Below are 72,089 nucleotides of genomic sequence, written 5' to 3' on the forward strand. Positions count from 1 at the left end.
TAGTTGAGTCTAGTTTCATATTTTAAGTTTGGTGTCAATTGCATGCTTTTATTTTTCTTTTAATTTTCGAATTTGCATGTCCTTAGTCCCTTTTTGATCCTTAAAAATTCTAAGTTTGGTGTCCTCTTTGTGTTTTTCCTTTAAAATTTTCGAAAATTTGTGTTTGATTTTCTAAAAATTTTAAGTTTGGTGTCATTTTGTTGTTTTTCTCTTTCCTCATTTCAAAAATCAAATCTTTTTCACAAAAATTTTTCAATCATATCTTTCTAATTGCTAATCTCAAAATCTTTTTAATTAACTAATTGATTCAGTCTTCAATTTGCTTTGATCTTATTTTCTTTTAATTTTCGAATTTTTTATTTTATTTTCCTTTTGTTTTTATTTTATTTTTCGGTTAATTCAAAAAAATAAAATAAAATAAAATATATATTTTTATCTACTTGCAATCCATATCATACTCCCTTTCTCCATTATGGACCTAAGTGGAATTGAGCAGTCCAGAAGGACTCTGGGGTCATATGCTAACCCCATTACAGCTGCATATGGGAGTAGCATCTGTACACCTCCCATCAAAGCAAGTAGCTTTGAGCTAAATCCTCAACTCATTATCATAGTGCAGCAAAATTGTCAGTATTCCGGTCTTCCACAGGAAGAACCTACTGAGTTTCTGGCTCAGTTCTTACAAATTGCTGACACAGTACATGATAAAGAGGTGGATCAGGATGTCTACAGACTATTACTGTTTCCATTTGCTGTAAAAGATCAAGCTAAAAGGTGGTTGAATAACCAACCTACAGCAAGCATAAAGACATGGAAACAGTTATCAGACAAATTCCTGAATCACTTTTACCCTCCAAAGAAGATGACACAGCTAAGGCTGGACATCCAAGGCTTTAAACAAGAGGATAATGAATCCCTTTATAATGCCTGGGAGAGGTATAGAGGTATGCTAAGAAAATGCCCCTCTGAAATATTTTCAGAGTGGGTACAGTTAGACATCTTCTACTATGGGCTTACATAAAAAGCTCAGATGTCTTTAGACCACTCAGCTGGTGGATCTATACACATGAGGAAGACAATTGAAGAGGCTCAAGAGCTTATAGACACTGTTGCTAGAAACCAATATTTGTACTCTAGCAATGAGTTCTCTCCAAAAGAGGAAGTCATGACAGTAGTCACTGATCCTAATCCTCAAGAACAGATGATTGAGCTTAATCAACAATTGCTCCTGATGACAGAACAGTTAGCAGAATTTAAAGAAATGCTCCATGAAACTAAAGTTGCTAACAAGAACATAGAACTGCAGTTGAATCAAGCAAAACAGCAAATATCTAAACAGATAACAGAGGAATGTCAAGCAGTTCAACTGAGGAGTGGGAAGACACTGAATAACACTGCTCAAAGTAGTAAAAAGCCAAACAAGGAACAATTGACAGGGGATAACCAAACCACTGTTCAAAATCCCTCTGAGGACAGTAAGAGCCCAGAGAGGAATGTTATTGGCGTTCAAACACCAGAAAGGGAGGGAAAGCTGGCGTTAAACGCCCATTCCCTGCCCAGTTCTGGCGTTCAAACGCCAGAAAAGGGGGAAAAGTTGGCGTTAAACGCCCATTTTCCACCCAATCCCGGCGTTCAGACGCCAAGGGAGGATCAGACACCTGAGAGTGTTGACAGTAATCCCTCTAACAAGGCTTCTTCAACCACTTCTGTAAGGAATAAACCTGCAGCATCTAAGGTTGAAGAATATAAAGCCAAGATGCCTTATCCTCAAAAACTCCGCCAAGCAAAATAGGATAAGCAATTTGCCCGCTTTGCAGACTATCTAAGGACTCTTGAAATAAAGATTCTGTTTGCAGAGGCACTTGAGCAAATACCTTCTTATGCTAAATTCATGAAAGAAATCTTAAGTCATAAGAAGGATTGGAGAGAAACTGAAAAAGTGCTTCTCACTGAAGAATGCAGTGCAGTCATTCTAAAAAGTTTACCAGAAAAGCTTCAAGATCCAGGAAGCTTTATGATACCATGCACATTAGAAGGTGCTTGCACCAAGACAGCCCTATGTGATCTTGGAGCAAGCATCAATCTAATACCTGCATCCACTATCAGAAAGCTTGGGTTGACTGGAGAAGTCAAACCAACCCGGATATGCCTCCAACTTGCTGATGGCTCCATTAAATATCCATCAGGCATAATAGAGGATATGATTGTCAAGGTTGGGCCATTCGCCTTTCCAACTGACTTTGTGGTGCTGGAAATGGAGGAGCACAAGAGTGCAACTCTCATTCTAGGAAGACCTTTCCTAGCAACTGGACGAACTCTCATTGATGTACAAAAAGGGGAAGTAACCCTGAGAGTCAATGAGGATGAGTTCAAGTTGAATGCTGTAAAAGCTATGCAGCATCCAGACACACCGAATGACTGCATGGGCGCTGACATTATTGACTTTCTGGTAGAAGAGGTCAATATGACTGAAAGACTAGAATCAGAGCTTGAGGACATCTTCAAGGATGCTCAACCTGATCAAGAAGAATCAGTGGAAACAAAGGAATTTTTGAAAATTCCTCAGGAGGAGGATAAGCCTCCCAAACCTGAACTCAAACCACTACCACCATCCTTGAAGTATGCATTTCTGGGAAAGGGTGATACTTTTCCAGTGATTATAAGCTCTGCTTTAAATTCACAGGAAGAGGAAGCACTAATTCAAGTGCTAAGGACACACAAGACAGCTCTTGGGTCGTCCATAAGTGATCTTAAGGGCATTAGCCCAGCTAGATGCATGCACAAGATCCTGTTGGAGGATAATGCCAAACCAGTGGTCCAACCACAGAGGAGGCTAAATCCAGCCATGAAGGAGGTGGTGCAGAAAGAGGTCACTAAATTACTAGAGGCTGGGATTATTTATCCTATTTCTGATAGCCCCTGGGTGAGCCCTGTCCAAGTTGTCCCCAAAAAGGGAGGCATGACAGTGGTTCATAATGAAAAAAATGAACTGGTTCCTACAAGAACAGTCACAGGGTGGCGTATGTGTATTGACTACAGAAGGCTCAACACAGCAACCAGAAAGGATCATTTTCCTTTACCATTCATAGACCAAATGCTAGAAAGACTAGTTGGTCATGATTATTACTGCTTTTTGGATAGCTATTCAGGTTACAACCAAATTGCAGTAGATCCTCAGGACCAAGAGAAAACAGCATTTACTTGCCCTTCTGGCGTGTTTGCCTACAAGAGGATGCCTTTTGGTCTGTGTAATGCTCCTGCAACCTTTCAGAGATGCATGTTATCCATCTTCTCTGATATGGTGGAGAAATTCCTGGAAGTCTTCATGGATGACTTCTCAGTATATGGAGACTCATTCAGCTCCTGTCTTAACCACCTAGCACTTGTCCTGAAAAGGTGCCAAGAGACTAACCTGGTTTTAAACTGGGAGAAATGTCACTTTATGGTGACTGAAGGAATTGTCCTTGGGCACAAAATTTCAAGCAGGGGAATAGAGGTGGATAAGGCAAAGGTAGAGGTAATTGAAAAATTACCACCACCTGCCAATGTTAAGGCAATCAGAAGCTTTCTGGGGCATGCAGGATTCTACAGAAGGTTTATAAAGGATTTTTCGAAAATTGCAAAACCTTTGAGTAACCTGCTAGCTGCTGACACACCATTTGTGTTTGACACACAATGTCTGCAGGCATTTGAGACCCTGAAAGCTAAGCTGGTCATAGCACCAGTCATCTCTGCACCAGATTGGACATTACCATTTGAACTAATGTGTGATGCCAGTGACCATGCTGTTGGTGCAGTGTTGGGACAGAGGCATAACAAGCTTCTGCACGTCATTTATTATGCCAGCCGTGTTTTAAATGACGCACAGAAGAATTACACAACCACAGAAAAAGAGTTACTTGCAGTGGTCTATGCCATTGACAAGTTTAGATCCTATCTAGTGGGGTCCAAAGTGGTTGTGTACACTGACCATGCTGCTCTTAAATACTTACTCACAAAGCAGGATTCAAAACCCAGGCTTATCAGATGGGTGTTGCTTCTGCAAGAGTTTGATATAGAAATAAGAGACAGAAAAGGGACAGAGAACCAAGTAGCTGATCATCTGTCCCGAATAGAACCAATAGCTGGGGCGTCCCTCCCTTCTACTGAGATCTCTGAGACCTTCCCAGATGAGCAACTCTTTGCCATTCAGGAAGCTCCATGGTTTGCAGATATTGCAAATTATAAAGCTGTGAGGTTCATACCCCAGGAGTACAGCAGAGTGCAAAGGAAGAAATTAATTTCAGATGCCAAGTACTACCTCTGGGATGAACCATATCTCTTTAAGAGATGTGCAGACGGAATGATCCGCAGATGTGTACCCAGAGAAGAAGCACAAAGGATCCTATGGCACTGCCATGGATCACAGTATGGAGGACATTTTGGAAGTGAGCGAACAGCCACTAAAGTCCTCCAATGTGGCTTCTACTGGCCTACTCTCTATAAAGATGCCCGAGAGTTTGTGCGTAACTGTGACAGTTGCCAAAGAGCTGGTAACTTACCTCACGGATATGCCATGCCTCAACAAGGGATATTAGAGGTAGAATTGTTTGATGTATGGGGAATTGACTTCATGGGTCCATTCCCACCATCATACTCAAACACTTACATTTTGGTGGCAGTGGACTATGTATCTAAGTGGGTAGAAGCAATTGCTACACCCACTAATGATACCAAGACCGTGCTGAAATTCCTCCAGAAACACATCTTCAGCAGATTTGGTGTTCCCAGAGTACTAATCAGTGACGGGGGCACTCATTTCTGCAATAGACAGCTATACTCTGCTATGGTTAGATATGGAATTAGCCACAAAGTGGCAACTCCATATCATCCACAGACAAATGGGCAAGCTGAAGTCTCTAACAGAGAGCTAAAAAGAATCCTGGAACGGACTGTGATAGCCCGAAGAAAGGATTGGGCAAAGAGCTTGGATGATGCTCTGTGGGCATACAGAACAGCATTCAAAACTCCTATAGGAACCTCTCCATACCAACTGGTGTATGGGAAGGCCTGTCATCTGCCCGTGGAACTGGAACATAAAGCCTACTGGGCAACCAGATTCCTAAACATGGATGCTCAGTTAGCTGGTGAAAAAAGATTGCTCCAGATAAATGAGCTAGAAGAGTTCAGACTCAATGCCTTTGAAAATGCAAAAATTTATAAGGAAAAGGCAAAGAAGTGGCATGACAAGAAGTTGTCATCCAGAGTCTTTGAGCCGGGACAAAAAGTCCTGTTCTTCAACTCTAGGCTCAAATTGTTTCCAGGAAAACTCAAATCCCGGTGGAGGGGTCCGTATGTGATTACAGGAGTGTCACCATATGGATATGTTGAGCTTCAGGATATTGATTATGACAAAAAGTTCATTGTTAATGGACAGAGAATCAAGCATTATCTTGAAGGCAATTTTGAGCAGGAATGCTCAAAACTGAGACTTGAGTGATTCTCAGTAAAGGTCCAGCTAAAGACAGTAAAGAAGCGCTTGCTGGGAGGCAACCCAGTCATTAGCAGGTTATATGTTTTGTTTTTACAAAGGGCAAGTATCAAAAATGAAGGAATTCACAGAGTTACAGAAGGATTCAGCGCAAAAAGCAGAGAAAAAGAGCTTACTGGCGAAAAAACGCCAGTAAGGGGCAATTTGGGCGTTAAACGCCAGAATGGGCACCATTCTGGGCGTTTAACGCCAGGTGTGCAGCATCCTGGGCGTTTTAGAAAAACGCCCAGTGATAAAGGAATTCTGGCGTTTAACGCCAGCCAGGGCACCTGGCTGGGCGTTAAACGCCCACAATGGGCAACAAATGGGCGTTAAACGCCAGAATGGCTGCCATTCTGGGCGTCTAACGCCAGAAAGGTGGGGAACCAAGATTTTGATTTCCAATCAAATTTTTTTCAAATTTTCCTTTTCTTACCCATACTTTTCTACATAAATACATCTCAACCTTTCATCATTCACTTTCAAATCTTCAAAAATTTAAAATCACTCTTCAAATCTCTCAAATCAATCCCAAATCTTGTTCAAAAACTCACCCCTCTCTCAAATTCTTTCCATATCTTCTCAAATCTCCTTTCAAATTTTTCTTTTTTTTCGAAATCTCTCCTCCCCACTTTATAAATACACGTTCAGCCCCCTCATTGCCCCACACCATTCGAATTTGCTCCTCCTCTCTCTCTCTCTTCTTTCCTTTCTTTTGCTTGAGGACAAGCAAACCTCTAAGTTTGGTGTGCTTTTCCGTGATTACTAAGCCAAGATTCATCAAGATCATGGCTCCTAAGGGAAAACAAACCAATTTAAGAGGAAAGAAAGAGAATAATCCAAAGAATCTTTGGAATCAAGAGAAGTTCTTAACCAAAGAACATGAAGACCATTATCACAAAATAATGGGTCTGAGGTCAGTGATCCCGGAAGTTAAATTTGATCTGAAAGAAGATGAATATCCGGGGATCCAAGAGCAAATTCGAAACAGAGGATGGAAAGTTCTAACCAATCCTGAGATAAAGGTTGGAAGGAATATGGTTCAGGAATTCTACTCAAATCTGTGGCTAACAGATAAGCAGAGAATGACTGGAACTGCTTACCATACCTACAGAACCATGGTCAGAGGGAAAGTTATGTACTTCCATCTGGACAAAATAAGAGAAATCTTCAAATTGCCTCAACTGCAGGATTATCCTGAATCCTTTAATAGGAGAATGGTGAGAGCAGATAAAGGGTTGGATCAAGTTCTAGAGGACATATGCCTCCCTATAACTAAGTGGATAACCAATTCAAAGGGTGTCCCAAACCAACTCAAGAGGGGAGACCTCAAACCAATTGCAAGAGGTTGGCTAGACTTTATTGGGCGTTCCATATTGCCCACTAGCAACCGTTCTGAGGTCACTATCAAGAGAGCAGTGATGATTCATTGCATTATGCTTGGAAAGGAAGTGGAGGTTCATCATGTGATTGCTTGTGAGATCTACACAATTGCAAATAAAAATTCCACTGAAGCCAAATTGGCTTACCCAAGCTTGATCTCCTTGCTCTGTAAAGAGGCTGGGGTAAAGATGGGAGTAGATGAATTCATACCCATTGAACATCCAATCACCAAGAAGTCAATGGAAGGACAAATGCAAGACAACTCTATCAAAAGGAGGGCGCAGAAGTTCCTCCCTAAATTTCCTAAAATTGACTACTGGACCAGCCTAGAAGCATCTATCATCAAGTTACAAGAAACTATGGAGCAACTGAAGGAAGAACAGCAGAATCAGAACTGCATGCTCTGCAAATTGCTGAAGGAACAAGAGAAGCAGGGGCGTGAACTCCAAGAGTTGAAACGCCAAAAGCTCTCATCTCAAGTTGAGGGAGCATCCACTTCTCAAAATCAAGGTTGTTGAGTCCTAACTCTGTGAAAACCTATATCATTAGGAGCCTATTTAAAAATTGTTGTTTTCTATTTTTATTTTCTAGTCTAATCTTATATCTATTTTTGAGTCTTGTTCTTAATTCATAATTAATAAAATTTAAAATTCATGTCCTAAAGCTATGAATGTCCTATGAATCCATCACCTCTCTTAAATGAAAAATGCTTTAATCACAAAAGAACAAGAAGTACAGGATTTCGAAATTTATCCTTGAAACTAGTTGAATTAGTTTGATGTGGTGACAATACTTTTTGTCTTCTGAATGAATGCCTGAACAGTGCATATGTCTCTTGAATTTGTTGTTTTGAGAATGTTAAAAATTGTTGGCTCTTGAAAGGATGAGGAAAAAGAGAACTGTTATTGAGGATCTAAAAAATCATTTAATTGATTCTTGAAGCAGTGGATACAAAAAAAAAAGAAAAAAATCGAAAAAAAAGAGAGAAGAAAGAAAGAGAAAGAAAAAGAAAGAAATAAAGTTATGATCCAAGGCAAAAAGAGTGTGCTTAAGAACCCTGGACACCTCTAATTGGGGACTCTAGCAAAGCTGGGCCACAATCTGAAAAGGTTCACCCAATTATGTGTCTGTGGCATGTATGTATCCGGTGGTAATACTGGAAAACAGAGTGCTTTGGGCCACAGCCAAGACTCATACACTAGCTATGTTCAAGAATCATTATACTTAACTAGGAGAATCAATAACACTATCTGAGTTCTGAGTTCCTATAGATGCTAATCATTCTGAACTTCAAAGGATAGAGTGAGAAGCCAAAACTGTTCGGAGGCAAAAAGCTACTAGTCCCACTCATCTAATTGGAGCTAAGTTTCCTTGATATTTTGGAGTCTATAGTATATTCTCTTCTTTTTATCCTATTTTGATTTTCAGTTGCTTGGGGACAAGCAACAATTTAAGTTTGGTGTTGTGATGAGCAGATAATTTATACGCTTTTTGGCATTGTTTTTAGTATGTTTTTGGTATGATCTAGTTAGTTTTAGTATATTTTTATTAGTTTTTAGTTAAAATTCACTTTTCTGGACTTTACTATGAGTTTGTGTGTTTTTCTGTGATTTCAGGTATTTTCTGGCTGAAATTGAGGGTCCTGAGCAAAAATCTGATTCAGAGACTGAAAAGGACTGCAGATGCTGTTGGATTCTGACCTCCCTGCACTCGAAGTGGATTTTCTGGAGCTACAGAAGCCCAATTGGCGCGCTCTCAACGGCGTTGGAAAATAGACATCCTGGGCTTTCCAGCAATGTATAATAGTCTATACTTTGCCCAAGATTTGATGGCCCAAACCGGCGTGGCAAATCAGCCTCAGAATTTCCAGCGTTTAACGCTGGAACTGGCATAAAACTTGGAGTTAAACGCCCAAACTGGCATAAAAGCTGGCGTTTAACTCCAGAAAAGGTCTCTACATGAAAATGCTTCATTGCTCAGCCCAAGCACACACTAAGTGGACCCAGAAGTGGATTTTTACGTCATTTACTCATTTTTGTATACCCTAGGCTACTAGTTCACTATTAATAGGATCTTTTGACATTGTATCTGGACCTCATGATACTTTACACGTTTCTTTGTGTACTTTCCACGGCATGAGTTTCTAAACCCCATGGTTGGGGGTGAGGAGCTCTGCTGTGTCTTGATGGATTAATGCAATTACTACTGTTTTTCATTCAATCATGCTTGCTGCTATTCCAAGATATTACTTGTTCTTAAACCGGATGAATGTGATGATCCGTGACAATCATCATCATTCTCAACTATGAACGTGTGCCTGACAACCACCTCCGTTCTACCTTAGATTAAGTAGATATCTCTTGGATTCTTTAATCAGAATCTTTGTGGTATAAGCTAGAACTGATGGCGGCATTCAAGAGAATACGGAAGGTCTAAACCTTGTCTGTGGTATTCTGAGTAGGATTCAATGATTGAATGACTGTGACGAGCTTCAAACTCCTGAAGGCGGGGCGTTAGTGACAGACGCAAAAGAATCACTGGATTCTATTCCGGCCTGATTGAGAACCGACAGATGGATAGTCGTGCCGTGACAGGGTGCGTTGAACATTTCCACTGAGAGGATTGGAGGTAGCCACTGACAACGGTGAAACCCTTGCATACAGCTTGCCATGGAAGGAGCCTTGCGTGCTTGAAGAAGAAGACAGTAGGAAAGCAGAGATTCAGAAGATGGAGCATCTCCAAAACCTCAACCTATTCTCTATCACTGCAAAACAAGTACTCAATTCATGTTCTTTTACTTTTCACAATCAATCCTGATAATTTCTGATATCCTGACTAAGATTTACAAGATAACCATAGCTTGCTTCAAGCCGACAATCTCCGTGGGATCGACCCTTACTCACGTAAGGTATTACTTGGACGACCCAGTGCACTTGCTGGTTAGTTGTGCGGAATTGCAAAAGTGTGATTGCAATTTCGTGCACCATCTATCCATATCAAGAACCATAATCTTTCTACCTATATCAAGAGCCACCATCTCCCTATTCATACCAAGAACCATCCTCTTTTTACTCTTATCAAGAATCATCATCTCCTTCTTATTCATATCAAGAGCCACCATCTCTTTATTCATATCAAGAACCATCAACTCTTGAGCTTCACATGAAATCATTCATACATGATATGAAGATGAGTGTCAAAAATATAGAGACATATGTGCAGTTGATTATCAAACCCCAGGAAGAGGAACAAGCAAATTCCTTCTCAAGAGATACAGTGCAAGATCCTATGGAAGAAAGTGAGGAAATCAATCAAAGGAGTTCATACTCCAGTGAATTAGAGAACTCTCCACTGTCACATATGGAAGAAGAGAAGGATGCACAAACAAAGGAGGTTGTAAAGGATGAAAACAATTATGCAAATCTACACTCCAGTGAAGCGGAGAGTGGCATAGAGGGTGAGTTTCTTGAATCACCAATTCAAAAAATTTTTTATGAAGGGTATACTCCAACCATCACACAATACCCAAATTTTGAAATCAAAGAAGTGAAGGCAACCAAGGAAAGCACTGAAAAGGGGATTGTGACCAAGAAACAGAAGAAAATATCTATGAAGAAGAAAAGGTCAGCAAAAATAATCCAACTTCTACCCCAACAAGCAAGGTGAATCAAGCTAATCACAATAAAAGAAAGCTTGTTAGCAGGAATTTATATCAGGGGCACTAATTTTCACCTCCCCCTGGAGACATTTCTTTTAACCAACTGGAAGAAGAGGAAGAAAATTCAACAATCAAGTGTCAAGTTAGTGACATTAAAGAAGCGCTTGTTGGGAGGCAACCCAACTACTAGTATCCTTGGTTTTGCAGTTACTTTGGTTTTAATTTTATAGTTATTTTTATTTTAGCATTATAGTTGTTTTAGTTCTGATTTTAAATTACTTTATCTCAATTTTTTTTAGAATTTTTCTTAAATTTTACATGTGTTTTGGTCATGCAAAGTGGTTAGAATCCAAAGTGTTTTGGTCATCCAACTACTAGGAACAAGAGCAATTAAAAGGAATTTTTGACACCCTGGAGTTTTTCTTTGCTTAGGAACAAGCAAACTTTTAAGTTTGGTGTTGGAAGAGCATAGCCTAGGAAATGAGATGGCCACCAGTATAACTGAGGTGGTTGAGTTCCTTTCATTCTATTTTTCCCTTTGTTCTTATTTTGTTGTCTTCAGTTTTCTGTTGCTTTGATTGCCTCATGATCTTTAGTACTTTCAGTTCTTAGATTTAGTTTCATCCTATTATTTGCTTTTAGTTTAAAGAGAAAAAAATTCTTTTGTCTCATGTACTGTTCACTGAGCTTGAATATAAAAAAGAAAGAAAAAATGATGTATTGCATGAGAAATCGAGTTATATTTAAGAGTAGTCTTATTTACTTAAATATGGTGGTATTATTTGTGATTCTGAATTCATGATATGAACAGTGCATAGTTGAATTTGAATCAAAGGATGTTGGTGCATAAGGAATAGGAATTTAGAGAACTCTTATGAATTTTCTGAATTAAACAAAATCTTAATCCTTGAAGCAAAAGAAACAGCAAAAAAAAAAAAATAAAAGCAAGGTCCAAGGCTCTGAGCATCAATGACTAGGAAGGTCAGACATGATTAAAAGCTCAAAGAGTTGTTTCCCTAGTCATATGCTTGTGGTGTAATTGTGTCAAGTAATCCTTGAGACAAAGCACTAAGAGTCGAGATCAAATGCATTTAACAGAGTATGCCAAAGTCTTTGAGCACCACTGTCTGGGAATAACTGAAAGAAAAATTAGAACCTAAAAAGAGTTTCCCAATTAAGTGCTTGTGGTGTTTTTGTCAAGTGAAGCTTGAGACAAAACATTTAAAGTCACGGTTAGGCTCAAGGTGCAAAGCAACTAAGAAAAGAGAATTAAAGGAAATTTGCTATGATCAAGGTTAATCCGAAGTAAACAGATTAGAGAATTCATAATATTATCCGGATTACAATTTCATATGACAGTGACATTCCTCTTATTCAAATAATAGTGGGATGCCAAAAATATTCAGGATTACAGTGTATAAACCCCACTTTGAGAAGAGACAGGAGCTTAATTGAATGCTTGCTTCTCATGCAAATTCACATCCTGAGCCTATATTAGTTTGGTTGCTTGAGGACAAGCAACAATTCAAGTATGGTGTTGTGATGCGTGAGCATCCTTTCTATATTTTCCTAGTGAATTTGCATTCAAATTGTTGAGTTTAATCAAGACTTAATTATCTTTAGCCACTATGAATGCTACTTTGAGCTGTTTGCAATTTATGTTTATTTCAGATAGCATTCGGATGGATTTGACGGAATTTTGTAGCAGAAAAGGAAGAAAGTGAATGATGTTGTCGATCCCGACCTCCTTGCACTCAAACAGGAATAACTTTAGTTACAGAGATTTAAATGACGTGATTCTAGCGACATTAGAAAGCTAACTTCCAGATATTTCTAATGATATATAATTGTATACCCTTTCTTCCATTTCGTATGGACCACTTCACGCCAAACTTGAGGAAGCTCAAGTTTGGCGCCAGCATGAAGCCCAAGGAGAAATCAGCTCTGCCTCCTCTCAAAGCCTCCAAAGAGAAATCGCACTACCATCTCCACGCCAAACTTGAGTTTTATCAAGTTCGGTGTCAACTCAAGGAAAGCAAGAGAAAGCAACGCTGCCTCATCCATACCGAACTTGAAGTTCTTCAAGTTTAGCGCCAACCTTGAAGAAACTAAGTGGTCCCACCGCCAATTGAAGCAAGCAACGAGTGTTTTAATTAATTTTGATTAAAATTTTATTTTATTTACAAATAGAAAAAGATATTATTGAGTTTTAGAAAATATATTTTACATTAATTAGGATTAGATATAAAAGAAAAAAGAATCAGCCCTTCGGAAAACTCTTCATCGCTTTTCTTCTACTTCATTCCGCAATTTATAGTTTTTAAGAATCCTAGTTTTCTCTCTGAACCATGAGCAACTAAACCTCCACTGTTAAGGTTAGTAGCTATGTCTATTGTATGGATTGATACTATTATTTTTCTATTTTAATTCATGTATTGATTTATATTTCAAGAATTATTTTTGTTCTTTATCTTATGAATTTGGGTGGAACGGAAGTATGACCCTTGTTCTAATTGAGTTCTTGTATAACTTGGAAAAGCACTTTACTTGAACAACAGCTTGAAAACATATTCTCCTAAACTTCTAATTATCTAGACTTAATGAGATACGTGACATATAATCCTCTTATATTTGGGTAATTAGGGCTTTTATGGCATATAAACTAGAATTGAACTTCACCCTCTAATTAGAATTAATGGACCAAGGAATTGGTGGTTGATGAGAGCAAGAGGAGACTAAAAAGGTCTAAGGAATTAGGGTTTAGTCATATATAGTTTGCCATGAATTAAATCTTGCATGATTAAAATAGTTAGTAAGAAAAGTCAATCAGGAAAATAGATAACTCTGAAGTCTTAACTGCTTCTCCATATATTATTCATACTTTGTTTACTGCTTGCTTTCTGATATTCTGAATTTACTGTTAATGCGTTTGAACTCTTTAAACATCATTTTCTGTTTGCCTAACTAAGTAAATCACTTGACCATTGTTGCTTAGTCTATCAATCCTCGTGGGATCGACCCTCACTCACCTAAGATATTACTTGGTACAACCCGGTGCACTTGTCGATTAGTTTGTGGTTATAAATTTCGCACCAGTGGCATAAGACATCAAAATAGCATTGTAGGAGGGTCATCAGGATGCGTAGTAGCGATTGAATCACAACTCTTTTGATGGAAAAAAATGTTACGGAGGCAGCTTTTATATATTGGAGACCAAAATCTTGAAATTATTATTTATATTTGAGTATGACACCCATTAAACCCTAAAACTAATAAAATAGTATCACTGGTTTTATACTCATTTAATTCCAAATCAAAAGTAATAATAACTTATTTAATTTAGTATTTATAACAATAAATGAGATCACTATTATATAAGTCATTTAATATGAAATAACTTAATTTGTGATTATAATTAGTATTATGTATTTTTCATAAATAGATTAGTAAATAATAATTTTCTAATAATCCGAACTTGCATTATACATTGTTTTCGAAAACAAAACTGTTATGCATATAAGAAGAGAAGACAATGTTGATGATGATGATGATGATGATGATGATGATGGAGGAGGAGGAGGAGAGGGAGGAAGAAGAAAAAAGAGGAGAAGAAATTCAAACGAAAAAGGAGGAGGTGGAGATAGAGGTGGTGGTGACGACGACAATAATAAAAAAGAACAACGAAAGAAAAGGAGGAGGAGGAGAAGAAGCAATAAAAGGGATGTAATGGAAAGGAGAAGGGAAAAAAAAAAAGAAAAAGAATGTACGTATATAACGTATATAAGGTAAAGAACAGTTATAACAATTTGGTTGGATTTAGTTAAATATTTTATTTAATCGTAAAACTTTATTCATAATTATATACATTGATGGCATTTTTATTACGGGCAATAACAATGAAGCCAACTCATTAGGAACTGCCAGGTAAAATTAAAAAGTATATTGACCCGTATTTTAAATTAATCAATAAAATATCAATTTGATTAGACTCGTCTGAATTATCGAGTTAACTTATTAATTTTTTTAAATTAACACATAATTGTAGCGATTTTTTTAGTTGATATCCATACAAATTAAAAAATTAATGATTATTAAGTAATTATTGTCCTTTGGTTAATTGCATTAATAGTTAATGATAATTAAATTATTCATTTGTTCTTTGATGAAGATAAGTTATGTAAAACATAAAATTTGAGTTTCTAAGTTTAACTATCAATAACACTGTAATTCCATTTCAATTATTGTGGATGAATTAAAAGCTCCTAAATTAGATCAAGAACAAAAATAAGGATGGGCAAAAATGAATATTTAATAAAATTGCTGATAAGAAGGAAAATAATGTACTCATTAGCTAGTTTTCATATACTATAATAATTAATAACCAAATAAATTAAAGAGGAAAACTCCTTTAGTTACATATGCAGTCTAACTAAATTTTTTTAGTGCATCGATCCATTTTTATCTACTTCAGAATATGTATTTTCCAAATCCAAACAAAATACAGATTATAGGAAAAAAAAACATCTTGATATAAATCAACCTCGTATAAAATGATAAATTTAATTAAGATTTAGGTAACAGATGTCTTTAAGACACATAATAAATTTATTATTAGTAAAAAATTTTAAATTATTTTATTTAATAAATATAAAATAAATATACTAAAATTTTAAATTTTTTATATGTTCAATAAAAATATTTTTAATTTGTAATTTTAACCTATGTTCTCAGAGCATAAAATAAGATAGATAAACTCATTTAATTAATAAAATGATATTTTGATTCTTATAACAATGATTTTAAGTGAACAACTAATACGTCAATGTCTTTTTCAAAAATAAAAGATACATAGCTCTGATAGCTCAAAGCTTCATTAACGCTGTCTAACTCCATCTATCGCATCACTCGATCAGTTGCATAATTACGGGAATATTATTAGGTGAGTTTTATAATATTTTTTATTATGATAATTTTATCCAATTTATTTTTAAAAATAAAAAATAAAATATTTAAAACAAAAATTAAAATATTTAAAATTTATTAAATATTATCTATTTGTCTTTTTAATAAATTAGGCATAATGTCAAAACTATCATAGCATTCACCGTATTATTAAGGAAAGCCTTAACATTGTTGGTCCACCTCTCAAAGCGGACATGTATCCATCAAAATAACTACAAGTTAAATCTTTATAAAATCTGTACAAGAAATTATAAAACACAATTTCTTGAAAGCATTTACAGTCACATGTGAGATGAGTCCAAAGAAGTAATGGCTACGTTTATTACATCACCGGGCATTCACGTTTTAGATAGATGGTGGCATAATTATTTACTCGGTAGAGTTTAATGTGGAGAGAGTGTGGGACAGTGGCATAATTATTTATAAAAAAATTTAAAATTTAACATTTTTATTAAAATTTGATTTTATTTGGTAGAGTTTACTATGGAGGAGAGAGAACATATTTTTATCCCAAAACAGCACCAGCAGGTCCGAAACTCAACATGCAGTATTTTTATAGGTCTTGCTAACATGGGTTAAAAAACAGCACGCTAGGAAAAAAAATTTTCCAAACATTATCTTATTTAATATTTATAATAATTAATAATAATTAATAAATATTAAATAAAATTATTTTTAATTATTTTATTAATTTTTTTATTAAATATTTTTATTTTAAAAATATATTTAAAATATCACAAAAAATATTTTATTAAATGTTATTAAAAAATAGTTTTTATATTAAATATAATAAATTTTAATTATATATACTTTTAAAATATAAAATAATTAAATTCTATTTTTATTTAATTAAGTTGGAGAATGGACAAAATACAAGCACTCAATGCATGCCTAAAACAATATAATAATTGGAAAAAATATACAATCATATTGACATATTATATAGAAACAAATAAATTAATCATAAAATTAACTATTCATATATAATATATATCAAAAATAAATAAAATATAAATAAATATGTAATAATTAATTTTTTAATAATTAATTTAGTAATTAAATTTTAATATATATATTACTCGTAAAAACATTTTTCAAAAGCATATACGTGAGTGCTAAAAAATTTAGATATGGAAGTAAGAGAAGTGTTATATCTTAAGGTGATAATTTTTTGTGTTTTTTAAAATTATGGGAGGTATACAAATCGGACCCTCCGATTTGTGTTTAAAAAATTTAAAAGATTTGGGGTACACAAATCGAACCCACCGATTTGTACTTAAAAGATTAAAAAAAATTGGAGTACACAAATAAGATGGTCCTATTGATGTACTCCAAATTTTTTAAATTTTTTAAATACAAATCAGACGGTCTAATTTATGTACCTCTTAGAAATCAGACGGTCCAATTTATACTCCGTAAATTAAATTATCCCATATTTTAAAAAAAATATCATAGTAGATTACAATTAAAAAAATATCATTAATCTAATATTAAAATAAATATGTGCACATGTGAGATTTAGAACATGTTTATTTGCACTTTTATTTTTAGTTTTTTCAACTTTTAAATCTTACAGAGAAAAGTAAAAGCAGGAGTTATAAATAAAAGAAAAGTTTGTATTAATTTTATTGTTATTTGCTTTTTTATAAAAAATTTTAAGAATTTTGTTATCCTATATCTTAATGATATAAATTAAACATACTATAAAAATATTTTAATATTATTTATTATTTGTATGCATTAAAAATATAAAAAAATTATTTTGTAATAAATAATATAAAAATATTTTTTATAGTATATTTAATCCATGCCTTAGAGTATATAATAGCAAAATGCAAATTTTAAAGGTAAAAAAATATTAAAAGTAAAAGTAGTAAAAAATTCCAACCAATCATAATATTTAATGCAAATCTCAAGGTCCCTTGCAAAAATAAATAAACAACAGCCGAAAGTGGTACAAAGAAGGATTTTTTTTTTCAAAAAAAAAAAGAGTTACAAAAAAAAGAAAAAAAAACTTATTATATGTCCTCATAGAAGATTTTCTTGAAAGCAGGCATGTGAGCCGAGTCCAAAGAGATAGCCACATGTACCATACCATCACCATTAGGTTTGTTGAGACAAAAGGCTTTACCCTCAGCATCCATATACACAGGTCCAAAATAATAAGGTACACCCCAACCAAAATCAGCATGCTCATATGAGAAATTCATCCAACTCACTACGAACAAGTTCGGATTCCCTTTAGAAGGTCCCTTATGAACACTCTTGGCAGGGTAGTGAAAATTGTACCTTATCAAGTTCATGTCTTTTACATTATCAATGTATTCAAGAGCGGATCTGACGAACTTGTCGTCCACCTTGGCGATCGCCCCCTTCACTTTGGCAGCCGCGAACCCCACAGGGTTCTCTATGAGATCGCCAAAGGTACAAGTAGGCGTTGTCGTAGGGAAAGCTGCGTTCCCCGCGTACACCGGGGGAAGCGGCGGCATTAGACGGTTCCTGCAGTTAACCAAAGTCGTTAGCCTGGTTGGCTGTGCACTGTTTCCTTCGTATCTTGCTTTGCTAACAGATTTCCATAAATGCCCCGCAATGGCCTCGAAACTCGAGAAGGGTTTCGCCATTTCACCGTTACCGTTGGTAGACGTGGCTTTCATTTTGAGCTTCTTGACTTGCTCCCCTGTGAGCTTCATGACTTCGACGGCGACTTTAGCGTCTTCAGTTCCTAATGAACCTAGCCATGGAGGTGGGGTTCCATACTCAGAATGGTCATGACCATTCTGGTCACTGAACTCCGAACTCGTACTCATCTTCCGAGAGTTCAGCTCCGTACGGTCATGGCAAGGATACTGATCAGATTCATCCAGAGGTTCCCCTCTGGCGAGCTTGGCCCACGTGTTTATGAACCTCATACCGCCAGTTCCGTCGAGTGCGCCGCGGCACATGGCGACGCCGATCGTGACGCCGCCGCAGCTGAATCTGGTGAGCTGAACCGCCAAGATCGGTGTGTCTTCAAGCGGAGCAGAATAATCGATGTTGGGAATGAGCTGAGTGACCAAACCGTTGGGAACAAAGTCTCGAAGATCCTCGAGTGTCTTCCCTTTGCAGGAAGCTTCAATTAGCAAGGCTCCTTTAGCGTTGCAATGGATCTCCCATCTACCACCTTGCGTCCAGCAGAGTCTACCCGCGAAAGGGTAGTAGATGGAGAGGGCCTTGCTGAGAGCATCTCTGAGGTTGTGGATGTTGATTTTGTCGAAGTTAGTGGGGTTGTAGGCGTAGAAGGAAGGAGCGTGGGTGCGAAGCTTGATTTGTTCGCAGAGGGAGAAGAGCCTCACTTCTGGTGTGGGCTCTGAAGGGATCACCGTATAGGAAGATTGGATGCTCACCATTCTTTTTTGGGGGTGGGGGTGGAGGGGGGAGAGGGATTGTCAGTGATTTCTTGGTTGGTTTGTGTGTCTGCAGTTCCTTCTCTTGCAGCATGTGTGTGTATTTATAGTTGATTATTGCTTATAGGGTATAAGCTTTCTAGAATTAATTCAACCACGACTTTTTAATTGACAACTTGTTATTGTATAATAAAACACAAATCTGGGATCTGATATAATTGGGATTTGCCTCCTAATTGTTTAGGAATACTGCGGTAAATATTGACGGGTTTTGTGAAAGTTTAAAAAGATCGTAGTTGATTTTGTAGTGTATTGATTAAAAAAATTAAAACATTTATTTGAATAATACTGTTACCATAATAAAAAGAGTTTAAGAAAAAAATGAAAAATTATTTAAAAAAGTATTATTTTTATTATTTATATTTTTCATATGAAAGTTCTTACTAATATATAAACTAATAGTACGCTAAGAGTACGCTCATTATGAAATAATATCCTAATAAATTACATTATTTTTTTTAGTCTTCTTTGATATTTTTTTGATTTTGTTCCCTAATTATAATATTCTAATAAATACTAAAAGATTAGAAGAATTCATTATTTTTATCAGTAATTAATTAATAATATTTAAAAATATTAATTAAAAATATAATATTAAATTATTAAACTAAAGGTATTGAACTATTAAAATATACTACTAAGTTATTGGACTAAAAATATAATTAAATTTATTTTAATTAAAAAAAATTTTCAATAATTTTTAATAATAATTATATTGCATATACTAAAAATTAGTCATCAAATCAGTTACTCATAAAATATACGTTAAATAATAAAATATGCATTTAAAATAAATTAAATGATATATATTTAATGTCCACATTACTGATTTAGTAATTGATTTTTTATATGCACGTACCATTTTACACTATGATACATTAGCAAAACAAATTTAAATATTTTATTTAATAATAAAACAATTTTATATTAAAAATTTTAAAAACATATTCTTAGTAAAATCTTTATATTTATCAATTATATCAATAACTATACTGAAAAAGAAATAAATTATTTTGTTATATGAAAAGTAGTGTTGTATATAAAAATTTTCTATAAACACATTTAAAATGAGTTAAAAGTAGAAATATTAGCATTTTGTTAAGTCTAAATCACATATTTTTTTTTTAAATTTAGAGAAAATGATAAATAGGTCATTAATTTTTTGGTCCACAGACATTTAAGTCTCCAAGGATTTAAAAATATATTTAAGCCTCTAATATTTTCAAAATCTGGACAAATTAATCTCTTTGTTCACCTGAATCTGTCAGACTCAATGAAAAAATCGAAGGTGACTTCCGTTGTACTGATCTGGCCAATATATATACGGATGCACACGTGAAAGAGTTCTTAAAATTTGAGACAAATTAGACCTAGGGATCAATATGTCTAGGTTTTGAGAAGGTCAGGAACTTAAATATATTTTTAAATCTTCAGAAATTTAAATGTTTATGGGTCAAAAAGTCAAAAACTTATTTATCATTTTCTCAAAGATTTAATTATTAATTTTGAGATAACTATTAAATCAATACTTAAAAGATTCATGCACAGAAAAAAATAGTCCGAAAAATATTATTGATAAAATAATCCTTATAAAAGATTATTAATTTTAACAAAAATGACCAACTATTAATTGAGTTGGATGACATTAACGTTAAATGCTGGCCTGACCAGCAAAAAAAAATGATATGACGAAAATGATTATAGTTACAAAAGTTCCAATAATTATTATTAAAAAAAAAGTCCCAACAGTTATTACAATTTTAAAAAGTATCTTTTTACTCACCATGTTTCTATCAACAAACAACATAATAATAATAAATCCAAATTCTTTTCAGTTTTTTTAATATAATTAAATAATATAATTGGACTAAAAATATAATTAAATTTATTTTAATTGAAAATTCTTTTCAATTTTTTAATAATAATTATGTTGTATATACTAAAAATTAGTTATTAAATTAATCACTCATATAAAATATATGTTAAAATATAAAATATATATTTAAAATAATTAAATAATATATGTCTTTAATGTGCACATTACTGATTTAGTAGTTGATTTTTCATATGCACATACCATTTTACACTATGATACATTACCAAAACAAATTTAAATATTTTATTTATTAATAAAAAATTTTATATTAAAATTATTTAAAACATATTCTTAGCAAAATCTTTATATTTATCAATTATATCAACAACTATACTGAAAAAGAAGTAAATTATTTTTGTTACATAAAAAGAAGTAAATTTAAAATGAGTTAAAAGCAGAAATATTAGCATTCTGTCAAATATAAATCATATATTTTCTTCTAAAAGATTTAATTATTGATTTTGAGATAATTATTAAATCAATACTCGAAAGATTCATACACAAAAAAATAGTTCCAAAAAATGTTATTGATAAAATAGTCTTTATAAAAGATTATTAATTTTGACAAAAGTGACCAACTATCAATTAATTTAAATGACATTAACATTAAACGCTGACCTGACTAACAAAAAAAATGACATGACAAACAAAAATGATTATAGTTATAAAAGCTCCGACAATTATTATAAAAAAGCCCCAACAGTTATTATTATAATTTTAAGAAGTATCTTCTTACTCATCGTGTTTCTATAAACAAACAACATAATAATAAATTCAAATTCAAATCCAACTCATTCTACTCTTATTTCAATCTTTCTCCTTCTACTTTCAACATTAGAATTAGAGGTATAGTAACGTTTCACTTTTTACTCAAATTTTAGGGTTTTTCCCAAATTGAGGTGATAGTTGGCTAAACTACACCAGCAAGGTCATAATAGCAGCACCATGACTCGACAATGGCTGCCATTACAAGAAAAAGTTAAGTACCATCATATTTATCAAATAATTTTGTCGGTAACAAAGTTACTGTCGGATTTACTGTTGTCCTGAAGTTGATGGTATAAACGTCACTGAAAATTATTTACTAACGGATTTTTTTTATCCGATGCTAATTAATTGTGGATTTTTTGTCAGTTTTTTTCCCAAAAACTGCTTATTGGTGCCATTTCACGTGCTTAGGCACCAAGTTACTGTCGAATAATATTTTTTTTATTTTTTTTGGGCAAAGTTAAGTTATAATTAGTAGCCAAATTAAAATTTTTATTAACAAAATTGTTAGCAGAAATATAAAATTAGCATAAATCCATAAATTATTTTATTAAAAATAAATGGTCTGAATACCATAAAATATCACAGAAGTAGAATACAATGAAGTAGATAAAAAAGAAACTCCTACAGATTCTGATAATCGTCGTTGTCGTCATTGTGGTTCCCCTGCTGAGGTAGGCTGCTGGAACCAGCAATGCCACTACCTCCAGGCTCCAGCACCGTTAGCTCTAGCACATATCTATTGGTTGTACTCCTCCATCTGTTTTCACAACCGATCGAGCTGCTCCAACTTCTCTATCAAGTCTGAGCTGATGGCAACGACTCCTCCCACACGTGCAAAAAGATCGTTGTACCTCTGCTCAAACTGCCCCGCTTGTTGGTGAAGCTCCTATGTTAGCTTCTGCACCTCCTCCTTCAAGTTGACAACTTCTTAGGGAGGGCTGGTGGCAGAGGCAGAGGCAGAGGAAAACGCTAATGCAGAGGAGAGAAGACCATTGGCGATGTACGACGCCAACCTAAAGCAGCGATTCTTGGGGGTTCAGAGACAATCTCGTACCAAATCCTATCAGGATCTACCACTGAGGTCTCAAAGTTAGTTTCATCGTTCCCACTAGGCGGCTGAGTTTGCTGGGTCACAGCCTCCAACCTCTGCGTGTAATCATCCTGTGTCACACACATCGTGATTAGGATAACAGTAGAATAATTGACTTTAAACCAAATAAATTTGAAACTTAGGATTAATTCAAACTCACATAATGGGCTACTGACTGCTCGTCTGTAAATCTCTCCTTGTTGGTCTTCAAAGTATGGGTATACTTAAGGGTCTTCACCAGTGTTACCTCACGGTCCAACGACTTAGATTACAAAGTAATATATCAACCAATAAAATAAATGAACAAATTAAACAACTAATTCAAGTAACTACTAAAATATTAAAGAATGACAAAATTTTTACCACTATGCTCTTCATCTTCATGAAGGTCGTTGACCCATATGTATACTTCGACGACCATGAGCGAAGCCCTGTTAGTGACGTTCGTTAGACAGTGATGCTTGAACCCCTCATTATGAGTAAAATAGGCCTCCAGTTCCTTCTTGATGGCTGGACAGATCCAGGACGTTAGGTAGTCGCACTCCTTACGAACATTGCTCAATATATGCTGAAAATATTTAGCTGTCTGGTGGTCTTAGATCTTCCTGATCATGAGATTATGCTCCGCATCCCATATGAATTTCAACCGCACAAAGTGATTCACCAACATTAGTTAGTCGGAATAAAATACAGTTCAAATACAGTTAATTAATTCAACATTATTGGGTTCTTACTGCCCACTTCTAAAATCATTGATCTATGGTCTAAGTTGGGATCTGTGTGTAAGTCGGCCACGGGTGGTCATACATCGACTTAATAACGTCGGAGATCTCCTATGTGCAAGCACTGGGGTTTTGTGCAAACCTAGCAGAGAAAAAACCTAATATTAACAAATACTTAAAAATGCATAAACTTAAAATTAACAAACGTAAGATTAAAAATTGTATGTACTTACGCCTGCATGCTATCAAACCAAATTCTCAGTCGGATAATGGGCGGTGGTGGACACCCACCGCCGGCTTTGTCATCACTAGATGTGTAGGAGCATAACATAAGGAGGCATGTAGTTTGGGTTTAGGATCATGATGAATTGCTGGTCTACTAGACCCACCTATGACATCACAGGGGTCGACGGGGTAGTCGGGGTAGAGGGCAGTGACTGGGTAGTCCTTGGAGATTCAATGGAAGCACGTCCTCTACCACGACCACGTGACCCACTCGACCTACCTCTACTACCTGTCGTCATGTCTGCATAGTGAATATTACTAACAGTAATCAAAACTCAATTAAATTCACCAACTCTAAACATATTAATATACTCAATACAGTAAGCATATTAATAACATAACAAACACGAATAAATAATAACATAAGAAGAAACTCAAAAAATAACAAATAATTATATCAAATATGAGAAAAGGTATGAATAACAAATAATTATAATAAATTACCCAAAACACTTCAAACAAGAATTTTAAGGAGTAACCAATTCATGTCATAATTAACACAAATATCTATCAACCCTAAACATAATTCTAAGACTTTCAAAAACATAATTTTAATTTTTTAATTTTACTCAAAATCTTATAAAAATTTTGATAGAATCTCCCCTAAAATTTGGATTTCTCCACCCTTCAAGGATTTCATCCAAACCAACATACAAGGGTTGAATAATATCCTAAACCTTAACATATTCAAACAAACCCACCAAACAAACCAATTATTCAAACCAATAGAATTTATATCAAAAATTAAATAAAAATATTCTCATAGCCCATGATTTTTTAATCTAACAAAAACAAGTAAACAAAACACAAGTAATAATCAAATAAGTAAGAATAAATCATAAATTATTATATGATAATCAAGAACACAAATTCTAAATTAACTTAATCCTAAATTAACATGCCCAAAAATTAACATGACCCTAAATCATAAATTATAGTTAAGCAGTGTATATTCTGATATTCTAATTTAACAATTAACACACATAAACATACAAACCAAGTATGATTCCTAGAACAACATTGTCAGACATCCTGATTCCCAAAAAAATATATCACTCTAACTAACTCAAAATCATTCAACAGCCACAACCCTCACTAATCAAATTTCTCACACTAATAGAATAAAAAACTAATAGGTAACACACTAAAAATTAATGAAATTCTGTTTCTAATTCTAAAATAGATGTGATGGAGATGGATAGTGCGGATGTGTCTGAATCTAGAGCGGTGGCAAAAGGGATAGGTAGAGAGAGAAACATAGAAGTGGCGAGAGAGCAGGGCCGGCGACGGCGGGGCTAGAATGGTCGCAGTGTCTGGAGCAGCGGTAGTGCTGGAGCAGCGGCAAAGGGGGCTAGACTGGGTAGAGAGAGAAATGGAGAAGAGAGTTTGAGAGAGAAAGAGAGTTTTCAAAATGAAGGGGGAGAGGCTTTCCACTCTTAATTTTAAACCTGATTATTGTTGGATTCACCGTCGGAGCTGCGTGTCACCAAAATGCAATGCTTAACTAATGTGTTATTGTCTTAACAATCCGATGGTAACTCTGACAAAAAAATTTGTGCCTATTCTGTACCTTTTTTCTCAAAATATTATCCACGAATTTATCATCGGATAAGTAAATCCGCTGGTAACAATTTCACGTAACGAATTTTACAACATAACTCTCCATAAATTCATCGGTAAAATTGACGTTAACTCGAGATGCTAAATTCGTCGATACTCAGTGTCTTTCTTGTAATGTGCAACGACAGTAACGATGGATAAGGTAGAACAAAAGCTCCTGAAAAAGTAGGAAGAAGCTAGCAATGACATCACCCTCCTTCATCCACACACATACTCTCTCTCTCTCTCTCTCTCTCTCTCTCTCTCTCTCTCTCTCTCTCTCTCTCTCTCTCTCTCTCTCTAAATTTTATGTTTTTAATTTATTAGTTGTAAATGTCATGGTGGGAAAGAACAAGCAGAGGATGCCTTCATAAAGAGAAGCCGAGGAGGACAACACCGTAATGTGAAACATAGGAGGTCGACACCGTCAAAAATGGTGTTGTGACAGAGAGAAAAGAGACAAAGCATTGGAGAGTGGAGATCGTAGGCTAGTTTTTCATTGGTGTAAATGTTTGTAGAAATTGATGAATCCAGGAGGAGAAGGAGGAGGAGGAGGATCTTTGAAGATGAGAGTTTTAATGAGAAAAAAGGAGATGAATTAGTAGATTATGGCTTTTAAAAAATTAAAATTGGGGATTTTATAAAAATTTAAAATATGGTAACTTTTGTAATTATATAATTTTTTGTTAATCAAGTTGGTTTTTAATATTAATATCATCCAATTTAGTTGATGGTTGGTCATTTTTGTCAAAATTATTAACTTTTAAGAGATTATTTTATCAATAACATCTTTCGAAATTATTTTAATAAAGCATGATAAATTACAAAAATCTCTTTGTTTGAGTTATTTTTATAATCACCTTAAAATTTATTATAATGCACATTTTTGTCTTACTCTTATTTTTAAAATTACGAGTGTACATGGGCCAAGTCATGTTGAATATAATTAGACTCAAATTAGACCCAAGTATTTTATTAGATCTATTTTAAATATTTGAATCCGATTCTAAATTAATTAGAAATAAACTAGTGTAAAACATATTGATTTGATATATAATTAGTATATATAATTTTGTAAATTTAATATAACAAATTAATAAAATTTTATTTTTCAAAGATTGAATTTAATAAATATTATATAATATTTATATCAAAATAAATTATCTAAAACAAAAAATACTATATAATATAAAAATATTAATTAAAGTAAAAAAAATATAATATTTTATTACCAATTTTAACATGATATATCTTAATTATAAAATATGACTTCGAGTATCGGGTCATATTTTCTCGAAAAATAACTCGAATCTTACGTGAAAATGATACCATGTAAAAAGAACAAATCTAAACCAAAAAAATGTTTCGCGTCTGAGTTGAATTTCAAGTCGAAGCAGATATTGAACACCCGTATTTAAATTTATACTAATAAATGCACCTGTGCAAGGAAATGCAATGCTAATAATGGTTCATTAAATATTAGATGTTATACTATCTCGAACAGTCTCTTTTGCCGTAACAAAAAATTCAACTGCCGCCCCTTCGCTCTAATGTTGCATTCTTCTAATGATACTGCTCTCATTGCCTTAGGGTCTTTGTCCATCTGAACTCGTTCACTAACAATTAAGTACAGGAGAAAATTCACAAAATCATGCAATTATAATAAATAAGTGTAAGTTAAATTGATAATTTTACTATTTTCAACCCAAAAATCATCATAAAATATGAATTTATTTACTTTCCACACTCAGATAATAACATGTTCTCAGGCTAAATATTAATAAGATAAGATCAAGAGATGTCAACACTTATTAAAGCAAGTTATCTATATTCATTCAACTACTCTACCTAATTCTACCTACTTCTGTCTTCCTTCCACTTAGTTAAAAATAAATCAATTTTTAAGAACACATATAAACATAGAGGGTCAAAAACAATATAGTAATCAATTCATTCCTATTAATCAATTTGAGTTCTAAAAATATAACAAACTTGTAAGATAATATTTCATGATAGGTGGAACATAGAATCAAGCAATTGATCCCTTACTGGAAGTGTTCACCGTCAAATTGCTCTAGTGTATAAGGTTGATTCACACAATTCTTTTCTAACCTTGCTTTATAAAATTTGTTCTTCTTCTAACAATCAATAAATATTCAATGTATGCATACAAATACCATGAGGACTTTAAAGGGTTGCACTGGGGTTAGGGTAGAGGTAAGGATGTATATGATCAGGTAGACTAGAAATTTGAATCATTGATTAGTTTAAACCTCTACGTAACCTAAAATAACCTACTTGATCCTACTTCATGAATCTAGCTACCCATGACTCACTTTTCACACACACTATGCATTCTTTTCAATATACATCATATATGCATATATTTCTAAAATTTTTCTTTGGGGTATTATTTATCTCCTTTTTTGTTTCTCTTTTTTTTCTTGAATATTTACATAATATATACTTTTTTTTCCCAAAAGATAAACACATATGGTTCAAGTACTTAATGCATGAATATGTATCCAATTTCTAAAAATTTTCAATAAACCCAAAACACACATTTTTATTTACCAATATTTATCTTTTTTTCTCCACACTTAGATAATGCATTCACCTACTAGTCTAAGCTAACCAAAAATCAAATTAGGACAATTATGATTTTTTGCTAAGGGATAGTGTTGTGCTAAAATTAAGAATAAAGGGGATCAATAAAGTTCAAATTGACTAACAATGGTAGGTAAGAAGGGTAAGACTATTTGGATAAGTGAGCTTATATGAACAATGGCTTCAATCATATAAATGCATATATACATGAAATAATGGACATAAAGAATCAAACAAGTCAAATATTGTAACTATAGAAAAAATAACACATACAAGAATAAAATAATAGTTAAAATAATGCAACCACACATTAAGGGACTTAAATCCCACTTGGTTATGTATTCAAGCACAAATCTATGTTCCACAATTTTTTTAAGCAAATTCAATGAAAAGATTTAACTCAATGAGATTTTCTGAAAAACTTTTTTAAAAATTTATTATTCTAACCAAGTAGTCTAAAGCTTAATTTTTTTTTCAAAAGATGGTTGGATAAAAATTAAAATTCTAGGTTCTTTTTCTATTTTCTATTATTCCAAATCATCACATGCATATAGAGAAAATACCTCAATCCTATTGTTCACATTTATCCAATTACAACTAAAACAAAAAGATATATTTTCAAATCAAGCTAAATAAATTATGCAAATAAAGTTCTAAATTATATATAAACCAAGCAAAATGCAAATAACTAAAAGAGCATTCATAGAAGTAACATCAAAATAACTAAAAGTAATCTAAAAAAATATCATAATAGTAAAAAAATTTAAAAGTTAAGGTGTTTGGAAAAAGAATATTACACCCCAATGTTGATCCAATCCTCCCCCACAGTTGAATTCTGCACGGTCCACCGTGCACTCAAGATGGTCAGGAGAAAGCAAAACTCTATGAATCTTCATCTCCAGCTGGCGGGTCCTCAGGCTAGTGTGACTGGAGCAACTCTAAGTCCACTGCTTGATCCTCTTCGTCACTATGCCCTAAGGTTGTCTTTGGGGTGTCAAGCTCCTCGGGAGATGGGTTGTGTAACACCCTAATATTCAAATCCTTATACTCGAGTCATAAGTCAATGATAATAAGGTGGTATGACTCTCAGGTGGATTATAATACATAATTATAATTAGGATTGAAAGCAAGTATTAAACGAGAAGCCTGAAATTGGGTAAAATAAAATCGCGAAGTCGTATCACTCACGCATCGACAACTAAAAGATAAAGCGTGAAGTCGAAAACGATATAAAAATAAAGGAATAAAGAAGAGTAACAGAAGGACAATATATGGATATATATAACATAAGTAAATAGTCACTAGTCGCGACCCGCGAAGTGTAGGCCGGCTAGGATACAGTATAAAAGTAGATGACATCAGTACCTCCTAATCTCTCCCAAATAAAACATGAAAGCCTCTATAGGCAAGTTCAAAAGAATTCAGTAGATAATATAAGCTTTTCAAAATAAAGGTGGAGAGATTCTAAGCAAAATATAAAGTAGAGAATATAAAGATCTTCGCCATCTCTCAGATGAACCACAGCTCACTTCTGAGTACTTGGACCTGTATCTGAAAAACAGGAGATATATACGGAATGAAAACCCCCGATCCATGGGTTCCAGTACGGTAAAAGTGTCAAATAAATACAATGCATTGTAATTAAAACTCAGTAAGCATCCTAAACTTCCTTTCACCAAACATTCACCCTATGTTCTCACTAATCCATAAATAGGCAACTGTCTAAGGGAATGCTAAAGCTAATTCAACTTTCTCATGCTTCTCAACTTCCTAACTCTCTAACGAATCAGAATCAGAATCATAAACAAAACCTATCACCAGTTATTCTGTCTCAACAATTCTATATCATTACTTTATATCCTCACCTGGAGCAAGTGAAATCACTTTACTGCGTCTACCTAAGGATCTCAAATTATCTCATTTTCTACTTGGAGCAAGTGAAATCACTCCACTGCGTCTACCTAGGGAAATCAAATTAGATCATTCAATAATCATCATTTTGAATTATTCATATCATTATTCCATTCCAACAAGAACAGCCCTCAGCGTCAACCGACAACAGCATGAGGGACCTCTTAGTTGTACAAACACAATCAATACAGACAAATAATACACAGTTAAGGTAGAAGTAGAATAGATAGCGTACAGTCAGGTAGCATAGCATATATGATATAGCAATCCAAAGCAAAAAGGTAAACCCAAACAATTCAAACATATGCAAATGATGTATGCCTGCCCTATGGCTGATGAGTCTCATCTGTCGGTTATAAAGCCAACCCAACAAGTCCTGGTAGCTAACCATTGGACTGTCCTTCTGTCGTGCATCCCCAACTCGAGTTATTCACAGTCATAATCATAATCACACAACACCCATACTGGTGTTTATCCACGGGGGCGAGCTCATCCGGAACTTTCACAGTGTTCGACCACACTTACGACATAGGATCAACAGAATCTCGGATCTCAACCTGGAGCAAGTAGAGCCGACCCACTGTATCTACCCAAGAAAATCTGAAACTCAGATAATTACACAAATCTCAAATCAACCTCGACTGGGAGTAAGTGGTGGCTAACCACTGCATCTACCCCAGGGGTTGCAAACCAAACCCGGAGCAATTGGAATCAATGTCAATGCATATACCCAGGCAGATATATCTCACTACATCCCGGAGCAAGTGGATCAATGCCACTGCATCTACCCATGCAGGTGTTTAAAAGCTCAACCTGGAGCGAGTGGAATCACCACTACTGCCGTTACTACCCAAGCATCACAATCTCTGACTCGGAGCAAGTGGGACGAATCACAACCCTTGCTACTACCCAGTCATCTCAAACATACATTCATTTCAACTCCATAATTAAACTCGTTTATTATAATCCTCCTTCTCCATCTCATACCCGGAGCAGGTAGACAACGCCACTGCCTACTACCCGAGGTCACACATCACATTCAACATTTTCCATCACTATTCCTTTACCACATTCAACAATTAATCATATACATATACATATTCAGCCATAATTCAATTCTTATCACAACCATCCGGCTCACACTATACACCGCACTTCCACCATCACCCTCAGCAATTCATACAATCATCATTACTCATCATTCATCATTGATTTTCACTTTACTTCATCCACAAGTTACCACATATCCTAACTTCTTTTTATTACTAGGTATACTACAAAGATTTAGGACTTAAAGGATGAGAGTGGAAGCTTAGAAGTCTGAAATTTGGTTTTAAATACTAAAAAATCTCTTTTTGCTGAAAATAGGGTCACGCGTACGCGTGGAAGTCAGAAAAGCAGAGTGACGCGTGCACATCGCCCATGCGTACGCGTGGGTGCGTTTTGTGCTCCTCACACAAAACCAGCACAGTACCCATGCAACTCTCGAGATTTTCTACTAGGCATTCGCATTAGTGCATTGATGCGTACGCGTCGGCCAGGCGCACGCGTGGGGGAGTAAAACTTGAGAGTGACGCGTGCGCGTCGGCCACGCATGTGCGTGGAAGCATGATTTGCCAAAAAATTTACTAAGTTAAAAAGCTGCATAATTACATTTTTAAACCTCAACCTTCCATCACACATAACTTCTTCTACAAAATTCCTTTTTCAACCGTTTCTGAACCGTTGGAAAAATCGTTGAATAAACTTTCATAAAAATTCATTTTTGAAGAATTCCAAACTCCGTGGACTAAGTTATAGACCGCCAAAGTTAGTCAAAAATCAGTTTTTACCCAAAAATAGAAACCACCAATTTTTCCAATGTTCACAAGCCAAATTCATTTCCACTCATCCAAATGACCACAACCCAACCACATTCATATAATTACACTCAACCAATACCAAACCTACCTTATCTACACAATTTCACCCAGAACTATCAAATTCCACACCTCAATTCCTCAAACCTTATTATCCAATAACCAAACTAACTATTCACACATTCAATATTTAAAATCCATCCAATCTCTTATATCATCACATAATACACACATCAACTTACCTTCCTTATCTCTTTCTGGCCTCTTGCCTAAAATTCACGGCCTCCGGCCCAAATTCATAATTTAAATGCATATTCCACAAATCAATACTCATTATCCAATTCATCAAATTCTCAACATAACAAACATACAATTCACACAATTCTCAACCCAATCATTAATTTACATTACATATTAACTATGCATATTAGTACCAACCAATTACACAATCCAAACTTAATCCTAAGAGCATCTAGCCTAGGAATTCTCATCACACCACACGATACTTAAATGAAACTTAAACTGTACCTCTTGTAGCCAAAATAATTGAGCTTCTTCTTGAGAGTCTCCACCAACCCTTAGCTCCAAGCCTCATCAAGGCCCCACAAGTAATGCCAATCTTCTAATTGTGTACCAAAATCACCCAATAATCTAACATAATCAATTTTCACACTTATAATCAACCTAGGGTTCATGAAAATGATAAATCACAAGGATTGGAAGGTTCCTTACCTTAACCCATGAAATTTTGTGATGAATATCACCAATGGCTCATACTAGAGCATCCCTAAATAACCAAAATTACAAGCTTTCCTCAAAACCCAAACCAAATTCGAAATACAAGAGGAAAAACGAAAATTGGGCAGAGGAGAGTTAAATACTCACCATAAAACTTAGATAGACTCGAAGAGGAGGAGAAGAGCAACATGTGACCGCAAACGGCTCGTCAATCGGAGCTCTGTATCTCAAGTTATGGTAATTTGAAAATCAAAGAGAGTTAGGATTCCTCTCTTCTCACCTCTCTCTTTTAATTTCAGCAACAAACACACTAAATGTGAGTTATGGTGGCTGAATGGCTTTAAGTTAAGGCTTATATATGCTAGGTTTGGGTCTACTTGGGCCCGAATCACTTGGTTTAGTCCGTTAGCCCAACTTTGCGCCAAAACCTTTAAGATTAGAGCTTTAAATCGCATTTTAAATATTTTTACTTGTCTTAATCATAAATCCTAATTTCTTAGCCTTATTTACTTATAATCAATTTTTCTCCAGCTGCAGTACCAGACAGATCTCAACCGGTACTGTTGGTCAAAACTCCAATGCACGTTTTTACACAAAAAAAAATTGTTTTTTGACTCAAAAAAATTTACTAAGTCCAAATATCTTATTTAAATTATATGATTCCGATTGCTAGATTTTCTAACCATATTTACTCTTATTTAATTTATTATTTAATTAATTACAGTTGACCGGATTTTACAGGTTCTATTACTCACCAGCTTCTTCAAATACTCATAGCATCGTTTATTGCGATGCCCTGTGCGTTCTATTATCCAAAAGAGCTACAGAACAAGCTGGTAAATCGGTTGTGCTACTGCTGTTGCTTTTGATGATGATAGGTCGGCTGCGAATTTAGATGGTTGGCTCTTTCTTCTTTTTTTGGCTGGTGCTTGAGATTTGAACCAAACTCCGTGCAGAATGATCTCTATATCCACCTAATTTTGAAAAAGTTAATCGAAGTCTCTATTATGCATCGAGTAAAAGAAAAAAAATTAAGAAGAGTAGAGTTGTAATTTGTCCTAATGTCACAAATAAAAAAAAAAGAGAGTACGAATCGATGAGACCTAAAAGACTATTGAGAGTATATATAAAATTTGGTATATGTTTAAAGGATAAGAAAGCAAATGCGAATAGTTCTAGAAACAAAAAGAGAATCATAAAAAAATTTTATAAAATGAGAAGTAAGATAGTTTTTTACTAAGAAAAAGAATAAGACTAGTTTGGGGCAAAACTATAGCAGCGAAGGAGAGAATATAGAGTTCGAAGATGAAATTCTCAAAATTTGGAAAATGAAAACTCAATTAAAGATGACATTTATTTAGTGATGAAAAAGCGACAGTAACATATTTTAAAAAGGAGCTAATCAAAATTGAGAAGGCTAACGAAATATCCATTATAACAAAATTAAGAAGGAGAAGAAGGCTAGCCGAATCCAAGGAGACAACATCATATGAGAACTTCATTTACATGGTATGTCAACGGAAAAAAAAATTACATGAGAATAAGGAAATTTTCATGACGATCCAAAAAAAAAAAAATACATAAATCAATATATGATATGATATATCAACGGCCAACGAGTCTAATAAACTAACATAATTAGGTGATCGTTCTACTAATTAAATAGAAAGATAACATGTTTTGATAATTAAAACGAACAAATAATGCACAAAGTATTTGATTTTATCATAATAATTATATGTAAATTGAATGGAAATGTTATATAGCTTTAGTAAATTTGTCTCATTAATATTTAAAATAATGTCACTTAAATAGTCATTCTTAAAAGTAATGTGTTCCCTTTGTAGCATATATATATATATATATATATATTATTCAGGATGTCTCTAATTTGACAAATCAATAATTAATTTATTGCATATTGGAGTTCCATTTAAAAGTTTGTTGCTAGCCAATGAGTTGTTGCATGCATAAAATAAAATTTAAATTTCTCAACACTTATTTAAATAAACTATTAAACTAACTACTAGACCAACCTAATTTGATTATATATATTAGGGTAAAGTATTAAATTAGTCCCCTACGTTTGGACATAATTTGTTTTGGTTCTTAAGGTTTAAAGTGTCCTATTTGAATCCATAAAAATTTCATTTAGATTCAATTTAGTTCCACCGTGAGCTCAAAGTTAAATAATTAAAGAAATACCCTACAAAACAGTAGTACAAGAATAAGGTCGATAATCTCGAGAATAAGTACAAACTCTAGAGGCACAAAATCAACCGTGGATGCATCAATACATTTATTTATCATTTTTCTTATAATTTAAATGAAATATTTTCTATAAAACTAAGAAAAATGATAAATACATATTTTGATGTATCCACGGTTGATTTTGTACCTCTAAATCTTGAACGTATTCTCCAAATTATCAACCTTGTCTTGTACTACTGTTATGTAAGACATTTCATCAATTATTTAACTTTGACCTCACGGTGAAACTACATTAATATTAAATAAAATTTTTTTAGATTTAAATAAAACACTTTAAATTTTAAAAACTAAAACAAAATTACATCCAAAAATTGGAACCAATTTATACTTTACCCTATATATTATATATATTATTTGTCCTTGGAGGAGCAAAACCTATATTATTTCTCCACGTTAGTGTGCAGTCCAACCACGTGTTTTTAATTTTATTTTATTTGAGAATTACCAGTAAATAGGATTTTTTTAATATTTTTATTCAATATATATTTTTTATTGTATAATAAAATATGAAATTGTTTAAATTGAATTTTATCTAATAATAAAAATATATCAATTGAGTATATAAAATAAAATAATATACATAAAATATTTCTCTAAATAAATTAAGAAAATAGTAGCTAATAAATTAAAACTCGTGAACAACGTGTCTATGCAAGCTTCCATAAAACTGTCCCCGAAGCATATCGATCTGCAGAATCTGATAGAATACACTTATCTAAACATTTCTATATGATGGAATCTCTCTTTCTTTTTTTTTTTTTTGGTTTTCTAAATTATAAATAATATTATACAATCAAGTATTTTTGTTAATTAAATTTAATTAAATTAATTTAATATAATATAAATTAATTATAACTAATATTATTTTAAATTTTATTATTTAATTTAGTTAGACCTGATTTATAAAAAAATTTAAATGTATAACATTATTTATAAATTATTTCTTTTCAATTTTTGTGATAAACTTCAAAGATTTTGGTGAGAAATTTAAAATAATAAAAATATCTTCAAAAGATATCATGGATTTACAGTGTTCAGAAAAAATAATTTTTGCCATTTTAATCCTTTGAAGTTGGAAAAGATTCGCTTAAATCGCTTTAGTGGATATTCGTTTGTGGTTGTATGGTCCCTTACTTTCGGCCACGTACACCCTTTTATTTTTGCTAGATTCCTTTTTCCGAAACGTAATTTTCAATCGCTTTCACAGCTTGTTATTATATGCAATAAGGAACTGCTTTTTTTTGTACTATTATTAATGATGGAAAATATATAATATTAAATTAAATGTTTTTTTTAGAAATCAAAATATTTTATCATGTGGTAAAATATTAAAAACAAATAAATTTATTATATTAATAAAGCACATATATAGTTACTATTATTATTACTATTATTATTTGAACAAACCAAATTTTTATCTCTAATATGCCTATATGTAATTACAATCGAATGAATTTTTTTGTAAAATTTGTTGAAATGCAGCTTATTTTAATTTTGTAAGAAATGAGACTATAAAAATTGTAATAAAACAAAAGGATGTGTTATTTAAATAAAATTTCTCAAGAGAGATGAGTGTCATTTTCTTTTAAATCTTTACAACTACATACTCAATTGGATTATATTTTTGTTTTTATTTTTTATTTTTGTTTTTTATTTTTAATATTCTCATTTCAAAAATATAAAAATAAATTTTTAAATTGAGAATAATTATAAACCATAAAACATAGCTAATATGAATGGGCAAAAATGAAATCAGTTGAGATGTCAATTGTTAGCCTTTAACTAATTATCAAAATGATACGATTTAAGAATATGCATAGCTGAAAACACTTATCAACAATAGCGTTTATAAGTTCTTTAATTTTATCTAGAAAAATATTAAATGATAAGCAATTGGTTTTGATAATTAATTACACTAATTATAAAAAAGATATATTTTAAGTTTGTTATACAAAATTCATAATATATATATAGTTATTGAAATTAATTATTTATATATATACCATTATTTTCTTGTCCTTTTTTTTTTATGATGGGAACTACTATTAATCTATTATGCAGCATTGAAAATATATGGAAAAGAACGAATTGACGTTTGTGTCTATGGGATGGTATTATTAATACGTGGCCTAAAAATAATCAAAGACAGATATGAGTGATGGGTGGTGGTGAACCTTTCTCCACAACATTATAAGATTTTCAAATGAAGGCTGCCGCATCCCTTGATTCCCTTCCTTAAAAAATAGAAAAAAAAGCATAAAAGAAAAGAAATAATGAAAATTCAAATTCAGACAAGAAGAAATAAGAAGAATACTTTATCACTCATTTGGATCACAGAAGAAATTGAGGTGGAAGAAAGGATTTTTAACTCTGAATCCAACAAAATATCTTCGCTTATTATTTGAGTCAATTAGTAATATTTCCTATTTGAAATTCAATATTTATAATAAATTTATTTATTGTTGAAAGATTATTATAATTTAAATTTTTATTATGATTTAATTATAATTATTTATAAATTATTAATGACTTAATTTCATCTAATAATGCTAATATTTAATGGACATATTAGATTCAAAGATAATGACATATATAAAAATGGTTCTCTCTCTATTTATAATATACGATATTTTTATAGTTTTTATTTGATTAAAAGTACAAGAAAATACAAAAAAATTATCATCCTGATGAACGTTTGAAAGAATGGAGAAGTAATAGAAACCAATTTTAAAGTTCAACTCTATTATAACAAAAACTCATTATATCAACCAATTTAAATATGAAAATCACAACTTTTAATATTCTAATTAATGTTTCTGTTTAAATTAAGTTTTACATGTAGTATCAGAACATGTATTTTAAAATTTTGTGATTTTCTTTGGTTTAATTATGATACAAAGATGATACCCACGATTCTGATTTTTTGATTAATTATTTTCTTTTGCTAAACTACTAGTGTGTATTTTATTCTAATCCTAACCTTAGAGTTACCCGCACATACACAGACACGCAGTAACACACGCATAGCTTTCCCTTTCTTTTTAGAAACACGCATTCTTTTCTTCTTCTATAACCCAATGACTCACACTTTCACCTCACTCAACACACAAAGAACCAAAAATGGAGGAAGAAACGCAGAGAGAGAACGAGCGTGAGAGAGAAGGAGACACGGAAGGAGGAGCCGCCGTCATCGTCTATGGGACCGTTATTATGCATCACCATCGAGTCAAGCCCTGTCACCGCCGTTCGTGCGTTGCCGTCACCATTCGCTAAGAGTGAGAGACGTGAAGAGAAAGACATGCACGAGCTGAAGGGAGTTAGAGGAGTCCGCCGTCTGTGCCATCGTTGGAGGAAGTTACCGCTGCTAAGGCTTGTTGGGGAGAGCGTCGCTGCCGTGCCTCGCTGCTGTCGCCGTAGAGGCCGCCACTTTCGTCGGAATGCGAACGTGAGAGAGAAGGAGAAGAACGAGACTGTCTCATCGCCGTTGATTAGAAGTTACTACTGTTGATAAGATGAACATAACATGAAGAGGGAGGCGAACTCGCAGAGGAGAGGGAGGTTTGTCGCTGCACCGCTGGTTGCGGGGGAACACCGTCATTGACATCGGAAAATGCCACTGTCCCCTGCTCAGCTCCGCTCTTGTTTCTGCTACTGTTTTTGTTGGCTCAGTCACTGCCACCACAATTCCGTCTCGAATTTCTCCTAATTAGGGATGGCAAGCGGGGAAGCCCGCCCCGCCCCGCCCCGCCTCGCCAGAAGCACGCTCTTTGGCGGGCTGGCCCGCCCCACCCCACCTAGTGAGGCGGTCCTAGAATCCTAGCCCGCCCCGCCTAACTGCGGGCTGGCGGGCTAAGCCCGCCAAAGCTCCTCTTTTTTTTCTATTAACTACTAAGTAATATATATAATTTCACAATCATATTAATAAATTTATAATTTCTAATGGCATAAAAAATTATATTTTTTATATTAACAAACATTAAAGTCTTTGTAATTATAAATATCTAATAAATATAATTATAAACCAAATTTTCATTCAAAATATAAGTATAAATATTCTCTCCAAAGCAAAATAAACATAATCCAAAACATAATTATAAATATTGTCTCTAAAATAATATAAACATAATTCAAAATACTCAATTTTTATCTTCATACTCTTGTAAGTTAGGTTGGAGGAAGTTAGGTTTTGGCAAAAATTTACAAAAATACCCCCTCACTAAAAAAAACCTTAGCCCGACGGGGAAGCCCGTCCCGCCCCGCCAAAGCCCGCCAAACCTCGCGGTTTAAGCGGTGCGGGTTAGGCGGGCTTTTGCTATTTGGCGGTCCCGATTTTCCAGCCCAACCCGCCTTTTTTGGCGGGTTACGCGGGCCGGCCTGGCGGGTTTAGGCCCGTTTGCCACTCCTACTCCTAATTGCGATATTGAGGTATGGGTTCATTTTAAAATTAAAGGTTTTAATTTAAGAATGCCCAAAAAATTTATTGAGTAATTGAAAATAATTTATAAATATTTTTGTATGACTAATTGATGAGAATTGATGAAATTGGGGTTGTTGGTGACTCTGAATATGGTTGAATGTGATGAAATTATGATGTGAATTGATTGAATTGTGGCTATGAACGGTGATTAATTTAGTGTTACTTGTTAAATTGAAATATGAAGAGTTAATTATTGAAAAAATTTTATCGTTTTGGATCATTGATGAATTGAGTTTGGATTATGGCTGTGATTGGTTTCATTGTTGCGAGTGATTAACTAATGAGATTGATTTTGGTTTGAAGCTGTGATTGTTATTGGTTTTCTGATTGATTTGAAGTTGCCAGAAATTCTGATTTGTAATTGATGGTAAGGTGTTAGTTGTTAAACTGAATTATGATAAACTGATTATTGGAAATTTGTTGTTATGGTAACTGCTGATGAAAGACTGGTGAATTGTTGAGAAAGAGAAAATTCGTAAGGGTGGTTTAAATCTATTTTTAGGAGAAGTTATGTATGAATTTTTATAAAAATATAAGAAATTAATAAAAAAATATAAGGATCTAATTAAAATGAATTATGTGAGTTGCGTCTTAGATACTTAATTGATAGGTTTGATATTCGATAACTGAAAATGAATATTAAGACCTGTTTGACGATGGTTATTGATTGTTTATAAAATTGAAAAGCGGGTATTCTTTTAAAGTGTTAAGATTAAAGTTAAAGCGCTTGAAAGTAACTTGAAAGTAGCTTGAAAGAATGCTTAAAAATGATAAGAAAGGGTTTTAAATAATAAAAAGAGGAATTTGATCTTGATTAAATATTGAAGGAGTTTGAATACTTATAAACTAAACGTTTTGATGTTATGATTGATGAATGGATGAAAGCGTATATTTCTGATGATAAAGAAGAATGTATAAAATTATATGGTGATGCGGAAGTGTGAATGATTATATAGTGATGCGGAGGTATGGTTGATTATTTGGTGATGCAGAGCTATGACAAAAAAGAAAAAGAATGAGAAACGATGATTGAGAAAGATAATTAAGAAACTGTGAATGATGAACAGATGACTAAAAACTGATCATTATATTTGAGAATTGGTTGTGTGATTGAGTTTTTGTGTCAATTGCTAATGCGGGAACGCCCACTTTAAAGGCAAGTGGTATCTAACTGATATGGGTTCGCCATATGGTATCCTATTTCTCACCGAATGCACATATGCTATAGCAATTTTATAATTATGATTTTAGCTTGATTGAGACGGATAAACCTGTGTGGCTTTGGTATCTGACTGACATGGGGACACCCATGTGATGTAACACCCTAACTATAAAAATGTCACAAACGCAATTATTCAGTCAAAGTCCAATGTCCTTTAAAATCACTAAAAGCTCCTCTGAACAAAACATTTAAGTCTCACCAAAAGCAAAAGTCCTTTTTATATTAAAATCAATATTAGAACATAATACTTGCCTTCAGTGATTCAAATGGTAAACCAAATTATTTCTAAATAAATCGAACTCAATACATATAGTTTACTTACATAAATTAAGTTCGAAAACATAAATATTTTCTTAATAAATCAAATAATATAATTTCTCAAATCCAAACCTTTTTAAATAACTTTTCAGACAAAGTCTAAGATTTTTATAGAAATTTCGACAGCACCTCTCCTAAAACTTAGACTTTGCCACCCGGTTTGGGTCCCAACTAAACCATTCCACAATCCTTTTCAACGGTGCAAAATCTAAAATCAGTTCAAAAGCAAGCTAAATCCAACAGTCACCTCATTTTCATATCTCAAGAAAACCATTTCAAAATCAAATCATTATCAATTGATTAAACTCATTTCTAAAACTTTAAAGAGACAGTTCAGCAACAATTCATTTATCAAAACCAAACAATAATCTAATCAAAACATATAATCATATCCATCCAAAGTAGCCAAACAATACATAAGACAGGTACAATCACTAAAAGTATATAATTCTCACACCAGTATCCATTTATAACAATTCCAGATATACAATAGCTTTTTATAAAAACCCGTACCTCAACACGTTGAAACCATAACCCAAACTCGATAACTGACTCCTTTCGTCTTGACCCGAATCGACTGCAACCAAAACCTCAGTTCCACTTGCTTTCTCAACAACCACAATGACTCTAATCGTGACATATAATAATCAGGACTCAATCCCACATTACCAAAGCTCAGATTCATTAACTAAACACAATAGAATACTAACGCAAGGATTTTGAAATGAAAACGCTTACCGAAACGAAGAAAGAATGGCTAAACTGAAAGCGGCAGTCTCCGAACCGATTCTGCGGCAGCCCAGCAGCCACCTCAAGCGGCAGCGACGACCGGACTCCGCGATGGTGACTGAAACCCACATACAGAGACGATAAAGTTTTCGAAATCTTAAACGAATGAAAACCAACTTAAAAACCCTTACCAACAGTGTTTTCTGGCGATGGCGGTGGCATTCTCCGGGGGCAGAGGCTCGGCCAAAAGCTTTGACGGTGGTCCCGAAAGTCATAGAACCATTCTTGGCGGCACGAATCACGGTAACTCAGCCTGCTCCTCTTCCTGCAGTGGTTCCCGCATTAACACAAGCCCAAAGAGCAGGGAGTGGCAGAGCTTAGGCACGATGAAGCAGGGCAGCACAACGGCGGCCAAGCGCAGCCCCTCAAATGGCAGTGACGCGGACACAGTCCCTCCTCTCCCTGCTCGTCGGCGACGCGTGAAGCGCAATGGTGGCACTTCCTTTTCTCAGTGGACCAGAACAACAGAAACAGAAGGATTCATCTTGCTTTTCTCTCGCTGTTGGAAAGGATGACGACTACACAGGCTTCGACGAGGCTCCCTCATCGATAATAACGGCGACCCCAACTGATGACGGTGGTGGTGTTGGGGCTTGACGACGGTGGAAACATCTCCTTCATCGTGTTTTCCCTCTCGACGTCTCTCTCTTTCTCTCTCTCTCTCTCTCTCTCTCTCACTTGTTTGAGCTTCTCTCTTCGGCCCACCATGGACAACGATGACTCGCCTCCGTGATGAGGATGACGACGGTGCGACACAACAATGGCAGTGGCGGCGAGCTACTCAGCAACGAGGATGATGACGAAGCCCCACATTCGGCCCCTCTTCCTCTTCGGTGCCGCTCTCCCCTGGTGACCCTTCTGTGCGACGCGATAGGGACTGGGTGTGGCTCCTCTAGCATCGCGTCTTCTTCCTCCTCCTTTCAGTGACAGAGGCGCGACTCATGGCTCCATGGACGGGCAACAATGGCGGCGCGGATTGGGCAGCGGCAGCAACGCGGCCCCTTCCCCCTTTCCCCCTTCCCGTCAGCCCTCTACTCCCTTTCTTTCTTTCTTTCTTTCTTTCTGCTGGAGTGTTTGTTGATGGAGTGGCAGCTAGGAAGGGAAATTAGGATTAGAGTTGTGTGTGTTGAGTTTTAGGATTAGGGTAAAATTAGGTACAAGGGTAATTTTATAATTTCAAATAAAAATAAGGACAATATAGTAATTAGAAATGAATTTTAACCCAACAATAATAGTGTATAAAAATACTATTCGTTCATCAATTTCACAAATTATTTTCAATAAAATGTTCGAATCCAAAAATTAGAAATAATATACTTAATTTCTTCATTTTCCAAAATAGCAGTATTAATATTTAAAATATTAATTATTTAATCAAAATCATATAAAATTCTTATTATTTCATAACTATCAACTTTATAATTTAAATATAGAAAATAATTCAATAATTATAAAATTGGATAATAATCCTAATTTATTTCAAATTAAATTAATCAAAACTTGCTAATATTATCTTTAATAAAGAAATTTCTAAAATTAAAGCTACAAAAATATTGAATTTGAAATTAGCTCATGATAGCCCTTTTTCAAAAGTTATGGGTCTTACATTCTACCCACCTTATAAAAATTTTCGTCCTCAAAAATTGATACAGAACGAAAGAAATTTCATAACAGTTCACTCTTGAACACATTTAAGGAAGAAGCAAAAATATCTCAACATATAATCATATATACGATTTTTAAATACTTGGATTGTCGTATGCATAAAGATACAAAGGAAGGAGTGTGATTGCAAAACAAACGTTACAAGATAGCTCAATGCAAAAGATGACATGGTTCAAACATGTGATAGTAAAGCAAGGCATCGAAGGCTATAAAACAGGATTGGGTTAAAACGACGTGCTTAACATCCGCCACTAATATCGTATCAATCTCAAAGCTCCAACTTTCCAACTCCATCATTCACGTAACAACCCCACAACTGGTCACAAGTCTAACACCCGCAGACTCTTTCACAAGGAACAAAACAGCTACAACTCATAACGTTTTACACCTACCGATTCAACTTCTATATACACATATCACGTCTTAAAGAACTAACGCATCGCATTACTATGTTTACAGGTCGCACGTGATATCAAACAATTATCGAGTCTACTCAGAAGGATATAAGATTTTAGAAAGGAGAGACAAATGTCAAGGATAATACTCATAGATTTGAGAGAATGTATCCAATTCCAGGTAAACAAGGATGCTCAAGTAATGAAGTTTGCTAGAAATAAATCAATTGAAAACTTCAAAGATAACCATTGGATCAAACAGATTCAATAGGATAAATAAGAAGAAAAATCAGTGCATTAATTTGAAACAAATTCAAGCTGAGTCGAAGAAGTATGAGGTTTACAGAAAAGAATATCTCAGATCCAAGACAAAGCTCACAGAACTCAAGAGTACGATTAAAATACTTCCGAATACATTGTTCCTAAAAGAGTCAAAAACTTGTGGAAAAATCACTTCGCAGTCTAAAAAAAAGTTAAGCAACAAACATTCTTCAAGAGAGTAACTAAAGCATAAACGTGGCTTTGTTTTAATACAATTTTATGTTGAAGTAGATTACATAGAGTTTAAAAAAAAGAATGCGTGCAGGTTTGGCTAAGAGCTAAAATATTTCCTCAAATATTTTAAAAAGATAGTTAGGTGCACAACATAACCAAAAGTAATTCATAAAACTCGGAAGAAAATCAAATGCTTGTTCAAAAATTCTCAAAGTTCATATTCAAACAAGCGTGTATAAAATTATAGCAAGGATGAAAGAGAAGGTTAAACTCTATTTAGAAAAGAAAATCCGGGGTAAAAATTTGCTTATAAATTGGTAAAAGAAATAAGTGGTGTGTTACAAACGGACAGGTTCCCACTAAACAAGAAAGCTTTTCAAAACTTAATTTAGAATAGCGCATGCCAAATTTAAATCAACTTTGTCAAAATTGAACAATGGTTTAAATTACAATCAGGCAACAGAAAAATAAATTTAGTTTAGAACTTCCTCAAAAAGAATTCAAAACTTCTAAAACAAGTTCGAAACAAGACTCCAAAAGTATACTTGAAATCACCATCTCAGAAGGATATTCAAGAAAATTGGGATGCACTTAAAAAGGAGTCAAGCCATACAAGAAAGAATCTTAAATCAAGGAAGTTCAACAAGGTCCACTAGGCATGAGACTAGGGATGTCAATGGGGCGGGGCGGGGCGGGGCGGGGCGGGGGCGGGGGATGCCTCCCTGCTCCCTGTCCCCGCCCTCAGATTTTGTCCCCGTCCCCGCCCCGATCCCCGCCATGCGGAGATAATTGGCCCCATCCCCATTCTCCGCGTTCCCCGTGTTCCCCGCGGGTCCCCATTCCCCATCTCTTTATGTTGAACATTTATTTGAAAATTAAAATAAAAATTTTTAAAAAATATAAAAAAAACACAAAATATTATTACAACACACAAACATACATATCTTATCCAAGATTACAACTTACAAGTCAAGAAATATAAAATAAAAAATCATAATTCATAAAACAAAATTTTAAACATGTACTTCTTGTCCTCTCTCTTGTGTTTCTTCTTGTCCTTCTTCTTGTGTTCCTTGAACATGTACTTCAATTGCTTGACCCTCATCATCTTGAGTTGATTCTGTCTCATTATTAACAAGAAACAAAGATATATAAAAAACAGAAATAGCAAAAGAATAAAATAATAATTTAAGGACTGATAGATAAAATATAATAAAAAACTGATAAAATAATAACTAAACAAGTGGCATAGTAGAATGAAGTTTGTGATGATGATGATGAAATAATAACTAAACAAGTGGCATAGTCAAAATAAATTAACAAAATCATTAACTGGGTCAAGAATTCTAGTTGATGGATTAGCTAATGAAATCGGACTACATACAACAGTGGACTACAGAACTTGATTTGAGGAAAAGTAGGTTTTATATATATATATATATATATATATATATATATATATATATAACTGCATTGGGAATATTGAATAATGGATTGGATCACCATATATATAACTCGATGATTTTCATGTCCAATTAATTAAGTCTGATTCCAATATATGAGTTACAATGAAAGGAAAATGATTAAGCAAGCAAACACTGCATTTAAAAAGAGTTTTCCTATTTATTGCAGAAAAATGGTTTGTTCCAACAACAGACAACATACATTAAAAATGATGATAACAGAAAGAAATAGGTCAAATTAAACGGAACAAGAATTGGTACAAATTCATCAAGCAGAATTATTAATAAATTAAATTACAAAATCAAAAATAAATTAATAAAATCAGTACAAGTAAAAATAAATTAACAAAATCAGTATAAGAAAAAATAATTTAGTAAAATCAGAACAAGCAAATTCAAATTAACAAGATCAGTAAACAAACCCAACAACTTAGAACTACATAATTAGAGTTTTCAACTCAAATTGAATCACATAATCAACTCAAAACAACCAAAATAACTACAGGCAGAAAACCAGAAATTTACAAAACTCTAACCAAATCCAACAACTCAGAATCACAGAAATTATAATTAACAAAATCAAACCCTAAATATTTCATAATTATAAACCCTATATGTCTAATTGCTTCAGATACATAGAAGGAGACAAAATCTAACCTGAAGTCAAGTTGATGGGAAGAAGGAAGAGGATTAGAAGAGGGACAACCGGTGGCTATTTCAGCGTCAGCAGCTATGCTCTCCAATAAATGCGAGCATCAAAGAGATGGTGGAGCAGTGGGATGCAACGCGGCGAGCAGCAAAGAGGCGGAAGCAAACACGCAGATGCAGGAATGGAGAGAAAAAAGACACCGCGCCTGAAGAGAGAGAACGACGTGGTGGCGAGTGGCGCAAGAGTGGCCGGTGGCAAGAGTGGCGACCGATGACGGTGAATATAGTATAGTAGAGTAGATGGCGCAGCAAGGTGAGAATGGAAGAATGGCTGAATGGAATAGTAGTACTGTAGTAGACGGCGCAAAGTGAGAAGGGAAGAATGAGAATATGAGAGACTGATAATAGGGTTAGGGGACTTAGGGTTTTTTAATGGGTAAAATTACTAAAATACCCCTGTATTAATAATAAAGTAAGGGTATTTAAGTAACTTCAAAAATTTGAGGAATTTCGGGGATGGGGGCGGGGATCCCCGCTCGGGTCCCGCGCCTATCTCGGGAGAATTTTGCTCCCCATCCCCATCCCCATGGGAAAAATTCTCCATCATCGATGCCCCCATTCGGGGCGGTCCCCGCGGGGATCCCCGTCTCTTGGGAATTTTTGACACCCCTACATGAGACATCAAACAAGTTTTTAATTGATCCAAAAGAATACAAAAGTCATAGGAAAAGACAACTCAATCGCTAGTAATTTCTCAAGAATAAATCTTTGACTAAGAATTCTGATAGAGACAATGAGAGGATAAATGATGCACTAAACTGAATGAATCAAGCTGACTCACATATAGATGAGATTCACAAGAGAAGGAAAACCAAGATCAATGGTAATGTTCACAAGATGTAAAAGATTAGTTGAAAACAAAGTCAAGTATGACATCCTTAGAAACAAAAACTTAAGGAATTAGTTCATGCTAAAAAGGAAAGATGTGAGCCCAATATTTTCAAAAGAACAACAATTGCCTAAGCAATGTATCATGCTAAATTAAATTCAAATTAAAAAAATGATTTAGGCGAAACTTGTCAAACGAGATCAACTGGAATAAGGGCAAAAATCTTTTCTTTCTAAAATTTTGAAAAATACCTAAATACATAATCAAATAAAGATATGCATTGGAACTGTAGTAAAATTATTAGAAAGTCAAGTTGTATTTAAAGTAAGTGTAGTTCCGTAAACCAGTAAAAGTACAGGCGAAGTATAAGAAATAAACAGTTGTTACACTGTATAAGGAATTTTCAAGGTTCTATATAGATAATGTATATCGAATCAACAGCAATTTTATAGAAATTTCAAAATTGATTGTAATCACTGTAAAAAAAAGAGAACAATTGAATTAACAATTTCTCTAAGAATGGACTCAAAATCAAGAGTTAAAAAGCACAGCGCATTAAGACAAGCTCAAAGCTATATTCAAAGAATACGTGAATCAAGAAGAAGAATTTAAACAGAGAAAGATAGATAGAAAAAGGATTTCAAACAAGCGTATGCAATTAGAATTAAACAAGAATGCATATGAATAGACGAATAAGGTTGGAAATCCAAAATACTTTCCAAAAGAAAAGAGCAACAAGAACTTCAAGATAGGCTAGGAAGGAAAAAAATCAACTCCAACAGAATTTCAAGACACATACTGAATAACCTCGAGAAATAGTCTCTAACGTTCCCAAAACCCGCGAATTGCGTTACCCAAAACTCATATATCATCTATGATAATCCATTAGTACTTTCATATACATAATTCACTAGTATTAAGCCGGCCAAACTTAATGTCAGGAATTATGCAATGCAAGGCTAATGGCATTAATCAATAGACCGTCATGTGCATAAAGCTCTAATTCTCGTCATTTGACAAGACTATTGCATGATAGACACTTAGAGTATGCAATTGAAGCATAGTCGGTCCATTCCTTATGCTCTACAGGAATGACCGCTCTGATACCATAATGTAACACCCTAACTATCAAAATGTCACAAATGCAATTATTCAGTCAAAGTCCAATGTCCTTTAAAATAACTAAAAGCTCCACTGAACGAAACCTTTAAGTCTCACCAAAAGCTCTGATAAAACAATTCATTTCTAAATAAATCGAACTCAATACATATAGTTTACTTACATAAATTAAGCTCGAAAATATAAATATTTCTTTAATAAATCAAATAATATAATCTCTCAAATCCAAACCTTTCTAAATAACTTTTCAAACGAAGTCTAAGATTTTTATAGAAATTTCGGCAGCACCTCCCCTAAAACCTGGACTTTGTCACCCGGTTCAAGTCCCAACTAAACCATTCCACAATCATTTTCAACGGTCCAAAATCCAAAATTAGTTCAAAAGCATGCTAAATCCAACAGTCACCTCATTTTCATATCTCAAGGAAACCGTTTCAAAATCAAATCATTATTAATCGATTAAACACATTTCCAAAATTTTAAAGAGACAGTTCAACAACAATTCATTTATCAAAACCAAACAATAATCTAATCAAAACATATAATCATATCCATCCAAAGTAGCCAAACAATACGTAAGACAGGTACAATCACTAAAAGTATATAATTCTCACACCAGTATCCATTTATAACAATTCCAGATATACAATGGCTTTTTAGAAAAACCCTTACCTCGACATGTTGAAACCACAACCCAAACTCGTTAACTGACTCCTTTCGTCTTGACCTGAATCAACTACAACCAAAACCTCAGCTCCACTTGCTTTCTCAACAACCACAATGACTCTAATCGCAACATATAATAATTAGGACTCAATCCCACATTACCAAAGCTCAAATTCATTAACTAAACACAACAGAATACTAACACGGGGATTTTAAAACGAAAATGCTTACCGAAATGAAGAAAGAACGGCTGAACTGAAACAGCGGTGGTCTCCGAATCGGTTCAGCGGTAGCCCGACAGCCACCTCAAGCAGCAGTGGCGACCGAAATCCGGCGATAGTGACTGAAACCCACATACAGAGACGATAAAGTTTTTGGAATCTTAAACAAATGAAAACCAACTTAAAAACCCTTATCGGCAGTGTTTTTCAGTGACGGCAGTGGCGTTCTCCGGCGGTAGAGGCTCGGCCCGAAGCTTTGGCGGTAGTCCCGGAAGTCACAAAACCATCCTTGGCAGCCTGAATCACGGTAACTCAGCCTGCTCCTCTTCCTGCAGTGGTTCCCGCATCACCATAAGCCCAAAGAGCTGCGGGTGGCAAAGCTCAGCCACCGTGAAGCAGGGCAACACAACGGCGGCCAAGCACAACCCCTCAAAAGGCATTGACGCAGACAGAGTCCCTCCTCTCCGTGCTCGTCGGCAATGCATAAAGCACAAGGACGGCATCTTCCCTTTCTCAGCGGACCAGAACAACAGACACAGGATGACGACTACACAGGCTTCGGCGAGGCTCCATCATCGACACCGACAGTGACCCAACTAATGACAGCGACGGCGTTGCGGCTTGACGACGGTGGACACGTTTCCTTCATAGCATTTTTCCTCTCGACGTGTCACTCTCTCACCTGTTTGAGCTTCTCTCTTCGGCCCACCATGGACCACGATGACTTGGCTCCGCGGTGAGGATGATGACGGCGCGACATAACAGCGGCGGCGGCGAGCTAGTCAGCGACGAGGATGACGACCAAGCCCCACATTTGGCCTCTCTTTCTCTTCAGCACCGCTCTCCCCCGATGACCCTCCTATGCGACACGACACGACAGGGACTGGGTGCGACTCCTCCAGCATCGCGTCTTCTCCTTCCTCCTCTCAGTGACAGAGGCATGACTCATGGCTCCGTGGACAGGCAACAATGGCGGCGCGGATTGGGCAGCGGCAGTAATGCGGCCCCTTCCCCCTTCCCCCTTCCCGTCAGCCCTCTTCTCCCTTTCTTTCTTTCTTTTTTTTTTTTCTGCTGGTGGCTGCACGTGTAACTCAAGTTTGGGGGTGGAGAGTGTTTATTTATGGAGTGGCGGCTAGGAAGGAAAATTAGGGTTAGAGTTGTGTCCGTTGAATTTTAGGATTAGGGTAAAATTAGGTACAAGGGTAATTTTGTAATTTCAAATAAAAATAAGGCCAATATATTAATTAGAAATGAATTTTAACCCAACAATAATAATGTATAAAAATACTATTTGTTCATCAATTTCACAAATTATTTTCAATGAAATATTCGAATCCAAAAATTAGAAATAATATACTTAATTTCTTCATTTTCCAAAACAACAGTATTAATATTTAAAATATTAATTATTTAATCCAAATCATATAAAATTTTTATTATTTCATAACTATCAACTTTATAATTTAAATATAGAAAATAATTCAATAATTATAAAATGGGATAATAATCCTAATTTATTTCAAATTCAATTAATCAAAACTTGCTAACATTATCTTTAATAAAGAAATTTCTGAAATTAAAGTTACAAAAATATTGAATTTAAAATTAGCTCATGATAGCACTTTTTCAAAAGTTCTGGGTCTTACATGTGATACCCATGCTGACTAATTCAGTAGAGAAATTATACTCGAAATTCGCCCTGGGTAACGTTGGGTTGCGAGTAGACAACCGACGCATAAGCTCATGATCTGCATAGTAAACGCATTCATCATATGCATTAGTCTGAATTGTTTGCGTATTCATGTGTTGCTGTGTTGTATTATTTGTAGATTCCTTACTAACTGATTTTTGTGTGAATTGTTTGTATGTTTCTATTGTGTGTCTGCTTGTATTTGTTAATTCCTGAATATGTCAAGCATTAAAGTAACTGAGAACTGATATGTGAACTATATAATTTGTGTAATTGAGGAATGACTAATGAAATTGAGGTGAAAAATGAACTGATTTTTGTAATTGAGAACTGATCAATGTAATTTAAAACTGAGTAACATGACTGATATTTATTTAAAGTAACATAATTTGAAGAAACTAACTAAAGTCTTTAAAGTAAGTTTAGAATTCTAAAGGCTAAATAAAAGTATCTATTTTAAAGTTATAAAAAAAATTATTTGTATTTTACTTCTTTACTCTCACGGCATTCACTCTTCCTACTGAGGACATGTGGTTTGTTCTCACCCCAAAATTTTTTCACTTTTTCAATGATACAAGTTTGAAGACTCAATATGAAACTATGGACAAATAGTAAATTTTATTTACGATTCTTGATACTTTTATAAAGTCCCATTGCTCTTGTTACTTAAGTTTTATTTTATATAGAAGGATAGGGTTGGTATGTTGTATTTAAATTTCATTTTATTTCTTTTGTATAACATTTATTGTTAATAATATTTATGTGATTATTATTACTTATAAATCTTTGATATATAGTAAATAAAAACCAAAATTTTCTGGAATTTTCTTAAAGACTAAAATGCGATATTGATATAAAGGTTCGATATTAAATAGATAATAAAAGAAAGCAAGTCAGTAGCACCTTACTTTTAATATGATCATGACGTGCTAGAAGTTAGATCACTACATTTTCAAATTAATTATAATATCATGAAGGAAAAATGGGACATTAATGAATTGATTGGAGTGTTCATTCAGGAAGAAAATAGACTTAAGAATTGTGGTGGTTATTCTGTCAACTTGATTCAAGGAACTGGCAAATAAAAAAATAAATTAAAGACAAAGCCCAATAATTTTAAGAAGAAAGGACATGTCTATGTAAAATAGTGTCATTTATGTAAGAAGAAAGAATACTTCCAAAAAAATTATCCTAAACGTAAAATATGATTTGAAAAGAAAGGTGTATTTAATATATATGTATGTACTTATGAATTAAATTTAATTATATTCCTCATAATTTTTGGTGTCTTGATTTTAGTGCTACAACTCATATATCTAATGTAACGCAGGAATTCTTTACGATCCAAACCACAAGCTAAAGTAAGATATTCCTCTACATGAAAAATTATGTGAAAGCACCAATTGCAGGAATATAAACTTTTCACTTGGTGTTGGATACAAGCTTTCATTTAGATTTATCTAAGACTCTTTATGTACATTCAATGTCTTGGAATTTAATTTCTATTTTAAAGTTAAACAATTGTGTTTTTTTTATAGTGGATATGGTTGTTTTACTTTATTTAAAAATTTTGATATTGTTGGTGATGGTGTTTTAATTGATAGCTTATATAGATTAAAATTTTTTGATTAAGTTTTTGAATTCTTGCTTATTGAATACTAGAATAATGTAGTTAGGCTAAATATGCCCCAAAAAAGTTATGCATTTTTGTGGCATAAATACTTGGGTCACATATCCAAGGAAAGAATGAAAAGATTAATAAAGAATGAGATTTTACAAAATCTAAATTTTACTGATCTTGATTTATGTGTGAATTGTATTAAGAAAAAATAAACCAAACAAAATAAGAAAGGTGCCACAAGAAGTAGCCAGCTTCTTGAAATTATACACACTGATATATGCGGATCTATTGACGCTCCATCTATTAGTGTAAAAAAATATTTCATCACTTTCATTGATGACTTTTCACATTATAGATATGTCTATTTGCTTAAAGAAAAGTCTCAAGCAATTGATACTATTGAGATTTATATTAAAGTAGTTGAAAGACAATTAGACAAAAGGTAAAAATTGTTAGGTCAGATAGAGGTGGTATGGATGGCAATTTTTCCCGACGGGATGGGTATCCGCGGAAATTTACTCGCCGGAGAGCAGATACTGGGAACGTTTTTTTCCGGTGAGTGGTGGGGACGGGTACCCGTCTATTAAATGGGGCGGGGACAGAGGAAAAGGTACCCGCTCGTGGGTATCCGTATAATACCCACAAATATAAAATTACATATATATATATATGTGTGTGTGTGTGTGTATATAAAATCCCAGCCCCAAATGTTACCTAATAGCCACCTCCTTCTTCCTTTACCTCCAGCTACTGCTTCTCTTCTCCAACAACAGCGTCGCCGCCGTCTTCCTCCTAACACATCACCTGGCCAGCCACGCCAAGGTTCTCCACTGCTAACAAGCCTCATCGTTGGTCACCGTCTCCTTCCCTCATTCACATCGCAAATCACCGCCCCTCACTCATTGTTGCTGCCCCATCATGCCGCCTCCTGCTTCTTGCTCGTTCATCGTCATTGCAGTCTCCTAATCGGTCTTCCTCGTTGCTGTCTCCTCAAGCAGAATCGTCACCACCACCAGCGCAATCGTCATCACCTCGAACAACCTCTTCGCCGCTCATCGTCGCTGCCAGCCGAAGCCTCGTCGTCGCCGCATCAATAAGGCCCTTTCTCTCTGATTAGTTTCTTTTGAGATTTTTTTTCAATATTTGGGGTTTAGGGTTTGTTGAATGTTTCAAATTGCTAATCTTCTATGTTTGTATCTTTATTTCTGCAATTATTGTTGAATTTTTATTTGAAAATTTAGGATTTGTTTAATTGCTAATTTTTTGTATTTGAAATTGTTAATCTTCTGAGATTTTTGTTTAGGCAATTGTTGTTGAATTTTGATTTGAAAATTTAGGATTTCTTCGGTTGTTAATGTTCTGTGTTTGAAATTGTTTATTATTCTGTGTTTGAGATTATTAATTTGTAAAATCTGTGGATATCCAGGACTCCGACGGATACGGGGTCCCCATTACCCGTGGCAGGGACAGGGCAGGGACGGGGACGGATTGTGGTGACGGGGGCGGGGGGCGGCGGGCATGTTTCTACCCCCATGGAGACCCGTTGTCATCCCTAAGAGGTGGTGAATATTATGTAAAATATAATGAAGTAAGACAATGTCCTGGTCCGTTTGCAAAATTTCTAAAAAGACATGGTATATGTGCACAATACACAATGTCATATACATAACAACAAAATGGTGTGACAGAAAGGTGTAATCAAACATTAATAGATATAGTCAGAAGTATGATGAGCAATTTTTCTTTACCCAAATTCTTGTAGATGTATATATGTATTAAAGACTGTTGTGTATTTACTAAATAGAGTTTCTAGTAAAACCATTTCAAAAATTTCTTGAGTTATAGGCTAATAAAAAATTTAGTTTATAACATTTGTATGTTCGGGGTTATCCAACAAAAATATTTAATCCAAAAAAAATAAGATTCTCAAACAGTGAGTGACTATTTTATTGGTTATCTAAAAAAGTTTAAAGGGTATATTTTTTATTATCCAAATAATAGTCCAAAAATTATAAAAATTGGCAATGCCAAAATCGTTGAAACTGATAAAGTTAGTGAGAGAGAAAATTATCAATATGCGAAAATAAAAAAAAATAAAATTAATGTTCCTATACATATTAGTGTTCTTTTATCTATGTTTATTTAAAAAATTGTTCCAACTATTACTAAACACATTAGTAGTGATAAACAAACTTTAAATAATAATATTCCCGATAAAAAAATTAACTATTGAAGATCTCAAAAAAAAAAGATAGTCAGCTATTCTAAGTTATTATGAGCTTTATTTACAAAAACAAAAATAAATTGTAATATCTAAAAAACTAATTTTATTTACACAAGTCATAAATAGTGATGTTTTCGAAAAATAGATTGGTATCATGAAAGAAGAGTTAAAATTCATAGAAGATAGAATTTGGGATATTGTTGAATTGACAGAATGTGCTAAATATATTTATTGTAAATAGGTCTTTAAAAGTTAAGCGAGACTCAAAAGACAATGTTAAACGATATAAAATTAGACTTGTTGCTAAGGAATTTACTCAAAAGAATGGTGTTGATTATAAAAAATATTTTCACTTATTTCTAAGAAAGATTCATTGCGTATCATTACGGCACTTGTGACTCATTATGATTTAGAACTACATCAAATGGATGTAAAATTATCTTTTTGAATGGTGATCTTGATGAAAAAATTTATATGGATCAACCTGAAAATTTTCTAAATGAAGAAAAAGGTCGACTCCTATGTAAATTTAAAAAATCAATATATGGATTGAAACAAGCCTTACAACAATATAATTTTAAATTTAATAATACCATTCTTCCGTTTGATTTTGAAGAAAATGTTGTTGATGTATATATATACTGAAAAGTCGGTGGAAGTAAGTTCATCTTTCTAGTCTTATATGTTGATGATATTTTGCTTGTAACAAATAATTTAAAAATGTTACATAAGACTAAAGAATATCTTTCTAAGAATTTTAAAATGAAAGATCTGGGGGAGGCATCTTATGAGATAGGAGTTGAAATTTTTCGTGATACATCACAAAAATTGTTAGGATTATCTCAGAAGACCTATATAAATAAGGTTCTAAATAAATTTAATATAAAAAAGTGTTTTGCAGGAATTGCATCAATTCAAAAAGGTATAAATTTAGTCTTATGCAATGCCTTAAGAATTATATAGAACGGAAGCAAATGGAAGCAATTTCATATAGTTCTGTAGTGGGTAGTCTTATGTATGTGCAGATCTGCACGAGATCGGACATTACTTTTGCAGTAGAAATGCTAGAAAAGTATCACAGTAATCTTAGAATGGATCATTAGAAAACTACAAAGAAGGTTTTAAGGTATCTTCAAGGTACAAAAAATTATATGCTCATACATAAAAAGTCTAATCAATTAGAAGTGATTCAGATTTTAGTGTGTTGATACAAGAAAGTCTACATTTAACTACTTATTCTTATTTTGAGAAGCTACCATATCATGAAAATCTCTAAGTAAAGTGTTGTAACATATACTATAGAGACAAAATTTATAGCATGTTTTGAAGCTACAAATCAAGCTTTATGGTTGCGAAATTTTATTTCAGGATTTGGTATTGTTGACTCAATTGTTAGGCCATTGAAAATTTATTGTGATAATTCTGTAACAATATTTTTCTCCAAAAATGATAGATACTCTAAAAGTACCAAGCATATGAAAATAAAGTACTTTGACGTTAAGAAAAAAGTTTGAAAACAAAGAGTGTCCATAGAACATGTTAGAACAGAATTTGTGATTGCTGATCCATTGACTAAAGGATTGCAACCAAAGCCATTTAAAAAATATGTACATAGAACAGGTCTTATTTATTCTTTTGAATGATGTTAACATTTCGAGCTCATTATGTTTGTTTGTTTATTTTCTGAACATGTTTTTTGTTTCTAATTAAAGTAATATTATTTTATAAGTTATAACACAGTGATCTAAAAATTTAATGGGACTGATATAAAATTTTGTGCTATTTATATAATTTGTATAATAAAATGCTAGTGGTTGTAGTATATAGAAGAAAATGTGTTTCATATTTAATGCATAACTACAGTAACTCACAAAATATTTTACCATATTAAAATAATTATATAAGGTATGAAAATGTGATTAGACTTAAGCCAAGTGAAAGAATGTTAAAAATTTATTGTAATTTAAACTTCTATCATGATCTAATTGTAATTATTTATAAATTATTAATGACTTAATCTCATTCGTTAATACTAATGTTTGATAGACGTTTTAGATAAAAAAGTAATGACACATATAAAGATGATCCTCTTTCTATCTATAATATACGATATTTTTATATTTTTTATTTTACTGAAAATACAAAAAAAAATTGCTATCTTGATAAATGTTTGAATGAAAAAGAAAATACAAAAAAAATTGCTATCTTGATAAATGTTTGAATGAAAAAAAAGAGAAAAAAAATTAATCTTAAAATTAAAGAAAAAGAGAAAAATTAATCTTAAAGTTCAATTTTATCATAGCAAAAATTTATTATGACAACCAATCTAAATATAAAAATAATAATTTTTAAAATTTTAATAATTTTAATTAGTGCTTTCGTTTTAATTAAGTTTACCTTTATTACAGTCCTGCTAAAGAGATAATAATTTTCGAGTTCACCAAGGATCGAACTCTTGACCTTTCGAATCTAGAACTCTAATACTATGTCATAATACCACTCATCCCAAAAATTTCAGCTAATAGAAAAAAATAATACTAATAATTATATCTCTAATACTCCCTAAATCTTCATTGTATATATAAATATTCCATTAACTTCTCATTCTTTTACATATGTTTAATGTATATATCATAAATGCATACACGAACATCACATTATATTGTGGGGGTGTGCGTGGGTGTTTTTTTTATTTAATTTTATATATTATATCTTTGTTTTTTATTTATGTTCCTTGTTTATTTTATCTTCTTAGTTTAAAATTATTATTAAAACATTAGTCATATTAAAAAAATAATAAATACTATATTATTAGAATATAATTTTTTTCACAGATATATAGCTACCTTGGTTTAATACTCAAATCATAATGATTATATTTTTCTAGCTCGTTATACCTCAATTATTGAATAGAGAATTAGAAAACAAAGTAACTAAGTAGAGGCTGGATTCAGTTAACAACTTAACAAGTTAACATGACTTTATTAATTACGTATTGCAGCAGCTATAATTAATTGATAAAAAATTTTGAATAATAATAAAAAATAGTTAAAAAATTATTTTATTTTATATTATTTAATTTTTTTATTTAATTTTATATTTTGTAATTATTATTAAAATAATTAAACAATTATTATATATAATAAATATATAATTATAAATCTTACATATATAAAATTATATGTATTAAATTAAATAAAATAATTTTAAATTATTGTATGTCATCCTAATAAACTAAATGCAGCTATATTATTTAAGTAGAAAGATCACCTCATTTTTTGTGTGATAAATAAGCACTATACAATTAACTCTTATTTTTATTCACTTATGTAATTATTAGTATTTTTGCTCGTAATATTAAATTATGTCAGTTTTATCTTAACATTATAGTAGATTATAAAAAAATTAAAAAATTATATAATCAAATTGTTTTTACTTTTTACAAAAATATATATATATATATATATATAAATAAAAGAAGTCTCTATCAATTAAGAAGATCAAGATCTCAATAGATAAAAAAAATTAAATAATAAATTTTTTAGTTACTATTTTCATGTGAAATAGTTTAATTTTTTATAAATAATTAATTTTAATATTCGATATCTACATCTTAAAAGAGTTTAATGTGTATTTGATTAAGTGTTAAGTTTGTTGCACAAATAAAAATAATTAATTTTCATGTTTGTTATTTAAAAATAAGGACAAAAAACAGAAATAAGCCAATGGAGAAAATAATTTACGTGAATCAGCCAAAACAAAAACTGTTTCATGAATCTACCAATGCATGTTTATATGTAGTTCGAACCAGCTTGGTTCGAACTCCATTTTTACATAATTCGAACCAGCTTGGTTCGAATTACACACAAACATACGCACACACTAATTCGAACCAGCTTGGTTCGAATTACACACAGTAATTCATGGTATAATTCGAATTATGTTGTTAAAAAATTAATAATTTATTAAAAAAAGTTTATTAAAAAATTTATTAAAATAATTAATAATTTAAAAATTAAAAAATATATTTTTTATTTCATACGTTAAAAAAAGCTAACAAAATATTTAATTACGAGACTTCTTTAAAATATTAATGAGCTATCAATTCGAATTCCATACAATACTTTTCTGTCCATTTTTAATAGCTCACGAACATTTTTTAATAAATTTTTTTAATAATTTTTTTTAAATTATACTACAAAAAATATTTTATGCTATGCAAAACAATTTTAAAAAATGGCTTAAAAAATGTTAAGAGTACTATAAAAATTTGTAATGTTATAATAACTTAGGTAAATATATGCATGTACTCAAATTTTAAATAAAATATTCTACATAGTCAATAATAATTTAGAAATAAAAGAAAATATTTTATTCCATATAAAATAATTAAAAAATATATTTTATTCTATACAAAATAATTTTAAAAAATGGCTTAAAAGATGTTATGAGTACTATAAAAGTTTATAATATTCTAGTGATTTAGGTAAATACATGATAAAAATATTTTTTCTTTAATTTCTAAATTATTAGTGACTATGTAGAATATTTCTTTAATGTCCTAAGTCATTAGGACATTACAAATTTTTATAGTACGTCTAACATTTTTTAAGCCATTTTTTAAATTATTTTGCCTAGAATAAAATATTTTTTTTGTGGTATAATTTAAATAAATTATTAAAAAAATATTCATGAGCTATCAAGAATGGGCAGAAGAGTATTGTATAGAATTCGAATTGCTCACCATATAATTTGAATCAGACTGATTCGAACTTCCCCATGCGTAATTCGAATCATGTAATATCTCACCATATAATTTAAATAATTTTATTAAAAAATTATCATGAATATTTTTTAATAAATTTATTTAAATTATACCACAAAAAATATTTTATTCTATGCAAAATAATTTAAAAAAAGGCTTAAAAGATGTTAGAAGTACTATAAAAATTTGTAATGTCCTAATGACTTAAGACATTAAAGAAATACTCCACATAATCACTAATAATTTAGAAATTAAAGAAAAAATATTTTTATCATGTATTTACCTAAATCATTAGAATATTACAAACTTTTATAGTACTTATAACATCTTTTAAGCCATTTTTTAAAATTATTTTGTATAGAATAAAATATATTTTTTAATTTTTAAATTATTAATTTTTTTAATAAATTTTTTAATAACATTTTTTTAATAAATTATTAATTTTTTAACAGCATAATTCGAATTATATCATGTAATTCGAACCAAGCTGGTTCGAATTAGTGTGTGCATGTGTTTGTGTATAATTCGAACCAAGCTAGTTCGAATTATGTAAAAATGGAGTTAGAACCAAGCTGGTTCGAACTACATATAAACGTGCATTGATGAATTCATGAAGTAGTTTTCGTTTTGGCTGATTCACGTAAATTATTTTCTCCCTTGACTTATTTCTGTTTTTTGCCTTAAAAATAATACTCTCTCTCTATATATATATATATATATATATATATAGAAAATTAGATATCAGTATAAAAAAAATTATATTAATAGTTATAAAAATTAACTCAAAATTAATTTTTTTTAAACAACCAAATCTTAATTAATTAATCATTAATCACATCATTAGTATTTCTTTTAAATTATATGTAATAAATATTTAAAAATATATATATATTAAAAATATAAAAAGTAAAAATTTAAAATTAAATAAAAAAATTAAAAAAATATACATATAATAATAATATATTTTAATATGAATAATATTAAGAGATTAATTTTTAATTATATTTAATTATAAATATAACGTATATCTTATAATTTTATTATTTTATTAATTTTATTTTTTGTAAAATAAAAATGTAAAAAGAGACTCGGATGAGAGAGAAAAGAGAGAAAGATAAAGAAGAAGGAGAGAGAGTATGTTAATTTTGATAAATAAAAAATTTTTATTTTAATTATAATAAAAAAATATCTTGTAATATATTTTGATTTATCAAATTAATATTATAAAATATAAATTCTAAGTTATATATAGAATGAGAAGGGTAGAAAAAAAATAGAGAAGGGGAGAAAAGTAGATATATAAGAGGATAGAGAAAAAGAGTTTATTAATTTTAAAAAAAAATATTTCATCTTAATTTTAATGAGAGAATGTCATGTAATATATTTTGATCGTTAAATTAGTAATATAATATAATATAGCTATAATTTTAATATTTTATTTTTAATCTTAATTATAATTAGAGAATATTATGTTATATATTTTGATTGTTAAATTTATAATTAGTCATTAATAATTATATATAAAAGAGATAAAATAGTGTAGGAATAAATGAGATAAGTGGATGAAAGAATAAGAAAGATAAAGAAAAAGAAAAAAATTTAATTATAAAAAAATTAATTTTAATTATAATAATACAATAATATATGATATATTTTAATTATAAAATTAATAATATATATACAATAGACAGAGAATAAATTTTAAGGTCGTTCTTTCAACTACGTGTACGGAAAAAAATTACCATAAAACTTGTATTTCAATATAATTTCAATTTCGTTTTCAAGCAAATGGTCATCGTAATTAGAATATCTAATATATGATAGATAGACAATAGATTTCAATTTTCAAGGTATCTCTTTCAACTACGTGTACGGGAAAAAATTACCATAAAAATTGTATCTCAATGTAATTTTCAATTTCGTTTTCAAGCAAATCGTTGTCGTATCTAATATATATAGTTCTCCAAACAGAGGAAGAAATTAAAAGGAAAAACAAAATAAATAACACCCGTGATAATAACAATATTACTATATAAATTATATAGGACCACATCCCCCATCCGGAAACTGGTACAGAAATGTACAGATCAATATCATGCATTTATTCAGGGCAGCATTATTGATGAAGATAAATAGTCCATCTTATCAAAAATAAAATAAAATATATGAATAAGAAGAAAAAAAATATTGATGGAAGCAAAAGAGGTACCCACTCCATTAATGGTTGTTGGTTTATATGAAATCTTTGTGGTACGGTATGTATACGTGCACTGGTTTACATGTATATGGCCAATAATGTTTCATTTTCGATATTGCATTCAAAATGATTTTTTAAAAAACAAAAATTGTAGCAACATCTCTGCGATATAAAATAATTAAAAGTATTATTGTCATATAAAAGAATTAATGAAAACTTTGTGTTAATCACACCTGTTTAATTATTATTTTTATTATGATGCAGAGCTCCATATATAATTATATATTCATGAAATATATATATGTTTTCTCAATTTTTAGCAAATCAAAAATGATTTGATATCTAGTAATTTGGGAGTGAAATCTGCACTTTCACAATTTTTACAATCATCTAACACTTTAACTTCGTACGAGCGTAATAAAGAGACAAACACAATTTTTCGACAAGAGAATATCTTGTCTCTATATCGATTAACATCCTACTAAGATAATAAATGGCGTGTTCATGTCCTTGCTCATCATCCTAAGCCAACATGCATCCAATAGTATTTATAGAGGCTGCAATATACAACTTTAAAGACTCATGAGAACGAACAATTGCCATCTCTAGTGCTTTGGACAAATAAATTTTGACCAATTCAAACACTTTTTGATGTTCTTCTGTCTATTCATATTGTCATTCATCATTAAGTTTAACTAAAGATGCAAATATTCGAGTTCGACCAGAAAGATTCATATAAACCATCAAAGGTAATTAACTTTTCCAAGAAAAGACGGCACTTCCTGTTTCGATTTAGGAGGAGGCAAGTTCAAGATTGCATTAACTTTATTTTTATCAATAGCAATCCCTTTTTTTATGAACAATAAATCCTAAGAAATTTTCCACAGACACACCAAATGCGCATTTCAAAGGGTTCATCTTTAACCCTTTTCTTCACATCGTATGAAATGTCTGCCTTAAACGATTGAGATGTTGGTTCACCAAATCCGATTTAACCATCACATCATCAATATAGACTTCCATAAATTTTTTAATAAATTTATGAAAAATAGTATTCATGGCATGTTGATATGTTGCACCAGTATTTTTCAAATCAAATGGCATCACTACCCACTCATATGTCCCTAGTGCCCCAGGGCATCGAAAGGCAGTTTTGGACACATCATCTTCTGCGATGAAAATTTGGTTATATCCTGAATAACTATCCATAAAACTTAAAATCTCATTACCTGCTGCAAAATCGATTAACATATCTAATATGGGCATAAAGTATTCATCCTTCAAAGTAGCATTGTTTAGGTCCCTAAAATCAATATATACTCACAACTTTTCATTCTTTTTCATTACTGGAACAATGTTCGATACCCATTCCACATAACGAGCAATTCGAAGAATTTTGCTTTAATCAATCGTTTAGTTTCCTCCTTAATCTTCTAATTGATGTCAGGAGCAAAACGTCGATGTGTTTGCTTTACTGGTCGAGCAAACAGTTTCAATGCTAATCGATGTTCTACAAAGGAACGATCAAGATCAGGAATCTCACGATAATTCCAAGCAAAACAATCTTTATATTCAAGTAAAAGACTTAACAACTTTGTTCGAAATGGTTCATCAAGATTCTTACAAACGTAAGTAAGTCGAACATCTTCATCAGATCCTAAATTAATTTCTTCAAGAGGATCTTGCGATTCGAAACTTTTTGTAATGTTATCATCTTTTACTGAATATTTCTCAATACCCAAAGGCTCCAAATCATAGATGCAATCAAAGGATAAATCAGCAGGATCATTTAAAATGAAAAACTTTATTATCCACCAGGTCAACAATTGAATCATTTTCAGTACAATGGATTTTTGACTATATTAATAGCAACCTGATTGATAACACTATTAGAAATAGAAAAATAATACGAATTTAAACCATGACTAAATTTGATTGAAGGAATCGAATCTGTCTCACTAACTGAAAAACTGAATTGAAATTCTTATATGATTCGACTTCATCAGTAGAATCACCTTTATTTTCAACAGAATAAAAGCTACTTATATAATTATTTAGAGTTACCAGGTAACTCGAGATATCTTGTTCATTAGAATGGAGAGATGTCTTTGAGCCACCCCTTATGCAGATTAACAATCCCAACCAGTTGGAGGAGCATCAAGTTGTGGATGACAAAGCTTCATGTTCAGAGCCCCTCAAGTCAAGAAACAATCTTCACAATTGAAGGAGTTGAGAACCCTATTGACATTTAAAGGCTTTAGTTTATCATTATATACCTTGAAATCAACATGCAGTTATTCAACATATAAACTCAAATCAGTCTTGATCACTTCAGGTTTCCCTTCGTCTGTCCACAAAAGGACACTTTGATGCACGATCGATGCTACAACTCCAACACCATGGATTCAATCACGTCCCAATAATGCATTATAACTTACCTTCGATGATACAACCACGAAGACAGTATTTTGATCAAAAGATCCAACTTGCACACCAAGAGGCAATAACCCCTTTGCAAGAGTAGATACTCCACTATAGTCAGTTACAGAAATGTTAGTAGGGATCAGATCATCAGGATGTTTCCCTACTTTTATTAACATTATCTCTTGGAAATGAACTTATTGCCGCTCCCCTATAAATTAAAACCTTATTCCCCTTGATTCCACTCGTAGAAGCTGTAATATGCAATAGACGAAGATGAGACTTTTGTTTTTCAGTAGGCCTCTAGAAATAACCTGGTTCATCCTCGTATCAAATGAATGAAAAAACCTCCTCATCTTCTACATCATAGTCTTCACATAGATTCCCTTCATATTCTCCCAGATACTCAGTTGGGATTATCGAAATGGTTCTCACCATCTCATCATCGCCCTCTTCAAAATACTCCTCATCTAAATAAGCATCTTTATCTTTATTAACCTTTGGGGTTATCATCACAGCCTTGCCCTTATCAAGTTTGGCAAGAGATGGAATCTCTTTCGAGTATGTTTCTCCATCAACTGGGAATACTCCTCAGGAATGAATAGAAGGAGTCGCCCCCTTGGCTCTATCACCCTGAGACACCTTTGGTACCTGACGTCCACCTCTTCCTCTATGGTTTCCTCTGGCTCGAACTCGAAAATAAAGATAACGACCTCGAGGGGGACCTCGATGGCCTATTATGGATTACGCCTGTATTGAGCATCTCTATTACGAAATTCTTGGCTATTTCATATCCATTGGATACTTAATTACTGTGAACGGATCAAAGGTGCAGAAAGATTTCTTTGAGAGACACCAGAGCTCTGTCCCTCTACTCTTTGAGTTAGTTGTCTCTGTCGAACCTGCTCTTCTTTATGGGCCAACTCTTTCTTCATTCTTTCTTTCTCGAAAATTGCTACAGCTTCAGCATTAAAGACTGCATTACATTGAGAACACATAGATACATCCTAATCTTTCAGTTTTTGTTGAATTAAAAACTCCAACAACCCATTACCAACTCCGGGATAAATTGCTCGAACATTAGACTTGAAGTCCCCCAGATTAGTATTAAAGTCATAAGATAAACCAACCATATTGACACCAAAATATGGTTCAGCAAACCTAGCTTCGGCATCGAAGAGATCGGAATCAACCTTCATTTTTTTCTTTCCATCATCAAATTTCAACCTCCCTTCCATGATTGCTTTTTGTATCAAGTCCCTGAAATGGACAAAATTATCAGTCGAATGGGTAGTTGCTTGATGAAACTTACAATAAGGTTTCCCCTTTAAATCTTTTTATTGAAAGCAAAGTCCTACCTTCTGGCAAGACTATCTGTTTATCTTTAAGCAACACATTAAATATTTGATCTGATTTTGAAATATCAAAACTATATTTTTTTCTACCCTTATGTTTCGAATCATTTGATTTACCAACATTCAAAATTTTCTTAAGTAAAGAACAAACATAGGACGGCCCTTTCTTTAATTCAACCAAATTGACCTCTGTTTCAAAATCATATTCCTCACCTAAGGATTCCATTGCGACATATGACACTTTCTCCTTTTGAGAAAAAGATTTAGTTTTCAATTTTCTCTCATTTTCATACTTCTCTTTTACTTTTCGCATAATTTCAACCTGGTGTACCCTTTCGGCTAAATGGGCCAAATTTGGTTTATGAACATTAAGCAACTTTTGGTGCATTTAAAAACATAACCCCATAATCTCTATCTTTACCACCTCACTCTTTGGGAAAAGATACATAACATCGACACCTGGTATTATTGAAATGGATCACATAATCGTCGGTTGTTTCTCCATCATCACGTTTCAAAGCCACTAGGTCGGTAACTGTTACGTTCAACTCTCCTCTATAAAATTGTGAGTGGAAAGCACTCTCCAACTGTGCCCAAGTTACCATCGAATTAGGCCTAAGATTTGAAAACTAAGTAAATGAATTCTTCGTCAACGAAGAAGGAAAAAGCTTCTTTTTCAAATTATCATCATTGGTCAAGTTTCCCATTTATCGAGCGATATGCTCAGTAGTCGATTCGCCAACTTCTCGAGTAAATTTTGTAATTATTTTAGGATTTTTTACCCCTCGAGACACCTCTACCATTTGAACAACAGCAGAAAAAGTAGAGACAAATAAGGTCGATTCATAAAATCCATATTGAATCCCACCCTATGGAGTACATCCTCAATAATTCTTGTGACTTGATAATGCTCACCATGTCGATTAGCTCGCAATCGAGCCAACACGTCATCAGCATTTTGGCCACGGCGAATCATTCGAGGATTTTCTCCGCCTAGGAGGGCATCATCATTTTCATTTTTAATTAAATTTTCAATGTCCTCATAGTTTTCTTCCATATTCTGCCTGTTACCCATATCATAATCAACAATTCAAGCGATCTGCCCTACTTGTCTGGCAAGACGCTCAAACTTTGTCTCCTGATCTGCCATCATTAGGGGTGTTCACATCCGCACCGATCCAAAAAAAAATCGCAAAACCGCACCGATCCAAACCGAAAACCATTTTAAACCGCGCAATTTTGGATTTTTTTTGGATTTTGGATCGGTTTTGTTGCGGTTTGGTTCGGTTTTTGGTTTCACTCTGCACAACCGAACCGAACCGAACCGCATATAATAATAATAATAATAATAATAATAATAATAATAATAATAATAATAATAATAATAATAATAATGATACCCATAGTCCCATTCCCATACGGCCTAGTGGCATATGCATACAGCGGCAGCCCATAGCCCCATACTCTCTTAGGCCTTAGTTCCTTAGTCCATTTTTTTTAATTTTCCCCCACCAAGCCCAAACCCAATCACCCACAGCACTGCATTGCACACACTCACTACTCACTAGTCATTCAGTCATTCACTCATTTTCCATTTTTCCCTTTCCCATAAAGAAACACAAACCCTAAGAAACACGAGCCCTGTACCTCACCGTCACAGTCTCACGTTACATACACCTCCGCTCAGACCTCACTCACTCTCACCATCATATGCCAAGTTGTCGACGCCATCCGCCGCTCCTCTTCGACGTCATTTCCACTTCCTCTTTTTGGTGAATTTTTATTTTTATTTTTTTATATGATGATTAACATTATTTGTATCTTTGATGTTCAAACCATTGTTGTAATAATAATATCTACGAACCACCACCAACTCTGTTTTCTTGATGACATTTTTATTAAAAATAAAAAGAAATAGTTTTTTTTCTCTATTTCTGATTTTCTATTAATGTATTGAATTTTAAGTCAATCTGTTCTTTTTACTTTGACAATTTATTATGTTAAAATTTTTATTTTTGATAATCTATTATTATTATCTTTGAGAATCTGTTATATTAAATTTTTTGTTGTACTTTTGTAGATTTCATATTTGTTTAATTGATTTTAATTTTTAATCTGAAGGTCAACAATGTCAACTTCATATCCTGAGGTAATATTCTTATTTTGGAATATTTATGTTAGTAACAATTCAATATGTTGATTATTTAAAAAAATATTAAAATAACATAAACTGATTTTGGTTATCACAGGATGTTCAAAGCAGTGACCCAGGATTTACTAGTGTTACTCCGTCCACTTTTGAATCAGTTCGATCTTCAGGATAGTCGGAGTTGATGCTGCTGCCACAGCCGCAGTCCCAGCCACAAACACACACAGACGCAGCCACCATCGCTGCCGCCGCTACCGCCACGCAGTGATCAGAACAATGAAGGAACTAAATCTAAGAGGAGGAGGGGAAAAACAAATGTTGCTGATGAGTCAACTAATCCTGGCCAGTCTGAGGAACCAGGTACATGTAATACTAAAAAACCTGTTAGACCTAGATCTTGGACTTAGGAACATTTTAAAAAAGATGAAAGTGGTCCTAAACCTAGGGCTATATGTAAGTGGTGTGGAGCATCTTATGCTGCTGATTCACATAAAAATGGTACTAGAAATCTTAAAAGTCACTTGTTGAGTCAGTGTAGAAAATTTTCAAAAGATTCACTTGATCCCACACAAAAAACACTTGTTATGCAGCAACTTAAAAAAGAAGAAGGAAATGGGATGGGTAATTGTTTGACTGCTGTATCTTTTGATCCTGATGTATGTAGACAAGCTCTTGCTAGAATGATAATTGTAGATGAGTTGCCTTTTAGAATTATCGAAGGAGAGGGGTTTCGTTATTTCATGAGTGTTTTGCAGCCAAAACTCTATATTCCGGGTAGAATATCAGTTGCTAGGGATTGTTGGAACTTGTTCATGAATGAAAAACATAAGTTGAAGAGTGTCTTTATAAATTCAAATTAAAGTGTGTGTTTGACCACTGATTGTTAGACTTCTGTACAAAATCTAAACTATCTTTGCCTCACTGCACATTTTATTGATCAAGATTGGAAGTTGCAAAAGAGAATTCTTAACTTTTGTCTTATCAAGAATCATAAAGGTGAAACAATTGGTAGAAAGATAGAAAAATATCTTTTAAATTGGGGAATAAGTAGGGTCTTTAGCATCACAGTTGATAATGCTAGTTCAAATGATGTTGCCATTTGTTACTTGAAAGGTATAATGGAGGATTAGAATTCACATCCTTTAAAAGGTGAACATTTGCATGTTAGGTGTTGTGCTCATATCTTGAACTTGGTGGTGAATGATGGTTTGAAGGATATGCATTCTTCAATTAGTAAAATTAGGAATGCTATTAGATATGTTCGTGCTTCTCCTAGTCGCATGGATAGGTTCAAAAGTTGTATTAAAGAGGCTAGGATCCAAGACTGCTCTTGTGTGTAATTAGATGTCCCCACTAGGTGGAATTTCACTTACATAATGCTTGATAGTGCTTTAAAATTTCAAAAAGCCTTTAAGAGATTAAGTGAGAGGGATGCTGAGTTTGTAATGATGCAAAGGGGAGTTCCAAAGACTGAAGATTGGGATAATGCAAGATGCTTTGTGAGGTTTTTGAAGATTTTTTCTGATGTAACAAAAAAAATCTCGGGTTCCACATTTGTGACCTCTTCTTCATATTTTCATCACTTTTGTTCAATTCTTAGTTCTTTAAAGACTTGGGCTGATAGTAATGACATATTACTTAAGGGTATGGCTACAAAAATGAAGGCTAAGCATGATAAATATTGAGGTAACTTGAGGAACATGAATATGATAATTTTTGTTGATGTGGTACTAGACCCTAAATATAAGATTAAGTTTGTTGAGTGGAGTTTTCAAAGGTTGTTTGAGAAGGAGGATGCTGATTTCTTATGTGGTAAGGTGAAGGAAGTATTCAATGGCTTATTCAACAGCTATAGGGTTGCTCTCAATAGTGATCAAGCACACCAATCTGCACAACAGTCAAGATGTGGATATGAATGATAGTGCCTTTGATGATGTTCGCTTTGCAGCAGCATTTGAAAATGATGTACAAGCAAGTGAGAGTGTCAACACAAATGAAGTGGATTTATCTCATGGAGTCCTTGGAGAAACCAGTTGATCCAAGTAGTTTTGATATTTTAACTTGGTGGAAAGTGAGCTCTAACAATTACAAATATCCTGTTCCAAGTCAAATTACAAGAGATATTCTAGCTATGCCGGTGTCAACGGTTGCTTCTGAATCCGCCTTTAGCACTGGAGGTAGAGTGCTTAGTCAATATAGAAGCTCTCTTACCCCAAAAACTGTTGAAGCTTTGATTTGTGCACAAAATTGGTTTCGAGCCAATTCATTGCCAATTGACCTTGAGGAGTCTTTTGAAAAATTTGAAAAACTTGAGAAAGGTAATGTTCTTTATTATTATGTTTTATTCTATCTACATATATTGATTAACTTTACTACTTGATAATATGTTTAAGTTATTAATATTTATTTTATTATATTTTATTGTAGAACTTGAGCCAATTCCTCAACTAATAGATGAAGAAGACTCTGGTGATGAATTTGATTAGTGATCGGTGCTTCACTTCTTAGCTTGGAGTTTTTTATGTTGTTTTTATTAAGAATTTGTTATGTTATTTAATTTTATGTTGTTAAGACTTGTTTAGTTATTTTTATGTTGAAGAATTATTATTCAAGACTTGCTGTTGGATAATTGGATTGTTGAATATTTGGACAGGTTGCTTTATAATGTTTTATGGAATTTATGTTTTATTATTATGTTAGATTGGACAGGTTATCAACTCTATAAATTAAGTTATTATTTTTTTATTTAAAAAACCACGGATCCAAACCGATCCAAACCGCTTGTAATCGGATCGGATCAGATCGGATTTCCAAAAAAGATCATCCAATCCAAACCGCACCGCACATAAATTAAACATTTGGATCGGATGAAATTTTCCCTTAAAATCGATCCAAACCACACCGCGAATACCCCTAGCCATCATAGGATTCAAGATTGTAGTCATTTGTTATGTTAACAAGTTAACCAAATCATGATGACTCTCATCGACATGTTGTCGACATGCTGCCATTGAATTGGAAGCATTCGATGTAGAGCCCACATAATAACTCGAAAATATTCGAGACATGTTGTAATAGTTGAACATTATTCGCCCCAACTGTGCTTCCGAATCAAACTGGAGGAGCAAAACCACCTATTGGTGGTGTATAAGAAGGCCATAAGGAGGCCAACCAATAGTTACAGGGGGTTGAATTTGTCATGTGTTACCACGTGGGCATATATTACGCCCATTATTCCCTATTTGGGAACTAGTAACCACAACACTTTCATTCATCACACTTCTTTTCGTACGTGAAGTCACATCTGCCTAAGATTATGCAACTACAGGCACATTGTCACTTGCAGATGAACCACCATTTACATTTGAACATTTGTCTGCCATGCGTACAATTCATCCACTTTTCAATTGCATACACTATGGCAACACAAAATCATTTCACACACTTAAACTTTAAAACTGTCCTACTAGACGTGCCAATTTGTTTCGTCAATTTTTAGCAAATCGAAAGTGGTTCGATATCGAGTGGTTTGGGAGCAAAATCTACTCCTCTGTGAGTACTAATTTTCTAAAGTAAATCAAAGAACAGAAAATTGACTCGAATGTAGATTCAGAAAGTCTCTGGGATGTGAGTGTGATTGAGTATTTTTTTCTGAAGCAAAGTTCCAACCCTTGTTCCTTTGATCTTTCACCTATTTATAGAAGTTTTTGACTAATCAAATTCAAATATAACTTCTACGTGCGTCAATCCTTGAATAGCAGTTCCCGTTCTTTCTGTATAACATGTGTAACTACTAAAGTAGACTCCAAAGAATTTTTATTCTTCGAGTAAGCATATCGGCCAGCTCTTCGACTAAGTGTGTCGATTGGTTCCTATTTCTCGTTCCTTGACAAATCTTTCTCGATACAAATTTTACTCTTTAAAATACAAATTCATTAAATCTCAAGTAAAGTGTTTCTCAAATCAAATATTTTGATCAACAATATATATATATATATATATTGAAATATAAAAATCGTAATATATTAATGTGTGGAGTAAAAATAGGCAATACATAAAGTAGGATAGAGTTTACATCTTAATCTTATTTGTGGATTATTTTTTTACTAAAACTCAATTCTATTTTATACGCGAAGTTATAACATACTAACTCTCAAATTATGGACATCCGACACTTCCTGTGGATCATAAAAAATTACAATATTTAATAATTTAATGAGATATTAGAGTTATAATTTAGTATTTATATATTACTAAATAAATTTTATTTTTATATAAAAATATTAAAATATTATAATTAAAGATTTTAACTTAATGATTAAAGATTTTTTATATGAATAAAAAGTTCTTAATTTTACATTTTTCCTAACATATTTTTATATGTATATAAATAGGGTGCAGATTGATCGAATAAGATTGAACCTCAACCTATGAATTAATTTACTCTACACTCAATTCTATTTACAACGAATTGAATTACAATTCTACCGGACCAAGTTAGTTCGAATTGTATACCCATCGATAAAATTGCTACTGCCACCCTTAAAGAAAAACATTGTTGGTCTATATTATTATATGTAGTAAAGAATAAATTACCATTTGTATCCATGAAAGAT

The 72,089-nt window shown here is 33.0% G+C and overlaps 1 protein-coding gene and 3 long non-coding RNA genes across 5 annotated transcripts; 1 reads left to right on the top strand and 3 right to left on the bottom strand.

Moving 5' to 3' along the window:
* Positions 1-17,383: 17,383 nt before the first annotated feature.
* Positions 17,384-19,164, bottom strand: LOC112696967 (hydroxycinnamoyl-CoA:piscidic acid hydroxycinnamoyltransferase). Its single transcript, XM_025749932.3, has one exon. It carries the CDS (start codon positions 18,896-18,898, stop codon positions 17,531-17,533), a length of 1,368 nt encoding a protein of 455 aa, XP_025605717.1. The 5' UTR covers positions 18,899-19,164; the 3' UTR covers positions 17,384-17,530.
* Positions 19,165-26,678: 7,514 nt separating this feature from the next.
* On the bottom strand, positions 26,679-28,946 carry LOC140173484 (uncharacterized). Its single transcript, XR_011862493.1, has 2 exons — positions 28,703-28,946; positions 26,679-26,914 (listed from the first exon to the last, which is right to left on the bottom strand). It is a non-coding gene; the product is annotated as an uncharacterized lncRNA (long non-coding RNA).
* Positions 28,947-29,167: 221 nt separating this feature from the next.
* LOC112696969 (uncharacterized) lies at positions 29,168-33,555 on the bottom strand. Of its 2 annotated transcripts, XR_011862492.1 has the most exons (5): positions 33,169-33,555; positions 32,561-32,633; positions 32,408-32,462; positions 32,204-32,326; positions 29,168-29,456 (listed from the first exon to the last, which is right to left on the bottom strand). It is a non-coding gene; the product is annotated as an uncharacterized lncRNA (long non-coding RNA). The 2 variants fall into 2 exon arrangements; XR_011862491.1 differs by lacking the exon at positions 33,169-33,555 and having other exon boundaries at positions 32,561-32,741.
* A 33,339-nt stretch (positions 33,556-66,894) lies between these two features.
* Positions 66,895-70,172, top strand: LOC112696970 (uncharacterized). Its single transcript, XR_011862494.1, has 5 exons — positions 66,895-67,096; positions 67,446-67,473; positions 67,574-67,833; positions 69,291-69,791; positions 69,901-70,172. It is a non-coding gene; the product is annotated as an uncharacterized lncRNA (long non-coding RNA).
* Positions 70,173-72,089: the final 1,917 nt, after the last annotated feature.

The sequence above is a fragment of the Arachis hypogaea genome, chromosome 6 (assembly GCF_003086295.3).
Source record: "Arachis hypogaea cultivar Tifrunner chromosome 6, arahy.Tifrunner.gnm2.J5K5, whole genome shotgun sequence".
NCBI classification, from domain to species: Eukaryota; Viridiplantae; Streptophyta; class Magnoliopsida; order Fabales; family Fabaceae; genus Arachis; species Arachis hypogaea.

What these genes read in the sequence shown, in the direction of transcription:
- LOC112696967 (XM_025749932.3), bottom strand. Translation starts at nt 18,898, where the DNA reads ATGGTGAGCATCCAATCTTCCTATACGGTGATCCCTTCAGAGCCCACA.